This window comes from Giraffa tippelskirchi, chromosome 2 (genome assembly GCF_054371585.1).
Source record: "Giraffa tippelskirchi isolate mGirTip1 chromosome 2, T2T-mGirTip1v1.2.pri, whole genome shotgun sequence".
Lineage (NCBI taxonomy): Eukaryota > Metazoa > Chordata > Mammalia > Artiodactyla > Giraffidae > Giraffa > Giraffa tippelskirchi.
Genome location: NC_137276.1, coordinates 190,348,724 through 190,420,812, shown reverse-complemented (window position 1 = coordinate 190,420,812; position 72,089 = coordinate 190,348,724). Strand labels below are relative to the sequence as shown.

The window sequence follows — 72,089 nt, the reverse complement described above, 5'->3', positions numbered from 1 at the left end:
TTTCTTCGGAAAGTGTGACTCGTTTTCTCAGTAGCATAAAATCAATTCAATCTATATTACCAGCTATTCAGCAGGAAACAGCCTAGAGCGGAGGAATGAGGCACAATTCTAGGAAGTAGTTACTCTCACATACCAAAGCAAGACCATGCCCTAAGTATGATTCCTGGAAGACTGAGGCAGCCTGAGAATGCCAGGCTGCACAGGAAGAGTCACAGATGGATGTGGTGGGGAGCAGGGCCCTGAAAGCAGTTATCTTAGTTCTGTGCTCGCTGAACACAGAATGTGACTACCCAAACAGTGCATCACCTGAGCAAGCTCTTAAGAATCTCACGATGTCACAAGAAAAAACATAAGGCTGAAATTTATCACGACAAGAAGTCTTGCAGGGCCAAGTTATGAGCACCAAAGAGATGATGTTTTTTGCTTAATTTCCTCCGCAACCTGAGGACTGTTACACTCCCCACTGTCTCCTCTTCATCCCTTCCCGTAAAGTGTGTCATCTCTCTTCCTGTCATCATCAGGAAGGCATGTACTGAGTTTAACCTTCTCTTAGTGTGGGAAATTATATAGAGTGACACACAGTGAAAAGAAATACACAGGCACAATCTCTGCTCCTCACAAATTTATCTAATGAAGGGCATTAAAATGGAGAAGGAAATGGCAACTCACTCCAGTATTCTTGCCTGGAGAACCCCATGGACAGAGGAGCCTGGTGGGCTACAGACCTTGGGGTCGCAAGAGTCGGACACGACTTAGCAACTAAGCCAGCCAGGACATTAAAAAAGGAAAGAAAATGGTATAGGTTATTTACAGTATATAAATTGAATAATATTAAATAAAATTAATGTGCATGAGTGCTGTGCTAAGTTGTTTCAGTCGTGTCCGACTCTGTGCAACCCCATGGATTGTAGCCTGCCAGGCTTCTCTATTCATGGGATTCTCCAGACAAGAATACTGGAGTGTGTTGCCATGCCCTGCTCCAGGGGAATCTTCCCAACCCAGGCATTGAACCCCATGTCTGTTACGTCTCCTGCACTGACAGGCGGGGTATTTACCACTAGTGCCACCTGGGAAGCCCATAATTAACTCATATTAATTGGCTAATATAATTGACTAATATTAAACTAAATAGTTTAATAATAGACTTTCTAAATAGACTTTCCTGGTGGCTCAGATGGTAAAGCGTCTGCCTACAATGTGTGAGACCCAGGTTCGATCCCTGGGTTAGGAAGATCCTCTGGAGAAGGAAATGGCGACCCACTCCAGTACTCCTGCCTGGAAAATCCCATGGATGGAGGAGCCCATTAGGCTACAGTCCATGGGGTTGCAAAGAGTCAGACACAACTGAGCGACTTCACTTCAAACTAAAGAGGACTTCATTCTTCATAATACTTTTCCCTCTGAATTTTTTTCTTCTATTTAACTAAACGTATTTAAATATGTAGCTCCTACTTAGAGGGAACTAATTTTTGAAATAGATTTAGTACTCTCTTCCTGAGGAAATATACACTAAGAAAATAAGTCTTATTTGAGGACTGATGGGAGGAAATGAATCTCAAAATTTAATAATTATGTGTCCATCTATGTACTCACATCTGAAAAAATGAGTATTGTGGTTAACCAGACTTACCAGGTTAGTTCATATATTTCAAGAAAGATAAGACATTTATTTATTGATTCATGCATCATTCAATAAATATTTGTTAAGCATTTTATTATATACCAGACACTGTGCCAAGCACTGTGTACTATGAGTTAAGTCAACAAGACTTCTGCTCTCTTAGGTTTTAAGTAATCCAAGGAAGGAAGATGTTAAAAAAAATTATTACTATTTAATAATGCTTAACAGGATTTAAATGTATTCTATTACTTCAGTCTCGTTTTATCAGAAGCTCCACGTTCCATATTGAGATGTTAGACCCCTGAGCAGGATCTGCAGGGGGTAGTCTAAAAACAGATCTTGTAGCATTTAGTTCATCAGTCCCCTTAAAGATCTATAAGTGCCTTGGGGAGTCATCAGAGTTTGGAGAAATAGGAAACAGACATCTCTGGGGAGCTAAGCTAAAGGTTCTGGGCTTTCCCCCGTCCCACCCATGGTGGGACGTGGTGAGGAGGGGCTTGCCTCCCCCTCACTCTGCTTAGTCGCTTGAGAAGGGACACATGCCCACTGGAGCTTGAGGAACCTATGGGAGAATATCTGATTCACCCTTAAAAAGTTAAAAGCTGTAAGGGCTTGGCTAGATGAGGCTGAGGCAGCAAATCAGTGAGAAGTCAGGTTGAGTTGGGAGAGACCTACATTTCCACTGTCCAGGTATCCATTAGCCATTCCTGTTACCTGAGGACTGAATGTCTTCCCCACAGAAGGAGCTGACCTGGGGTCCCAATAAAAGAGAACTCCTAAACAACCTGAGAGCACCAGGACCCCAACAGAGAGGAACCAGCCTGCCAGAAAGCCAGGCACTGAAGGGAAAGCGGTGAGTAGACAGCTGAAGGAGAGACACTGACTTCTCACGCTAAAGGAACTGCACTAGAAAAGTCTGTGGAGGGCGGGTGTCTGAGAAACTCCCCGCAGTGGCCCTTAAAAGAGAAAGAGCAGCAATGTGTGTGGGCCTCCATAGCCCCAAGGTCAGAGGACAACTGAGGCAGCCACACAAAACTGGACTTGTTCCTAGTCTACTCTTCCCATGGTTTGACCACAGAGGAGTGACTGTCTGAGGAGGGAAAGTGACTGAGGGCAGAGAGGAGGCTGGTCAAGTCTCCTCCCAGCCAGAGGCAAGACTAAACCAGGAGAACATGGAGTTTCAACTTGGAACGGTGTTTTAGTTTTAATATTTCACTGACTGGACGGGAATGTGATTATCAGACTGGACTGAACTTTTTTGGGTTGCTGTCAAAAAGAACTCCTTCATTAATTATTTCTATGTGCTCAGGTGCTTAGTCATGTCCAACTCTTTGTGGCCCACGGACTGCAGCACACCAGGCTCCTCTGTCCATTGGATTCTCCAGGCAAGAATACTGGAGTGGGTTGCCATTTCCTACTCCAAAGGATCTTCCTGACCCAGGGATCGAACCCATGTCTCTTGCGTCTCCCACATTGGCAGGTGGATTCTTTACCACTAGTGTTATCTAGTAACCCAAAAATCTTCCCTAGACTTTATTGACATGTGGGAAGAATGGATCAGTGGAGCTTAAACAGAGAGATGATAAATAGAGTCACTCTCAAACTTGGACTTTACTGCCTCCCACATTGAAGAAATTCAGAGCTCTGTGAAACATAAGAGGGAGGATTAGCCCATGATAGATGGTCAGGAAAAACTTCACTGAAGAAATAAATATTAAGTAAATTTTGATTAGAAAAACAAACAGGAGTTCTTTTAATCAAGGCAACAAAAATTTTTAAACATTTTCTAGTACAGCACTTTCCATGAAATGTGCAAAAATCACAAAAGACTAAGTGATTAAGTTGACAAAAAACTGCAGCCTCTTTCTCTGTTAGCTCAGGGGGGTAAATCTCAAAGTTATCTTGAAGGATTCTTTGCAGAGCTTTCTCTCCAAAGTATTGAACTTGAGCTCTTGTCTATCAGTTCAATTTCTTGCATAGATAATCTAATTTCATGTATACACTGTAAAGTAGGGCTTTCTAATAATTTCAAGGGTTATCCAATCAAAACCTTCCCTCTTGCTTTCTGAGGGACTGCTCTTTGTAAGGCTATGTGGGAGATGTTGGGAGATCCAAAGATTAAGTAGGCAATAAGATCAGGAGGGAAGATACTATGTATAGTAATCAATGTTAAACAAGGTAGAAAGTGACAGAAGCCACAGAAGGGGGCTACTCAGAGTGATATAAATGTTCAAAAGAATAATACATTTGGGGTGAACTTTATTCTATTCGGCATTCTAAATAAATCGTTATGATTTTTGAAATGACACAACATCAGCAAGATTTGAATATGTGGAGAATATTATTCCAGAAACACAACATAACAAGAAGCACGGACCTAAGAAAGTGCAAACTGGGTACAGTTAACAGTGAGTCTGATTAAAGTAAATGAATGGATCAGAAAATGTTTCAGAGATGGAACTAGCTAATGCTAGAGAGTTTGGAGGTGAGACTAAAACTAGACAATACCAGATTGCTCCTAGAATCATCACTTCATAAGCAATGAGAAGTCACTTAATGTTTTTAGTAAAATGTTGATGTGATCAAGTCTATGCTTTTGCAAATCAGACTAGCAGAACGTGTAAAATGGATTACAGGAGAGAGAGCTGGCAGAAAGTCTACTGTCACCATCCAGCAGTCTGAACCAGGGGAGGCCAGCAGGCTTCCAGTGAGACAGACGTTATGTAGAATCAGAAAGCTTTGGTTAAAGAAAGGGAACAGGAAGAATGAAAGATGATGTCACCACCGAAAGTCCAGCAGATGGGGAAAACATAAAGAAAATGGGAACTGGAGAAATGATGAGAAGAAAGATGAGTTCCAATTTGGATATACTAAGTTTTAGATAACATGAAAGTATTCAAATGGAGCTATTTTGAAGATAGTTAGAAATTTAGACCTAAGGCACAGGACAGAAGGCAAGACTGAGAATCTGAAATCATCTGCTGGTTAATTATGTTGTTGTTCACTTGCTCAGTTGTGTCCAACTCTGTGAGCCCATGGACTGCAGCACACCAGGCTTCCTTGTCCTTCACTATCTCCTGGAGTTTACTCAAACTGATGTCCATCAAGTCAATGATGCCATCCAACCATCTCACCCTCTGTCATACCCTTCTCCTCTTGCCTTGAATCTTTCCCAGCATCAGGGTTTTTCCAATGAATCAGCTCTTCACATCAGGTGGCCAAAGTATTAGAGCTTCTGTTTCAACATCAGTCCTTCCAGTGAATATTCAGAACTGATTTCCTTTAGGATTGACTGGTTTGATCTCTTTGCAGGCCAAGGGATTCTCAAGAGTCTTCTCCAACACCGTAGTTCAAAAGCATCAATTCTTTGGTGCTCAACCTTCTTTATGGTCCAACTCTCACATCCATACATGACTACCGGAAAATCCATAGCTCTGAGTATACAGACCTTTGTTGATGAAGTGTTGTCTCTGGTTTTGTCTAGGTTTGTCATAGCTTTTCTTCCAAGGAGCAAGCGTCTTTTGGTTTCATGGTTGCAGTCACCATCCATAGTTAATAATGGATACCATTTACTGAAAGTTTCAGATGTGCTAAACACCATGCTAAGTGCTTTACATGTGTTATCTTACTTAAGACTCACAACAAACATGAAAAGTGGACCCACTGAGACCTAAGAAGTGCTATAACTTTCCCAAAATTTCTCAAGCAGTAAAAAGAAGAAATGGGGTTATGAGCAAATGTCTAAATCCAAAGTACGTGATTTAGATGCAAAGGTTATGAGTTAACTCGAGAGTAGCTCTGCTAGGGGCTTCCCTGGTGGCTCAGAAGTAAAGAATCTGCCTGCAATGCAGGAGACTTGGGTTTCATCCCTGGGTCTGGAAGATCTCCTGGAAAAGGAAATGGCATCCCATTCCAGTATTCTTGCCTGGGAAATCCCAAGGACAGAGGAGCCCGGTGGGCTACAGTACATGGGGTCGCAAAAGAGTCTGACACAACTTAGCAACTAAACAACAACAAGCTCTGCTTGTTTATCTAGAAGGCTGTCTAGTACTTGGGGTGGGGAATTCCTACCCACCTTCTGTGGTGGAAGGAGAGAGAGACCACAGCACCTTCTACTCAAAGACTCAAGGCCTTTCCCTCCCCTCCCTGCTTCCAGTCATCTTCTTACTGCAGATGGGAAGGGAGGTGGACTCCTGCCGTGGAGGTTTGTTTATAGTTACGATAATAAAATTGGATTCTGCTGCCCCTAAACTGGTCCTGGAAGAAGTATTAATCTCAAGTGTTTGAACTCTTTCTAGTTATTTTTTAGATAATTTCCTATCGTTCATATCTTTGAATGCACCTTTAAGTCTTGAGCAAGAAAAATGCCACTCTGCAACTTATTGTAAGTGTTCATGAATAACACCCACGACTGGCCCTATGGTGTGTGTCCCTGAAATCCACTGCCATCCTCAGTACTTAAAATGCACCGTCCAAACCAAACTGTACTGCATGTGGCAGCAGTTCATTTCAGGGGCCCGAGGAGAAGCCACAGGAACCCAAGTTCCTCCTGTTCTCTCAAGGGACCTGGATCCACTTTAAACGAGACAAAGTCAGATTTTTTTGAGGCAGCTAATCTTAAACCACCAACTGATGTTTAGCAAAATCATTGAAAGATAAAAAAAAAAACCCCTCAGTGGTGCAGACTTATTTGGGAAAAAGCATAAAAACACAACTTTTTAGAAATTCTTCCATTTTGAGATGGAAGAATGGTTAAAGAGCCTGTCTATAATGAAGTGCTATGTTTTGAAATGAACCTTAACTGGAAACCAGACTTGCCCTGATAATGTAGCCCCGGCCCTCATCCCTGCTGGCGTGCAGCCACAGGACAAGCCATGACAGCTCCAGCTCCTGCCCAGACTGGAGCCTGACCCCACAGGCTGAGCAGAGGCTGCCTCCTCCCCGTGGGCTGCCTTGTTTCCAAACAAAACCTCATAGTTTCTGAGCTCTTATGCTTTGGGAACTATGTACCTACTTATTAATATTTAACCTGCACAACAGTCTATTCTCATCTTTCATCCTCAAGCATTTCTGCCTTGTGTAAAGGTTAATGTCAGTCACTCGTACCTCTGTACTTTCTGGTTCTAATCAAAAGAGAAGGAATGCAGTGAACTGATTAGCAGACAAAGGTCAAAGTATTCACTTTCTCTATGGAGGCCTAAACACCCTATGGGCTTCCCAGGTAGCTCAGCTGGTAAAGAACCAGCCTGCAATGCAGGAGACACCGGTTTGATTCTTGGGTCCAGAAGATCCCCTGGAGAAGGGATAGGCTACCCACTCCAATATTCATGGGCTTCCCTGATGGCTCAGACGATAAGGAATCCACCTGCAATGCGGGAGACCTTGGTTCAATCCCTGGGGTGGAAGATCCCCTGGAAGAGGACATGGCAACCCACTCCAGTATTCTTGCCTGGAGCATCCCCATGGACAAGAGGAGCCTGGTGGGCTATAGTCCATGGGATCGCAAAGTGTTGGACATGACTGAGCAACTTAGCAGAGGGCAGCACAATCACCCTACATTACTACTACTGTGGGTGGGAGTGGGGTGTGGGGGTAGGGTGGAGGGTTGGAGGTGGGGGTGGTGAAAGTACTGAATTAAAGAAACTAATTTAGAATTGAAGCCAAAAGGAATGAGCCTACCTGTTACCTCCAGCCAAATATGAACCTTAGGACCTGGACTGGAGGTCCTGGAGGTCTGAACTGGAGTGTCTTGGGCCAGCAGGCAAACCCTTCGTACATCCTTAGGCAGCAGTGGTATGATGGATTGGGGCACATCTCAAAGAGCCTGGTTATCAGCAGGAGAGTGCCTGAAAGCACAGGAAAGAAATAGCTTCTAGAAGGCAGGCACCATGCCAGGTCTGTTTACGCTACAGAGCCCACTGTCTACTTTAACAATCTGCCGAGAAGAGAATCTTATATCTTGCTTTTAAACATGGCTTTCAAACACAGTTTTCAAACATAGCTCTTCACTGGAATCACTTGGTAAGGTTTAAAAAAAATCAGTGACCTGGCCACATCCCAGATGAACTGAATTAGAATCTCTAGAGAACAAATCTTTATTTTCTAAAGTTCTCCAGGCAATTCCAATATGCAGCCTAAGCTGAGAACCACTCCCTGGGGTAGCCAGGTCATTATTGGCAAAGCCATCCACTCAATGCAGCCAGTCATAAGCATTTTTGAGTGACTTATTTATGCTGAGAAATTTACATAACCCTCATTACAACTCTAGGAGGTAAGTATGATAATCATAGCATTTCACAGATGGGACAAGTGGGACAAGTGGGACTTGGAAAGGCTAAGTGACAGACCTGGGATGACAAATTTAGGACATTGAATCCTGAGCTGGATAGGATTCCCTGACAGCTCAGCGGTAAAGAATTCACCTGCAAGGCAGGAGATCCAGGTTCGATCCCTGGGTGGGGAAGATCCCTGGGAGAAAGAAATTCAACCCACTCTAGTCTTCTTGCCTGAGGAATCCCAGGGACAGAGGAGCCTGGAGGGCTACAGCCCACAGGGTCACAACAGTCAGACTTAGTGCCTAAACCACCAGCACTCCTAAGCTGGATATTTAAACACCATATACTTTGTTGCTATTTGTGGATGCCATGCTTCCAGCAATCACTCCAATCAGAGAATACATTTTTTTGTTTGTTTTTCTTTTGTAGAGAGAAGTATGCAAGTGTTGGAGAAATCAAAGGGTTCGTTTCAATACGCTCTCCTTAAAGAGAACAAAGTTGAAGAGGAAGAGTACAGGTTTCCAAAAACCAACATTTGTAGAGATTTGAAAAACATGTTATGGGGCAATAAATAAACAGCCAGCAACAAAGGTCAAATGGCAATTTATTTAAACAGAATCAGCTTAATAGTTTTGAGCAGCCCTCCTTGGTATCTTGAGACTAAGAGAACTGGATGGCATAGTTCTGCTGTGGAGATAAGAGAAAGAACTATGAAGGTGCCATGGGAGATTATGCAAACAGGAGACTCAAAGCTGCTTGTGTACATCCCAATGACAATACAAGCTGAGCAGAGATAAACAAGAACAGAGGCATGAAGACTGGGAGAGGCTGAAACACTGTAGAAGTGAGATAAAGTTCACATTTGAGAAACTGAGTCTGAGGATGGAAGGTGATACATCACCCCATAACTCAAATATTTTAAAAGGTGAAGACAAAAAAGAATTCTTAGTTCATATTTTTAAAATGCTGCAAAGATAGAAAATAATATAAATTGGATCTTACAAGTTTGCTGAAAGTGCACAAACATTAATATGTCAATTTTTTAATTTTGCTAACAGAAATTTTAACACTGAAGAGGATTTGAATAACTCTTATTGAAGACAGCAAATAATTATTCTAATTCTTTATGCAATTTGGAATTTTCACATAATTTGAACCAAGAGAAAAATAAATCTCATTACAATAGTGTGTTGGAACACCTGATGAGCAAAAAAAAAAAGAATTCCTATACATAAATATGTTTTCTTGTTTTATTTCTCTTTTGAAAATATGAATCATCACTCCTTCATGAGAGGAGGGCTGAAAGGACAAGAGACTTCACCTACGTGTGCCAGAACAAAGGTGCGCAGAGTTTGTGACATATTTTCATCTTCAAAACTGTACCCATTACCTACTCCTTTAGCTGTTGGGAAACTTTTCAAAGTGTTGCAGCTGGCAAAATCAGCTTAAGACAACAGGTTGCTTTCATTTCTGGTGAAAGCTTGTTGTTCTGTCACTCAGTTGTCTGACTCTTCGTGACCCCATGGACTGTAGCCTTCCAGGCTCCTCTGTTCAAGGAATTTTCCAGGCAAGAATACTGCAGTGAGTTGCCATTTCCTTCTCCAGGGGATCTTCCTGACCCAGGGACTGAACTACGTCTGTTACACTGACAGGCAGATTCTTTACCACTGAGCCACGAGGGAAGCCCCTTCATGAGGGTTAAATTTTAAAATGCCCTCACATTATTTTACAGTAATTGAAAATGACTGGATCTATATTATATATGTTTTAGCAGTGCTAGTCTGCAATTTAGCGCTATCTCTGGGATAAAGAAAAACAAACTCTGTATTTATTTGTTGTATGGTCATCTCCTTCTCACTGGGGTCACCAATCAGTTCACCTGTGATTTAACTCCATCTCCTCCCTGTGCAACCCCTAGTCCCCCCCCCCACACACACACACACTTAGGTATGGTAAAACTTGAACACATTACAGTTAAATTCTCAAGACCTTAATGTATCATGACCTAGAGAGTAGGCACACAATGTTAATTGAACAAATAACTTCTGCCCTTTTTACTGCATCAACTTTTACTGTGTTTACGTCTATCCTTAAGAAATTTTCTAAAATGAGTTTCAGCTGAAAAGGATATAGAAGACATTTATTCATATCATGAAATGAGGTTAGAAACCATAAAATTAAGATCTTAAAACATGTTTCTTAATTCTTAAGTTGCCATAAAACTCACATTCTGAAAAATCTGAAAATTATTTTACTTAAGGGTTGCTTTCAAAGATTAGGTGAAAAGCGATTATTAGCACATTCTTTGCCACTGATTTTGTGTATTAGTTTTATCAAAAATAGTTAAATATCAGTAATTTCATATGGTTCCCCCTGATTAGAATCATTAGATAGCTGCCGCTGCTGCTGTTGTTAAATCGCTTCAGTCGTGTCCGACCCTGTGCAACCCCATAGACGGCAGCCCACCGGGCTCCTCTGTCCCTGGGATTCTCCAGGCAAGAATATTGGAGTGGGTTACCATTTCCTTCTCCAATGTATGCATGCATGCTAAGTTGCTTCAGTCGTGTCTGACTCTGTGCGACCTATGGACAGCAGCCCGCCAGGCTCCTCTGTCCACAGGATTCTCCAGGCAAGAACACTGGAGCGGGTTGCCATTTTCCTTCTCATTAGATAGCTGAAAACCTGTAATATTTATACATCAAGTGAAACAATGCAAGCCTTTGTATTCCAAAGAAAAAAGCCTTCGAAGGAGAGAATGACCTTAGCTACTCTGAAATACACTGAAACTACAACACATATTCAGCACCAGGGTTTATTAAGGAAGGAATCTACTGGTGAGGCTCAGGAGTTGGGTCTGACTGAGCTTCCTCAGTGCACGTGAAAGATGGGTGTTAGAGTAGCAGTTAGATAACTCTGGGGTAACAAGAAGCAAAGACATGGTTTAAAATAAATAACTTCCAAATCCAAAAATGTCATGTTGGTCATTAACTTAAAAATCCCATTCCCCAAAGAGTGTTGTGCTTGTTCACCTAGCTTTTGTACCTTCCACAAAAGGTGTTGAAAGGCAGTGAAACTTCAAGAGTTAGGAAGAGGCAGAAAACTGAGTAACTAGCCACTTCACAGGCAATAATCGGCTGAAGAGTAATACTGGCTTTAAGTCAGAAGCTGACTTCGTTATTTAATATAGAACATAAACATCCACAGCCATTAGAAGACTTTATGAAAACTAGCCATGTTGGGACTTCCCTGGTGTGCAGTGGTAAGACTTCGAGCTGCCAATCTACAGGGGAGGGGTTCGATCCCTAAGCAGGGGAACTAAGATCCCACGTGCCGTGTGGCACTGACAAAAGATAAAAAACAGGAACAAAAAACTAGCCACATTAGCAATGGTACATAATACTATCATAATACACGATATGTATCATAATACATGATACTTTGAAAACACGTCTTAAAACTGAAACATAAAAAAGAGTCTCTTATTTTCTAGTGGAAGCATCCTACATTTTCTGGAAGATAAAAAAAGAGACCAAAACAGTAGACATAAAGACAGGCCTTCAGAGCAACAATGCACTTCCCTCAGAAAATCACAGTAATCCTCATTCAGAATTCTGTAGTGCTTTTTATCCTAAGGTACTGAAATTCAATCAACTCAGACACTATACACAACTGAGTCTCTTCTCATTTTTTATTTTTTAAAAAAGACAGATTTAGGATTTTGTAAGAAATTACTGTTACATTTTTTTTTAATCTGTCAAGTACTACAGTAATGGAATAAATAAATAAGATTTTTTTTTAAGTTCAATGTTTATAGACATATTTATAAAAAAATGATTGAATTAGAAGACATTAAATAATGCTGACACACACCAGGAGGGGATTAGGCAAGGAAAGGCACATCATTCCACCACAAGAGATGAAAACCATGGTCAGAAGTTAACGACCAGCCAGAGCTTTAGGTCTTGTGGTAGTTTTCCTAGCTCTGGAGGGTCATTACGGTGGAACCTTCTTTATGGTACTTAGCTGAAATAAACAGCAGTTGGAAAATTTTACTCGGTGACTTCAATGTATTATTTAAAAGAAAGCACTCTTGTAATAAGTCTGGTGTGTGAGGAGGGAAGGAACAAAAATCCAAAAAGGTTTGCTGATACTGGAAATCCTATTGACATATTAAAGATTTTTTTTTTTTTAAAAAAAAAGGTAAAATAAGGTTAATCGTCTTGACTGGCTGAATTGGAATTTTTGTAGTTAACAAAGTTAAAATTCCACGTAAACACTCCCTTTCTTGTAAACAGACAGTGTACAGATAAAAAACTGCAGTATTTCACTTCAGATGAAACTATATGCCAATATTTAGGGAAAAGGATCTTAGATGATTTCCTTATTTTAGATAGCCTAAGTCCTTGAAGACAGTAGTAATATCTCTGGCTGACTGGCTATCTATGATAAGAGGTTTCCCAAAGAAACTATAAGTTCCAGTTAAACAGATACAGTTACACTACTGAAAAGTCAGCAGAACTTGAACTTGCTATGGGTCAACCTCCTACTACCAATTTTCCTCACAAATTTGTGCCAAGACTCTACCCATTTTTTTCTGTCTGGCCTCTGAACCTAGATTAGTTTGACTAAAAGATGGAATCACCCAGGTTCCATTTAAATTTTAGTTGTGTTGAGAAACAACTGTCTGCATGAATAAATAAAATGGGTTTTTAGGATAAAATAGTATATCCACAAAAAAAAGTTAAATTAAAAACAATTCAGGGGGAGATAAGGGACAATATTAATATTAAAAAAAAATCATAAAAATGGCAACTGTAAAGCAGGCAGCTTCCCACTCATGCCACACGATATGCCTTCATTAAGGTGTACTCTTTCCGGTTGGTATGAGCAGCCCAGATGAAGAGAGCAGAAGCCATGAACTGTAAGGGAGCTGACACGCAAGCCAGGCAGAAGGACCATCCGAATTCACCAGACACATTCTCTGGCAGCTCCAGTTTCTGGTGGAGTAGTTCAATTCCAGCAACGTAACAACTCACTGAGCCCAGCGTACACAGACCTGGGAGGAAAATTTAGGGGGAAAAAAAACAACATAGCTAGATAAGAGTATGGTAAGAGCTTTCCAGGCAACATAACAAGGCAGCAACATGTGATCCCTAAGGTGACAAGGAGGTGAAACTAATTTTGAAGAAGAGACCCACCTGCAAGGAGATGGAGAATGCCTGTGGCGATGGTGGGATACAAGCTTCGGCAGATACAAGCACAAAGTCCAATCAAAGCCCCAAAGCACATCAGACCTAGACTAACAAAAGGTAAAAGGAACTGGCAACGCCAAAGATCTGATTTCAAAAGAGAGAGAGAGAGAAATGAAATGTTACCATGATTTCGGTTTTTTCTCACAATGGCAATTTCTTTCATATTCTATTAGAACTTTTCTCAAAAAGTGAGAATGGGGTACTTTAATATTGAGGCTTTTTTCCTAAAGCACATTGTTCAAAACAGTGCTAACTTTCTTCTGACAAACGCAAAAAGACACTAATAGTTAACTGTTACTGAGGGCTTCCTATGTATCAGGCACTGTTCTATACATGCTTTGTGTATTAAACCTCCCAAAATCCCTATGAAGAAGGTACTATTACCTCCATTTTATAAATGAGGAAACTGAAAGAAGATAACTTGTACAAGGTAACACAGTAAGCAGAAGAACCAGACTGGAAGCAAAACCTTCTGGTTCTACATACATATTTAAGTCCTTATAGGATCTCAAGGCAGGAATAACAAGTAAATGAATAGTGATTATAAAACACCTGTTAGAAGAATATACACAAAGCACAAAGTAGAGGATCTGGTATATACCAGGCACTCAATAATTTTATTGAGTTTTAATTATCATAAAGTCCCTCAACAACATGGGAAAAAAGCTGGTGACGTTACAAAGCACCCCATTACCTTTTCAAACTATTTTAATTATCATCAATGTAGGAACATCAACTCTGAACCAAATTTTACCTTTTAGGGCTAGTTTTACTTTCTGCAACTACATCGACCTCTTTTTTCTAACTTCCCTTCAAACTCTGTTAGTAATAAACTTCCTATGCATTGACAATGCAAAATTGAATACTTGCCATTTATTCAACATCCCCTCTCATGAAACAGTCATTCTTCCAAGCAGGTTCCAATAACTCTAATAGCCTAGAGACTAGGTCCAAATCTGAAGATAGTATTTCCCAGGCAGCCTGACCATCAAGGAACAGAATGCTCTTAATAAGCACTTTCGTTTTTTGACACCTACACTTTTGTTACCACCGCCTAAGACTAGATCAATACTTTTGGGAGGCCTGACACTTAAGTTGACTCATGTAAAGCTTGCAGTCAACTTTTTTCATATATCCCTATCCGGACACAGAAAAATGAAGTGTTTAACTTAAATATAGAAATTTATTATTTATTCCTATTAAATTTCCTCTTTAAATAGGCCTATTAATAACATCTTTTAATGAGTATAGATTCTGTCATCCAATGTATTAGCTGCTCAACTTCATATGTGCAATTTGATAAGTATGTACCTAACTGCTAAAATATATTATCAACGGGATGGAGTTTGTTGGGATAACATTAAAGATCTTATCTCAAGTTGACACAAGGTACAATGTCATCTTGTTTCAAAAACAGAGTTCAACAAAAGACATATAAAGTTATTTTCCTTTTTTCCCAACAAAGTACTCACAGGTCCGAAGCAGATCAATCCCACTATTGTGGTTTCCAGGCTCAACAAATTTCTCCATGAACTGCTCATTTAGTGTGAAACTCATGCATTTTGTGACCATATCAAATGACTCTGGAACAAGAAAAACGATTGTTTGTTTTTTTGCTTGTTTTAATTTTAAACATTTAACAAAAATCTCTTTCAGTAATTATTCCCTGAAATAAAAGATGATGTGGAAAAATGTTCTCAGGAGAGCAGCCGCTTTGGCCCTGAGTGACACACAGAATGGACCAATGTCCAAGAGACCAATGGTTCTCCGCAGCAGGCGTATGACATGGGTATAGGAAGGCAAAAAAAAAAAAAAAAAGGAGCAGTAAAATGAGTGAGAATAGACAGTAAGAAGACTACAAAGGAGGAGGGGACAAAGACTACAATAAATAGAAACTTTGGTCTTCTCCCCCACACCTACTCCATCAGTCTTGATCCCCATCTCAGGTAAACGACAATTCCATCCTTCTCATTCCTCAGACCAGAAACTTTACAGTCATTCTTGCCCATAAGCATTTCATCAGGAAATCCTACAGGCTCTACCTACAACATACATCTAGGATCAGGCACTGCTCAGTACTACCACCCTGATCTGAGGCGTAACCATATTTCACCTGAACTGGTTCAACAGCCTCCTAAGTCTCCTGGCTACAGTCTTGCCCAGCCACCCATCTGTGTTCAACACTTCTGCCTAGGTGACCAGATTATCTTTCCTCTGCACAAAGCCCCACAATGGCTCCATCACACTGAGAGTAAAATCCAAGTCCTCATCACACCTAGAGAATCCTGCATGATTTGCCCTACTCCCACTCCCAAAATACATCTCTGACAGCCTACCCAACTCTCCCCTAGCTCCCTCCCTTCCAGCGTAGGGAATTCCTTGCCGGTTCTTTATTTCAGGCATGCTCCCACCACAGGGCCCTTAGAGTCGTTCCATCCATCCTAAATGAGTCTGTTTCCACAATTACCCACAGGGTCAACTCCTTCACCTTTATCAAGTCTTTACTCAAATAGTGTTTTCCTGCTGTAGCCTATCCTGCCTTTACTATTGAAGAGCATAACTTATGCCCACCAACACCCCCTTCCCTGTGTACTTTCAAATCCCCTTTACTTTGCCCTATTTTTCATAGCACATCACCTTCTACGATATAATTATTTATTCTGTTTATACTGTTACACGTATTTATTGTTTATTGCCAGTCAGCCCTTGTTAGAATGTTAGCTCCCCAGGACTAGGGATTTTTGTTTTTTTCCCTAACGTACTCCTAGCTCCTAGGCCCTGAACATGAAAGTGTGCAATAAATATTTGTTGACTGAATAATAAATGATTGCTAAGATTCAAGTATCAAATGCTCCTATGCTCTCATAAATAGAACTGAACATTTTAAATAAAATTCAACCAACTTTCACCTCTTTTCGATCACTTTCTTTTTTGTATAAAATCAACTCTATCATCCTTCTGATGTACCTATTTTAAGCCTATTGTGCTGTGATTTGAATACAGTGCTCTCCACCAAGAGGCCAACAAAACTAGTCATAAATAGAAACAAATGTATAAAGCTGTTCCCTGCAAAGAACACTAAAGCTTCCATCTTAACAACTGGAAATTAAAAATTTTCAATGTTAAGAATGCTTACAAAATAAACCTGAGAGGTAGTTTCTTAATTTTTTTTATCCTCATAATGCATATTTTTAACCTAAAAACTCCATCAAGATGATTGTAAAACGGTCTTAAACAAGCAGATTTAAACATCGAGTTGGCCAAATTATATCCTCAAGATTTAGAGGGCAAATGATAATATCTAGTAAAACACAACTACATATAAGTGACTGTTAATTCATATGTGTTGACTTGATGTTGGATACTAGTACTTTTAACAATTACCAAGTATTTAAAATCTTTCAAAGTATTTTTCTCATGACACATGTGAGATTAATACAACTATTTTATGTGTGGCTAAATAAGTACAAAGATTTAAAATGGTTTTCTCCAAGATAAGGACAGTTACTCATCCAACCAATATTAATGAGTACAATGGTAATTAATGGAAACTGAGGAGAGAAGGCGATAGGGAAAAAGAAATCATAAGATTTAGTTCTTCGGGAAGAGAAAGAACTCACAAACCTTCTTGTACATAACTGGCCATCATCGTATCACTTTCTCTATTACTGAGTGGCCATTGCAGAAGACACAAGAGATATGAGCTCAATTCCTGGGTGGAGAAGATGCCCTAGAGTAGGAAATAGGAACCCACTCCAGTATTCTTGCCCAGAAAATACTCTGGAGAGAGGAGAGCGGCGGGCTACAGTCCACGGGGTCACAAAGAGTCGCCCACAATGGAGTGTGCGTGCACGAGCACACACACGCAAACACACACACAAAGGAGACAAAAGTTAAAATCAGAGAAATACCTGTCCTTTCTGGTGGGCTATACCAGTACGTGTTTTGGGGTACAGTGATACACCGTCTCCACAATCCCACTGTGCCATTATATCGGAAAAGTGCATCACTGTAAGTCTTTTCATCTGCCTCATCACTAGCAAAGTCATTCCAGATGCTTTTGTTCAAATCGCTGGAATTTTCTTGAACTGGACTTCGATACTCATACCAGAAGTCTGTGCCAATTGAGGCTGCCATGTAGATGGTAGAAATGAGGCTAAGTACACAAGCAATTACAAACGCTGTAGCAAAACGGTTATCCATTCTGGCATTCAGACTGCTCTGTTTAGAAGTTGAAAAAGAAGAAAAGTTAGACTTCAAGGACAAGTACAGATTTTGAAAGGAATCATGTCAAAGTCACCCTTTACCCTATTCCCCATCCCATGGCTCTTTAAAGTAATGTATAATCATTAATGAATTTTTTTAAAAAAGAAGCAAGCATGTTTTTAATTAAGTTCAAAACAAAACTCATTATCATGAAAGTACTTATTGAATGCTCACATACCCAGGATGCTACGGAGACAGAAGTCTTGTTCTCTAGTCTATCACCTGCACACTAAAACAGACAACACTGAAATGGACATACACATTACAGATACAAACAGTAGACATGCCCAGAGTCAGCAATGTACCTTGCATACATTTTTAATGACAGGCTGCAGAGCATTAAGTGTTCTGGGTCTGAGTGTGAAAAACGCATAGGAAAAGGAAGGAGAGGAAATCGGCTCCTCCCAGTTTCCTCTGAACAGGGAAACCTTTTAAAACAAGGTAAAGAAAGAGTAAGGAGCTATTTAGAAGACAGCTGAAACTGTTTGTTAGCCCAGAGAGAAAGGTTGGTCCAGGCGCACGGAGGAGCAAAGAGAATAATAACATGCAGTAATGCTAGATACCAATCTGCCCCTAATCCATTAAAGCTAAGCCAAGCTCCCTTCCGCTGTCAAAGTCTTCACTCCTTCCTACCTACTCGCCCCGTTCCTCATACTTTTGAACCTCCTCATCTGCAAACTAAGATTCCCTCCTCAGCCGGAAGGAAAACTCTGAAATAGGCAAATATTAACACTCCAAAGGCGTGGACTGGGCTGAATGGCAATAGTAAATGGCCGCAGTACAATGACTCAAGGCGGATCAAGCTGAGTCAAATACTGCAAACATATACCATGAACCGCGCCAAACACCTTAAAAAGGAGCTCGAAAACAAGCTCGCAAACTGGGGTTGCTGAGTTTGGAAAATGGTAAGTGACTCAGGAGAGATCAGAGCAATCACAATCGTTAACGACGATAACTCCAGAAGTTGGGTTTGAATTTTTATTCTTAATTCTTTTTCATCCTGATGCTCTCAAATGACCTTAAAAGGTCCCGAGCACCGGGAGCGGCGGTTCGTCCAGGCCGGACGCCTGGAGCTGTCACCTCGCGGGGCGCACCCTGGGGCTGGGGGTGGTCGAGACGAGCGGGCTCTGGGACGGGGCAGCCCTGAGCGGTCCCCGGCCAGGGGCCCCAAATACCCTAGAAGGCCCCTCCCCGGAACAGTCAGCCAAGGGAAAAGCCCGGCGATAACCCCCGCTCAGGACCCACACGGTCCGGGCCGCGCCCAGGGAGGGGGCCCCGTCTTCAAACTGCTGGAAACCTCGAACGGCTACGCGACCCCCGCCCAGCGACGTCGGCCCGGCTCACTCACCGCCCATCCTCCTGCTCCGCCAGCTTCGCCCTCAAGCTCAAACCACAGCACCCTACTCTCCCCGCGCCTCCTCTGACGCACTTCCCTGCAGAGCCCGCCCCCTCCATAACTCCCGCGCCTCCGCCTCCGCCTCCACCCCGGGCCGGGCCTGGCCCCGGAGCCGAGGGTACTTGTGGGAGTTGTAGGAGGGACAGAGGAAAAGCTGCGGGGGGCGGCAAACGGCATTCCCGGCGCCTGGCGCGGCGCATTGTGGGAGATGTAGTTCAGCTTCCGAGGTACGCAGAAGGGCGGGCTGAGCTGATTGTTTCTTGTATTTTACTACGAAAGTCCACCGAGTAAGGCGAGGTGTTTCGGGTCACTACGAGTTATTAATTGTGACTAATGTGACACAGATTTTTCCAGTTGTGCTTTCCCTACCACCACCCTACTTGTGAAACAACAATGCGATTATCCTTTTAAAATATTAACCCAATAATTTTAAAACTCTCCTACAGCCTCACTCCCATTGCAGCAGGTAGTCTTTCTGGTTTTATGGTTTAAGTTTAGACTAAGAAGGATGTAACCTGACAGTCCCTTGGACTGCAAGGAGATCCAGCCAGTCCGTCCTAAAGGAAATCAATCCTGAATATTCATTGGAGGGACTGATGCTGAGCTGAATCTCCAATACTTTAGCCACCTAATGTGAAGAACTGACTCATTTGCAAAGACCCTGATGCTGGGAAAGATTGAAGGCGGGAGGAGAAGGGGAAGACAGAGGATGAGACGGTTGGATGGCATCACTGATTCAATGGACATGAGTTGGAGTAAACTCTGGGAGTTGGTGATGGACAGGGAGGCCTGGCATGCTGCAGTCCATGCGGTTGCAAAGAGTCGGACATGACTGAGCGACTGAACTGAACTGAACCTGACAGAAGGCATCCAAATAGAATGTAATGACATTCTTCAGGTTTCTTATAATTTTTGGCTGCTTTCTCTTAAAGGCAAATGATATTTTCTCTTTATTGTAGTAAAGCTTCCTTTTTAAATAAATTGGTTAAAATATTAATACTAAGCATCTCAGATATGTCGAAAAAGTGAATACTTTTTTAATGTAGTATGAAAAAGACTGAATTTTGGAGAACATTGCATTAAGCAGATAAGGTCTCAGAGATTGTAGTTGACTGTACAGCAAGGGATGGCAGAGGATGAGATGGTTTGATGGCATCATCTGCTCAATGGACATGAATTTGAGCAAACTGGGGGAGATAGTGAGAAACAGGGAAGCCTGGTGCTGAAGTCCATTGGGTCACAAAGAGTTGGACATGACTTAAGCGACTGAACAACAAGAAGTAGGGCCCAGAGGCAACGAAAGGATTCTAAGTCTTCAAGTACTGTGTAGAAATCCACAAACAAGAAACAGCGATGTCTCTTTAGTGACCCATGTGGACCCAAGAATGTGCTCTGAGAACAGCAAATGTCGGATTTCTCAACAGATACCTACAGAGTCTGGGCTTGCCAGGTGGCTCAATGGTAAAGAATCTGCATGCAATGCAGAAAATGTAGGTTTAATCTCTGGATTGGGAACATCCCCTAGAGAAGGAAATGGCAACCCACTCCAGTATTCATACCTGGGAAACCCCATGGACAAAGGAGCCTGGCAAGCTACAGCCCATGGTGTCTCAAAAGAGTCAGATTCAAGCTATCAACTAAACAACAACAACCTACAGAGACAGCCAACTCAAGGACCAGTGGGACTCACAAACACTTCCTCATCCCCCAAATCCCTTTGAATTTGGCCACAGCACAGGAAAAAGGTGGGAGCCCCAAGCTGATACTAAACTTCTACCACTCTGATAGACTGTATCATTTGTTTTTCTATTTTTAGCCATATTTCTTTTGCCAGAATTGGTGAACTGGTATTTACATCCAGTAAATAATTAAAATAAGGTAATAGCCAAATATAATATTCAAAATTACTGGATTTTCATGTAGGATATCTGATCAAAGGAGAAGTTTGTTAGAGGCACCAACTAGAGAAAATGGTGGAGGTGCCCAGGAAAATTGTTAATGCATAATAAAACTCCTCAATGCATTTGTTCACCAGGAAATGTTTTCATCCATTGGCTTCATTAGAAGTTCCCTACCTTCTCTCTCCAGTGAACTGGAACTATCTCTCTAGAGAAGTTACATGGTAAATAAAACCAGGTCAAAGAGAAGTTTGAAAAAGAAAGAGGAAGACACCGCCTCAGTTCACAAACAAGGAAACTGAGCCCAGGGAATAACTGACTTCAAGCTTGAATACTGGGGTGAGCTGACTAACTTAGTGACATTAGAGAATTTACTTAACCTCTCTAAGTCTCAGTTTATTTTTATCTAAATTATGATGTTGACAATAGCACCTATTCCATGTGGTCATTGTGAGAATTAAATGAGAAAATACATATAAAACACCCAGTCTAGAGCCTGGGGCATACTAGACAATTGCTAAACTATTAGTATTCGCAAATATTTGTTCAACACCTATAATCTCTGAATAGGGGCAATATAAACACCTCTTTAAAGCTCTCAATTCCCCTGGAGGCTGGAAGTAAGGTGTTAATGTTGGTCCCTGCTCACTTCAGGAGGTTTAGGAACCTCGGTTGTTGTTGTTTGTTGTTTAGTTGCTCAGTCATGTCTGACTCTTTGCGACCCCCTGGACTGTAGCCCACCAGCTCCTTTGTCCATGGGATTTCCGAGGCAAGAATACTGGAGTGAGTTGCCATTTCCAACCTCTGGACCAACTGCCAAATGGCTTGGGAGGACTTGCCAGGACCAGATTTTAGGCATCCACGCTCAGTCACTCAGGAGATTCCCAGGCTGGGCTCATGGCATATGAAAGTCCTCATGATTCAGGAGATGGATGTATCTGGAGAAACCTTCAAAGGAGGATGACGCTTTCAGCTATCAAATCTGCAGAATGCCTAGAAAACAGGACACATTTCAGTCAGCAGTTTAGCATGGACCTGGGAGTGTCTGCACACTTGAGGTTGTGACCTTCCTGCCCACTCAGCCCAGAGGACTTGAACCACTCCATCACACCCAGTACCACCAAGCACACAACCATGTTTCTGGTCTATCTTTACATCTTGGGGTTTCTGTCTTCTACCTGTGCTGTGGCTCGTGGATAAGCAAAATAAATACTTAATAAATTCACACAGTTAAATTTGTTTTCATTTCATACTGCACTGTTTGGGAAACAGTAGCTTGCCTGATGTATTTTCACATAAAGATGATTTAGTGCAACCACGTACAGATTATGAAATTTAGATTTAAAAGCAAAGTTGAGCTAGTCCTCTGGCTTCATTTGTTAAGGATGGTTCTAGTTTCAGCAAGAAGGTGTTGTAATTACTCTCTACTTCAAATAAACCAAAAATCTAGTTATGCAGATATTATAACTTGTTTTAATTATGTGCTTACAAAAACAACTCTTTATGAGAGAATTCCCTTCAATATAAAACTCCTTAATACACTTAAATATTACTTTTAATTGTACTTTTTTAAGGAATTAAAAACTATATTAAGCAAAATATATATTCCTTATATTTTTCTCATATAGTTTTGTCCTGATTGTTTTCATTATGAACTTTGGAGTGCAGAAAGAAGGAAAATAGAAAAATATCAAGTTCTGGATTCTAATAAATAATGATCCTCAAAAAGATATATCAGTCTTTGAATTTCTTTATACCAATTCACTATAGAACATTGCAAAGTTAATCAAAGACAAAGCAAATAAAAAGTGTGTCCAAAATAGCTCTTTCCTTTTAGTAATTCCTGTCAGATGTTACACAGAGGAACAAAACAAACTATAGCTGTTCAGATGTACATGTTTCTGAAGGACAGAGAATGGACCATGTGTAAACGGGAAGTTTAATTTGTCCTTTATTTTAAAATCATCAGTGTGAATCTTTGGTAGATAACCTCTTTCTGGGCCCCAGTATCCTCATTAGTTAAATGGTTGTACTAGATGATCACTAATATCACTTAAAGCTATACAATTTTGTGAGTCCTAATTCTGCTAGAAGAATAATGTAGCTCTGAAGTACGATTGCTATAGGTCCACAGCATTGCAGTTTCATTGGGAAATGCATGTATCCTATACCTCCAGCTGAAGTAAAATATAAGAAGACAGAGAGAGTGGGAAATGTAGATGGACAAAGAAAAAGGATGAAAGCTGCATGCATGCTGATTAGAAAAGGGACAGCAGTTCAGACCTTTGCTATTTCAACAAAATCAGTAATCATGGAAAATGGAAGCTCTTGGAGAAGTTTGTGAAAAGTACTTATTCATCACAGATGATTCAAAACTCAAGCTAATTCAGTCCAGTTCTACAAACATTTATTGACCACCAATTGTGTGCCAGACAATATGCTAGGTACCAGAGACACTAGTGTAAATAAATACAATTTTTGCTGTACACAACCTAAACCCAGATTAAATCAACAATTATGAAGAAGCCTGAAGTGTAGGTGCCTAGAATACTAAGGTCACTGCTGTTTAGGTAAATATGAGATACCAAGAGAGAAAAAAATCCAACAAATGAAGTTGGGGATAATAGCAAATAGGTGCCACTTAATTTGGCATGATATAGTACATTATATCGCACTAAACTCTCCTGTCAGGATAAAAAAAAAAAAAGTAACTCAGTATAAACAGAGCTCTTAAATTGGACTATTTAAATAGTTACACATGTTATGATACTCAAATAAGAAATGGACAAGCAAGTGTTTCTAACAAATGAATATACAATCACTCTATCTGATAAGATTTATGAAAAACAGTTTGCTTCATGATCTTTGCCATTTACCCTGGGACAAATCAGTACAGCATATATGAAGAGATTTCTTTCTGCTGGGTCATCTGCTACGTAATCTAATGAATCCTAACTAATATGGGGGTCAGAATGGTTGATAGAGAAGAAACAGAAGTAATATATCACAGTGCCAGTTGGGGTGGCTGTATTCACACAAAACCTCCAATCCACCCGTGAGGCAGAGGCTGTAAGTCACAGATATGGCTGAATGATGATAGTAGATCCACTCAGGCAGATGCCTCAGTGGACAAAAGCTTACTCTCTCCCCATTTTTAACATTCAAGTCAATTCTGAACATATATCAGGAATTAGGACACAGAGTAAGGGAGGGTTTAGAAGTCTAAATTAATTCCTAAAAATTTCTGAGATCCAGGCCAGAAGACTTCTAATAAGTTCAAACTTAGAGATGATTTTTAAACTTTTTAAAAAATTAGCCAAAATAATAACAAACATAATGTGTAAAATGGTTAAGATGTGTGAATTACAACAGTGGCCCTAAACTTTAGTGTGTTTAAGAATCACTGAGTGCTTATTAAAGCCCTAGACTCCACTCCTAATGACTGATTCAATAGCTCTGGGACCAGGTTCAGAAAGCTACAGTTTAGTAGGTATCCCGGGGGACTCTGACGTGGGTAATGTGGTCTAGCATCCACAAATTCAGAACAATGACTTTAAGGGGCAGAAAAAAAAAGACTACAGTCGGGTGACTACTATAAGCTTGAGGCCAGTCGAAAGATATCAGATGGTCTCTGCCTTTAAGTTGCTCATGATCAGCTCAGGAGGTCAGACACCAAAACAACTTACCATATGAAATGAGGTAATAAGTACTTTACAAGTAGCGTTGTGAAAGGTCTTAGAACATACGAATGTGTAGGCAGTAATCTCTGTTATCAGAAAGGATGAGGGAGGGAATATTTCTTTTCTGGAAAAACAATTCTTATGAGGTGACATGTGTGCTGTAATTCAGCTACTGATATTTATAGCTTACTCTTTTTTGTTTTGTTTTCTTGTTTGTTTGTTTTTTTCTAGTCGTCACCTGTTCATACTGCCTTTTCATATGCTTACGGTGTCCAGTGTTGTTTTTGAGTTTTGATCTATTTGGTTTCTTCATGTTTATTTCAAAGGGCATTCAAGGTTAAAAATGATCATCATTCAGAACTTATTTAGAACTATGACCTCCCCTACTCTATCTAGTCAGCTTTTATCATGGGTTCTGTCTTATAACAGCTTTATACTCTTTGAGTTATTAAAAGACCAGTACTGTGCTGTTCGGGCTTCCCTGGTGGCTCTGCAGTGAAGAATTTGCCTGTACTGCCAGAGCTGCAGGAGACTCGTTTAGATCTCTCTGGGTCTGCAAGATCCCCTGGATGAGGGCATGGCAACTCAGTGCAGTATTTTTGTCTGGAGAATCCCTTGGACAGAGGAACCTGACAGAGGAGTCCTTAGGGTCACAGTTGGACATGACTGAAGCAACTTAGCATGCATGCTCACAGTATGCAATTTGTTCCCTTTTTTGGCTCAAAACAATTTTCTAACTTAGGTTCCAAGATATTGTTGATCTGTGATGGGTATTCTCATACTGCAGCATTCTACCACTTATTACCATGATCCAAAGTGACTATATGATAAAGCAAATCATTTTGCCTACAGCTGCTTCAAAGTTTACTGAGGAAGTCAGATTTATTTGAAATAATTGACATCAGCAGGCCAACAACTTTGGAATGCTGAAAGAAAATTAAAGGCCTGAAGAATAAATGTACAGCCAGATGTGATCCTCTGGAGTATGAGCCTAAACTCTTTTCCATTGTTATAATAATTGTATGTGGAATTCCTGAGATATATCTAAAATTTTTTTATTATTTTAGGCCTACAATCAACATTATCTCTTTAACTACCAGAACTTCTGGCTGAAGAATGTGAAATTCTAATAGTACAATTAAAGTACATTTACAAGTAAACTTTAAAATATATATATATATAATTGCTTCTTTAATGCAAACACACACACACATAGTGTTTAAATACTTAAATATTTTACATTTACCTCATCAATCCTTTTCAAGTAAACATTGTCCTACTTCAAACTGACAGACTGAGTTATTCTATTAAATATTTAAGGCTTGCCCAGTGGGAAAGATTTCTATCCCAGAAATGTCAAAAAGTTAATTAGTATATCTCCTCTGCAGCCTATACTTAGGGAAGGATATGGTCTCCCACACTCCCTCAGGGACAACACAGAGCAGCCTAGGACACAAAAGAAGACAGACTTAAATCAACTCCCTAGTGACTTTCTGGAGCTGCCCCAGATCAGGGGAGCCCTCCCCCTTCCCTGACCCAGACTACAGGCCTGAGGCTGAATAGAACATGGCAGGAGGGAACCCAGCAGGCAGGATCGTTCTTTTCAATATGTTAATTAACTATGGAAGAAACAAAAATTCAGTGGAAAGGACTTCGAATGTTTAGCAATTATATTTTCTTCTATGCAATAGTAATATCAACCCAAAACTGTAATTTTGAGGGTAACATGAGATGGAGGGAGGTGAGAAGGACACTTCTCAGAGTCTGAAGGAGCCTTGAGCTAATTCTGCCAGTAAGGAATTGAAATAGGAGTCAGCTTCAGAATTTGTCGTGTTTTACTATGGTCTTCCTAAATAAAAGGGAACGGGTGAGAGAAAAATATGATCGAATCCTTTTGCTACTAGGCTGTCTCTCAAGTGTTTTGAATGAACCTCAAATCTTCCTTTTGCAGTGCTTTTCTTTTATACTGGCCACTCCATTGTAGTGTCAACTAATATGTGGTTGTCTGTTGCCAAGTCAGTCATTCCAAAAGGGAAGTTCACTGATGTGTGGAGGCACTTATTGAAAAGTCAGAGTTCAGAAGCTAAAAAATCAGTCCTATCAAAGTGAAGTGTAAAAAAAGAGTAGATCAGAGGGAATCTAGAGACTGATGAAGGATAGTTATTTGAGGGTTCGTAAGGAGAATTCATTCAAGGATATTATTCAAGGATATTAATGCTAACAAAAGGAAACTGCATTGGTTGAATTACAGTAACAGAAAACAATGGAAAAATAGCAGTTTGTGACTGTTAAACCTGTGTTTGTAAGCTGCATAAATAACAATAGTGCCTGCAATTAAACCCCAATGAATTCATCCTTGCTAAATTTTACTGAATCAAAGTAACATTTCCAAAACACCTACTAGGTGCAAGGTATTATGCTAATTGCATAATGAAGAACTTTTTAAATAATAATAAAAGCACAAGACATGGTCCCAGCATTTTGGGTATTTTTAAAAACTTACCAAACAAGACAGGATCTATTATGCATGAACTGAAAGAGCCAAATAAATGAGAAGAAACTAATTGGAATCATAATGTTTGCCATAGACGCAAACTGGTATGATTTGGGAAAATTTCAGTTTACTTTCCATGCAATGGAAGACTATTGAAAAGTCTTCATATTCCACTAATGATATAATTGAAAAGAGCACCTTCAGCATCACCACCTTAAAATTCTAAAAGTAAAACAGGATCTCGTATGTGAAACAGGAGGCTAGATGGAAAGGATTCTCAATGTTAGAAAAGCAAAGATGTCTTTAAATTTAAGTAGGTAGGAGAAAAAAAGTTAATTCATCTCCTAACTTCTGGATTTAAAGAAATAAATTGAATACCTTGAAGAAAAAAGCCAAAGAGCACCTCAGTTTTCTGTGTGTGTGTGTGTGTGTGTGTGTTAGTTGCTCAGTCGTGCCTGATTTTGTCGACCCCATGGGCTGTAGCCCACCAGGCTCCTCTGCCCATGGAATTCTCCAGGCAAGAGAATTCCTGGAGTGATTGCCACACCCTCCTCCAGGAGATCTTCCTAATCCAGGTATTGAACCTAGGGTCTCCTGCAATGCAGGCAGATTCTTCACCATCTGAGCCACCTCCTGGGCAAATGCAAATAAAGAAAACCATAACCACAACCACCCAGCACCTATCAGGGTGGTGTTCCTTGTGGGCCCTTTCTGAGGATTGGTAGAAACTGTGTTTTTTAATCTCTGTTTTTATGCTTGTCCCAAGATCTTTTAAGGAAGGGGGTGGGGCAGGGGGAAGAGGCAGACACTGTATAAAAGAAGCTGCCTTGAGAATTTTCTAAAATATATACAAAAACTTCCTAGGTTAGGAAACTTACCAGATTTGGCAGCTGATGGACCCAGTGATGGACCCAGAAGCAACCCCGGTTTATTTGGAATATTTTTTTGTTACAAGTCACAATCCTGATATTGAAGAGACCCACTCCCATGTTCCTTATACATCCGTCTTCCTTCCCGTCTTCTACACAGTTGTGTTCCTGATTGGCGTGTCCGGGAACCTCATTCTCATGAGTGCACTGCATTTCAAACGGGGCAGCCGAAGACTGATCGACATCTTTATCATCAACCTGGCTGCCTCCGACTTCATCTTCGTCATCACTTTGCCTCTCTGGGTGGATAAAGAAGCATCTGTGGGACTGTGGAGGACAGGCTCTTTCCTATGCAAAGGAAGCTCCTACGTGATCTCAGTCAACATGCACTGCAATGTCTTCTTGCTCACCTGCATGAGTGTGGACCGCTACCTGGCCATCGTGTGTCCAGCCATATCCAGGAAAGTCAGGAGGAGAGACTGTGCCTATGCAGTCTGTGCCAGTGTCTGGGTTATCTCCTGCCTCCTGGGGCTGCCTACCCTTCTGTCCAGGGAGCTTACCCTGATTGATGGTAAACCATACTGTGCAGAGGAGAGGGCCACTCCCTTCAAACTGACTTGGGCCCTGGTGGCCTTAATTTTTACATTTTTTGCCCCTTTGGTGAGCATTGTGACCTGCTACTGTTGCATCACAAGGAAGCTGTGTGTCCATTATCAACAGTCGGGAAAGCATAACAAAAAGCTGAGGAAATCCATAAAGATCATCTTTATAGTTGTGGCAGCCTTTGTCCTCTCCTGGCTGCCCTTCAATACTTTCAAGCTCCTGGCTATTGTCTCTGGGTTGAAGCAAGAACTCTACCTGTCCTCAGCTTTTCTCCAGCAGGGGATGGAGGTGAGCGGGCCCCTGGCATTTGCCAACAGCTGTGTCAACCCCTTCATTTACTATATCTTTGATGGCTACATCCGCCGGGCCATCGTGCGCTGCTTGTGCCCTTGCCTGAAGAACTATGACTTTGGGAGCAGCACCGAGACATCAGACCTCACGAAGGCTCTCTCCAACTTTATTCACGCAGAGGATTTTGCCAGAAAGAGGAAGAGGTCTGTATCACTCTGAAAAGGACAGTGACATTCCAAGCTCTGTTGATGGGGTAGAAGGGCTCATTTGTGACCACGACAAAGAAGAAAAGTATTGCTAATAGTATTCATATTGCTTATGAATACAAGGAAGTGTTAATTGTTAAAAAGACATCTAGAAAGTCTTGGTGTTCATGGATATAATTAGGTCATATGCTGTTTTTTGTTTGTTTGAGCTGAATGGCCTTATTTGACCCTTGCCAGTCAAGTTCACCGGGCAACATACAACTCTTATACGTCTTGAACTCTGAGATAAGCATCCTGCTCGGACCAGTTTCTTTCTTCATGGGTGTGAATGCACATTCCAGCCTTTTCCTCTCTCAGGAAACTTGATCCACACCACCCTTCATACTGGGCTCCAGAGTGGACTGCATGTCAAGGATTCCGCCCAGTTGTAACTGGTGAGAAATATGGTGACAATGCAGATAGTAAAAACTGTAATATACCTGTGCTCAGTAATCACTTGTTCCTGAGTAATGAAGTCAGGTTCTGGCCTTAATCTTTGACACTTAATTTGATGATTCCATACCACCTTCCAACATTGTCTTTCACCTTATATCATTCACAGTGACTTTGGGCTGGTGAAACCTCTTGGGAAAAAAATCATTTTGTATTGTGTTTATGATTTAGGACTTACTTTACCACTTGGTTTTCAAGAATATTTTGGCATAGAATAAGCTTTGACTTTTATTTTCCTTATAAGATATATTGGTTAAAATGTATCTCATTATAATAGTGTAATAACTACTTTTCAATGAGTTTTTACTGTGCTCTTGTTTTCCTTTTAGCCTTTATAAATTAGGATATGACTTTGTTTTAATTAATGTTTTTAATTACCTAGTTATCTAGTTATCAAATAAAAATGTTACTACTACTATAACTGGAGGTCATCTAATGCTTAGCTACACCCTCATGCAGATTATCATTGTGTATTTTAATTAAAATGTTAATGCTGCACATTCCCTAGAGCATCATTTGCTTGGTGTATGTAATTTCACAATTTGATCCAATAATATAGGAAGACAGTATGCTCAGTATTCAGGTGAAGGGGAAAATCTGTAACAAAAATGTTACTGATATTTTACATGTAGTTTTTTGAAATTCAGAGACCTTCCATAACTCCTTCAACTGATAAATATTTACTGAGCCAATTCATACCTATATTCCTTTTAAAAATTTGAAGTGAAAATGTAATTAGCAGCAACCACAAAAGACTTTGCAGCAGCAAGCCTACTAATACCTTTTGATTCAAGATAAAGTAGGTTTTTTACCTCCACTATTGACACAAATGAATTACTGTTTTACTTTTAAATGTTAGGTTTAAAAATCAGAGAAAGCTTCAAATCTTTTCAGAGACTAGGTAATTCAGGGTCATCCTACGTACCTTAATATTAAGAGAAATCTCAAATATTGGGCATCTTCTTATAGTCTGTTTAGAAGTTTTGGGTTTTATAAATTGGTTAATTTATTAATTTCTCTTAAACTTCTATAAAATAAAAATATAATTTCATTATAAAAGCGTTCTTCTATGTTGTATTAGTTGCTATTAACATATCAATTAACACTGATACCCTAACAGTGTTTTAACAAATTATCATAGATATAGAAATAAAAAGACTGTAAATCATAAGAAATAGATTTTCTTGGAAAACTTCAAAAGTGAATTCAACATAATTAAATAGATTGCCAAGAGTTAAGTAAAAACAAAATACAAGATATTTACTTTTCAAAAACAAATCAACAAAAGCACTGTAACTAATCAATGCCTTTGAGAAATGCTACCTTTAGAAAACAGCCCAGTCAATCAGCTGCAGTATTTGTTAGGAAATGAGAAAACCTAGGTTATTTGGTTTAACTTCACCTTTAATGTTGGGACATTGAACAAGTCATTTTAATCTTTCATATCTAAATGTCATTGGTAATATCTATGTCCATAGCATCCTTAAGTTTATTTTAAGACTAATAAATACAAGTAAAAAGTTTCCTTAAATATAAAAAAGTTATGTAAAATGATTGTTTCCATCATTAATTATTGAATGTTACATAAAAATTTCCAAACTAGATTATCAAATGACTCTTAATCATTCTGATTTAACAAATATTAGAGTCTATCTTACTTCTGTATAATCCCTTTTGTTTTTCCATTTTAACACTGAAGAAAATATACTGTTGTGCTTTTAACTTTAAGTAGATATGCTAACTGTGTGCCTTATAAAAATCTTAGCATATTTTATATTGATAAGGTACCAGTGATGGAAGGAACATCGGCATAATTTTACAGATAGCATAACTCTGATAGAAAAAATTATAAATGTAATTAGTTGGTATGTCACTATGAAAACTTACCACAGAAAAGCTCTCCATTAAAGCCTGGATAAGAAGTTGTCTGATAACTTATAATTAATTTAAAAATTAAGGCACACACAGTCACAAACACACATTTAGTCCATTTGGGCCATATAGAAAGATGAAAACTAACCTGACATTCCTGGGAGTCCCACAGTTCGTCCTCTCTAACAAGTCAAAATTACCTCTGAGTGAGAACAACACTAAGTAAGAACAGTCTTAAAGGAAGCTATGTGCGTGACTGAAAGGAGACATAAGTTACTAGGGGTCACAAGTTAATTTTTAAATAGACGCAGAAATACACAGTATGATGGGAAGCTGAGTAAAAGAAATCTTCCTCTGATTCATCTTGACTCCTTAAATCATTCTCTATTCCCCCAAGAGATTTCAGAAGTGAGAAATGACTTATCGAATGTGCATGCCACAGAGAAAAGTAAGCCTCAGTTTTCCTGCACAGCTCATTCACAAAAGTCAAGCAATAGTAAAAGAATTACAAATTTATTTCTCAAAGAGCCCCTGATGGAGCCTGCTATCCAGATGATGCCTCCACCGTGAGAGAGAGCAGTGCCATCCAGAGGAAAAGCAGAAGGATAATTCTAACTACTGGAACATTTGTAAATGGTACTGGATTCAGTTGCTTTCCACAGAGCTTGTAGGTTGGATTATCCCTTGCAAATACCTGTTCTTATTTTCTGTTCTTTTCTTTGAGTCAACATTCTTTGCTTTTATCAATTCTGTGAGTAAGCAGTTACGACTAGACTTTACATGTCAGTAGACAGAGAAAAACTACTCCAGCTTTGACTTTTAATTGCAGATGAGTGCCTCTTGCCTCTTACCTTTGTCAGTTTCTTAACAGAGCTAGTTCTTACAAGTTGAAACACCATAGTGCATAAACTCACTTGAAATGTTCATTTATTAATCTAAAAGTGGAAGGAGATATTCTGTTACTTGACAAGCATTATTAACCTAAAAATTTCTTGGTTTATGTATATGGGTACCAAATTCCTAAGATCCAATGGCACTTTAAAATTACAGTGGAAACTTTTCTGAGTTGGACACATGTAATTAAGTTGAATTGTCGTTGTTTTAGGCAAGTGGCCCATTTGAAGGATTTATATGATACAATGTTCATATTATTTTTGTAATGCCCTGCAGACTGAGTAAGATATCATTGCAGTCGGATTCTTTACCAGCTGAGCCACAAGAGAAGCCCAAGAATACTGGAGTGGGTAGCCTATCCCTTCTCCAGTGGATCTTCCCAACCCAGGAATCGAACTAGGATCTCCTTCAATGCAGGAGGATTCTTTACCAACTGAGCTATCAGCAAAGCACTAAGATATCATCAATCTGACATTATTCAGTGATTTTTTTTCTAATTAACAGGATTTAATAATTAGCTAGTTTACTATCACTCCCATATTAACAAGAATTAGGCTTCCTCTATGAGTACTTCATGTTTGTCAGTATTGATGGGAAATTTAGCATTTTTATCTGCTATCCTCTATCAACAGAGTCGGACATGACTGAGCGACTTAGCATGCATGCATGCATTGGAGAAGGAAATGGCAACCCACTCCAATATTCTTGCCTGGAGAATCCGAGGAACAGGGGAGCCTGGTGGGCTGCTGTCTATTGGGTCGCACAGTCGGACACGACTGAGGCGACTTAGCAGCAGCAGCAGCAGCTGCTATCAATTATGATTAGAAAGATTTTATTTCCTTATTACTATTAGTTTAAATAAAATATAAAAGGTACATCTTGCTAGAATACTTTATAATCTATATTTGCAGAAGCTATAGATATTCTTGTGATGTTATTAGAGCAAATAAAATTTTTTCATCAATACTTGTGTGAGTAAAGACTATTTTTAATTTTTTTAAAAAAGTTTCTGTGGCCGAATCTTCAGCAGACAACTCTGCTTTTTTTCTGTATAGATAGTGTGTAAGAACTGTCTGTTGTAAAATGTTCACAAATTCTTAAATCTGAAAATTCCAGTATAGCATATAAAATACTCCATACAAATTTTGTAAAGTTTAACCTCTTCAGAGATACTGTATGATGTGTAGAAAATAAAGCAAAATTGAGATCTCAATTCTAAGTGTTTAGCCTGACTTAGGAGAAGGCAATGGCACCCCACTCCAGTACTCTTGCCTAGAAAATTCCAGGAACGGAGGAACCTGGTAGGCTACAGTCCATGGGGTCTCGAAGAGTCGGACACGACTGAAGTGACTTAGCAGCAGCAGCAGCAGCTAAATAAGTCATTAGTCATCCCGTCATAGGTCAGTGGTTTAATTTTATACTTTTATGCCTAGACCAGTGGAGTTTCTTGGAAAATAGTCAGTGTCTCAAACATCAAACTGTGAGTGCAAAGTATCTACTGTACACAATGCATTATGACAGCCAGAAATTTGTTATTCTAACTGATGGGTTCCTTATTAAAACTGATTCTGAAGCAGGCATACTGCAGTCATCCACTCACAAAACCTCTCTCTCCCTCTCCCCTCCCCTCAACCACACATCTCCATCTCTCTCTCTCTCTTTCTCTGTCACACACACACACGCAAACACACAAACGCATGATGTACAAATACAGCTGATAAATACCCACTGACTTTTGTTGCTAATATTCAATCTAAAGTACTTGATAGAATGCAAGAAAGGGGAAAATAAGGCAAAGGAAAAATATAGTAAATATAAAATACAGAAGAAAATGTCATATATAAAAATAAACATATCAACTAATACAAAACAATAACAATATTATATTGTAATAACATAATTTGTATTGTAATAATACAATAAAAACATAAATGGATTAAAATTTCCTATTAAAATTGAACCAGTAGCTCATTCTCACAGTCATCTAATATACATATGGCACTACTAGACTCTATAGAATGTAAAGAGATAGAGGTAAAATCTATTTCCTCATGGAGTTTACAAGCTTCTAGCTATTTTTTAAATCAAACAATGGAGTATTGCCACCCAACAAGAACTTGATATATGCAGAGAAAATGACAAGTCAAATCACTTTCTTTAATCTTTTCCAATGCTTAGGGAAAAACCCGTATTTGTCCATACATAAGTTTCTTCATGTAACTGCCATTTTAATATGGTTATTTCCTAAATATCATCCATATTTCCTTAAAGAAATGTGCATCCCCATCACTGGCATCCCCCAATGAAGATACTTTTATTGATCTTAAAGATTTTTAGGTGTAAAAGATTATTTTAAACATAAGAACACCTCTGAACAGTATTCTGGTTTAAATTTATTTTCAAACACATTTAAAAAGATATGTAAAGTAGATAAATCTACTTTAACCTTGCCCAAAGACCGTGATTTAATAAGATGCCCTCTCTCTTACCCTCTGTTTAGATCAAAAACAAAACTGACAGCTCAGGTGGAGAAGTGGTAACTGAGAAACGAAACTTCCCCCGTGGTTTCATGTTTAAAGCAAAAAAAACAGATTCAGAGGAGCTGAAGGTACATGGAAATGGCAACTCTATTTCTAGTAAAAGAGATGTTCATGCAATGCAGGCCTGACTTGTGTGCGTTAATAAAAAATAGTTTAAAATTAGTAAAGAATTGAAAAATGAAGCCAATGTAGAACTGCATAACTTACACAGACTTTAGGATTTTAAATTACAGTAGTTTCACTTATATAATTCAAAATTCTGCCAGTAAACTTATGAAAATATTTAGCATGATAATCAAAGATGACCAAATTAAAATTAAAAAATACAATTTTACTTATTAAGTTAGCAAATATTTAAACATTAAATACTGAGACTTATCAGAATTAGAGGTGTGGAGTGTGGGCAAGACTTCTTGGGCTATTGATTGAGTATAACTTGATTAAGCTCTCTACAGGACATGTAGAAAATCTATGAAAAGAAATTTCACTTCTAGGATTTTACCATGCAATGTAATTAAGGCAACATGCAAAGATACACATTCATGCATTTTTATTGCAGCACTGTTTGCAAAAGAGACCGGTACATATTAAGAGCTTGATAAATAATAATTGAGAAATAACTCCATCTTAGATTACAGGTGAAGAAAACAGAATTCAAAGAAATCAAGTTTCACATAATTCTTAATGAACTGAATAAAAAATGAAACCTGATTTCAGTCAAACTGAAGCCTATGCAATTCCAAAGCTCATGCTTTTTCCACGATGCCATATTTTTTTCCTCTGATTCCCTTACTCTTTAATCGACTCTGTTAACAACCTTCACTTGTTTATTATTTTTTCCAATGCAAATCTCTCAAATCACCAAACCCTTTGCCTGTTCTTGATTAACATTGCCTGAGGGAGAAGGAAGTCCATTTTACTGAAAGTATTTTTTTTTTTTCAAAAGAAAAACATTTCATGTTTCCCATGATCTCTTAATTATGACCTTTCAGAAACAGCATCTTCCATCCAACAGTCACTAAAAATTCTTATCTAGAAAAACAGATACATGCTGCATGTAAGAAATGGACAATTCTCTATTTTACTCCCCCTCCCACCCAACCCCACACTAAAGGATAGTAGCATTATGACAGAGGCTTTCAAAGGAAAACACTTTTTTAAGAGTGAATGCGTACTAAGTAAGAATCATAGTCTTATTTTCTTTATCCCTCAAATGTTTCTAGTCCCAGATTTCTGAGAATATACCCATAGCAAGAAGTAAATCTAATGCCAAAGCTCACACTATAGACAGTGTGGGCAATGCAGCCTAAACTGGCCTGGAAATTGAAGTTTCACCATCTTTCTTGTTAAGTGCTATTCATTATGCCAAGAAGCTGCCCTGATCTGTGTGCAGAAGACATTCAGTAGCCAGTGCTCCTGTCTTTCAGGAACTTTGTTTACACTTTTCAGAAGGCACATTTGTATAAATGGCTTCCTGATTCCAGTAGGTACTCCCCAGTGTAGTTTTGAGAAACATGGAGGTTTCTCAGATCAGGAACATTATTGTTGTTGTTCAGTCACTAAGTCATGTCTGACCAATTGCAACCCCACGAACTGTAGCATGCCAGTCTTCTTGGTCCTTCACTAGCTCTCAGAGTTTGTTCAAATTCATGTCCATTGAGTAGGTGATGCCATCCAACCATCTCATCTTCTGTCACCCCCTTCTCCTCCTGCCCTCAATCTTTCCCAGCATCAGGGTCTTTTCCAACGAGTCAGCTCTTCACATCAGGAGGCCAAAGTATTAGAGCTTTAGCTTTAGCATCAGTCCTTTCAATGAATATTCAGGGCTGGTTTCCTTTAGGACTGACTGGTTTGATCTCCCTGCTGTCCAAGGGACTCAAGAGTTTTCTCCAGCACCACAATTCAAAAGTATCAATTCTTCAGCGCTCAGCCTTCTTATAAACATTGTAAACTTATAAACATTATAAACTACCCCAAATAAGGTAAAAACTTGATTTAACTTTACATTAAATAAGAAATAATATTTACCATGCAGCATTGTTAGGAAGGGGAATTAAGAATGTTACAAAGTAAAATGATAATAAGGTTAATAATTACTGGCCCACAATTAAGGAAAAAGAAAATATAATTTTTAAGCATAAGAGAGCATGGTACTCAAGTATTAAATCTGCTATTTATTTTTAACAGCAAAGAATAATTACTTCAGCTTTCTTTATTTAGGGAATATATTAAAATGTTAATACTGATTTTTTATATAGTAGAACCAAGGACAGATTCACTTTTCATTTTAATTTATTTTTCTTTACATTTTATGAATATTCTACATTTCCTATAATGAATATGTATTTTCTTTTTTAAACTTTAATATAAAAGATGCTGGAATAAAATGTCACATGTGGCATAAAATACACATTAATATTTCAGTACAACTTTGCATCTTCCTCTAAAGTCAAAAATAGGGATTTTTTAAATGTCATGTTTAATTTTAAGTTTCATATTCATAACTTTGGGATGATTTAACTTTGGACAAAGTCTTACCAAATTAAAGCTCAGCCAAGTTGTATTTGTTCCCATATCAAGTGCAGCAAGTAATTATTAGGGTCGAAGATTCCAATTTCCTTTTCTAAATTGACTTGCCCATTAAATTAAATGTCGGCCTAGTTTGAGTACATAGGCAATTTTTACATTATTTTTTAAGTATTTTAACTTTTTGATTAAGTGTAAATTAAAACTGTTTCAACAGAATGATAGTTGACTATAGGTCCTACCAATTAATTTCAAATGCTCTCTTTCAAAACATTTGCAAATAATATGATATTTCTGGAAAAAGTGCAAATATTTCCAAGAGAAAACTTTCCGAAATACAAGTAGTGAACTTTTTATTTGAACAGTCATACAAGAATGAATGTTGACTTTTAGCATTTTTCTACTTCACTTAGATTTACCTACAAAGTATTGTAGCATAGTTGATGTCTGAATATTGTTTACTAAGCTCTCAAGGAAGGAGAAGCTAACATCAATCTTCCATTGCAACAGTACAGCTCTGTTACCAAGAAAAATGCACAAGGAAGATGACTTGTAATACATATCTACAATTCTCATTTGGTACCAACGATCTATAAAGTGCTTCACATGTATTAACACACTTAATTTAATCCAGTCCACCTTCCTCCCTTCCCCTCTTTTCTCATAGCAGTCAGACCCTCCCTCTCAGTCCAAACATCTCTCCCTACCTTCTCCAGCTCCATCTCCAATAAATCTCCTCCCTGCTCTTGTCTTGAGGTCTGCTTCTCTGCAAACTAGAGCTAGCATAGGAAGAAAACTTTTTTTTTCTGAGAGAATAAAATTTTCTGAAGGTTCAAGAATTCTTTGGGGAAGAGCTTTCCTTTCTGACATGTCAAAATAGAGCATTTTACACAATGGAATAACAAGCATTTTATGCATTTTCATACTTCATATATAAAGCAGAGAACTATAAAAGTGTGCCTCTGAGACGTATCTTGATTATCTGGCTTAAGGAAAGTCCTCAATGACACCTTAAGTAATGGTAATAATTCTTAGTGCTATAATGATACGTAATATTGTAGCTATTATTGGAGTTTTCTTGCACCTTTCTCCCACTTCCCTGGAATTCACATGAAGAATGTCCTAAAATAATGGCATAACTACAAAAGTGTAGTGTAATACAGTTGGAAACATAAGAGCTTTAAAATCAGAAAATTTGAGTTAGAAACCATAACCTCAGACCACTAGTAACATCAGTATGAACTTGGACAAGCTATTGACATTCTCTGCCTAAAGTTTTTACCTGTTAAATGAGGATAATGCTGTTTTCCATGGAGTTGTTGAGATAGGTCACACAAATATTGTCTATTTCGTTTTTATATTATTTATTGATCTTATATGCAGGAACAGAAAAATACATATTTTAACAAATTTTAATTTTTAGTAATTTAATTGTGAGGACTTAAACTGTTTCAAGTTGTTGAAGTGTATATAAACTTCATGTAACATTGTATATTAGTCATAATATATACATACCTAAACAGGCAGACCCAAAAAACCAGCGTCCTCATTCACAGCTAATAAATTTATTTTAGCTCTTGGGCAGCAAATTTTATCAACTATGTTTGAGAACTATTTTTATTCAAAGCATTATAATACATTTATTATTTAGTTCTTGCTAGTGCTATAACAGAAAATATCTTTAAAGTGAGAAGACGATCAGACATAGGTGTCTTTCCTTAGAAGTCTCTGTAAGTATGGTTTTTCAGCTGGGTTAATTAACACAGTTGTGCACGTATATCTATAACTCTATCAGAAATTATACATAAAGAGGGAAGGAACTTAAGGATTTATGAAGCCACAGTTTTGCTCCGAAGACAGAAGAAAGTGCTAGCTACAGGCAAGAAGTTCTCTCTTTGAAAGTCAAAGCCTTTCTTGGCTTTGACATTTTTGATGAGTTAAAGTGCAGAAAAACCTACAAATATAGATCTGCAAATGTTTAAAATGCTTCATCAGACAAAGATCAAAATATCACAAACATTTTATTTATGTCTCTATGTAAAGAAAATAAGAAATATAGTATTCTTCCCACTTGCTGTAACTGCGGTGCTTACAACATTGCCCTCTGGGAAAAACAACTCTGTTTTGGGGCAGCGGGTGTGGTTGGCAGAGGGACAAGTAAGGGAGTGGGAGATAGGAGACAGCATCATCATTGGTGCTGATTTTCCATTTATTTTAGGAAAAAGTTCCTCCTCTGTGGTTTTTTATATCTCAGATGACTAGCCAGCTGAGAACACAAGATGTTGGGAAGGCTTCTCAGGGAGAGGAGTTAGAAGAGACAGGTGAAGCCTAGGAGAAAAATTCACCTTCTCCAACTGCACTTCAGCTCCACCCTGTAAGGACACTGACCCAGTGGGAGAGGGGGATGACCTCACAGCCACTACCCGCTCCCTATCCTCCACCATTGGATAAGCCAGTCATGATTGGCTTAATTCAGCCACTGAACCATCTTCACATGAATGCATAACTTCCATCTTCAATTTTTCTTTAACCATTTCTGGTTTTGTGCCTCTCCACTTTCCATTAAAGTAAAAACAGCACTAATTTTTTAACTGAATCAAAGATGCTTTAAATTCTATGATGGCTTTACAATTTGCAAAAGTTTCACACACATGATTTCATATAATCCCATAATAACTTTTTGCTTTTCTCCTACCCTATGTTTCCACTCCCCTTTCCCTCTCCTCACTGGTAACCACTAGTTTGTTCTTTCTATGGGTGAGTCTGCTTCTTTTGTTTTAGTCACTAGTTTGTTATATTTTTTAGATCCACATATGTGATATACTGTATTTTTCTTTGTCTGACATATTTCACTTAGTGTAACGCCCTCCACATCCATCCACGTTGCTGCAAATGGCAAAATTTCATTCTTTTCTATGGCTGAATAGTATTCTATCATGTGTATGTGTGTATTCAATTGTATGTGTGTGTATATATACATACAATTGAATCTTCTTTAATCTATTCATCTTTTGCTGGACATTTAGGTTGCTTCCATACCTTGGCAATTGTTAACAATCCTGTTAAGAACATTGGATTGCATAATCTTTTCGAATTAGTGTTTCTGTGTTTTTCAGATATGTACCCAGGAGTGGAATTGCAGGGTCATATGATAGTTCTATTTTTAGTATTTTGAGAAACCTCCGTTATGGTTTCCATAGTGGCTACACCAATTTACATTCCCCCCAACGGTGTACAAGTGTTTCCTTTTCTTCACATCCTTGACAACGTTTGTCATTTGTCTTCTTTTTGTTAATAGCCAGTCTGACAGATGTGCAGTGACAGCTCACTGTGATTTTGATTTGCACTTCCCAATGATTAGCAATCTTTTCAAGTGCTTGTTGGCCATCTGCATTTCCTCTTTGGAAAAATATACATCCACTTCTTCTGTCCATTTTTTTTCCTTCAGGGGAAATCGTGAATGCAGTCCCCCTCTACCACAAGTTATGCAGCGAGTTTCCCATGTTTGGAGAAATCAGAGGGGTCAGCACATCCAGAGTGCAATGGATAAGTCTCACCTGGTGCAAACCACCTTCATGATCATGGTATCTCCCCTGCCAGGTAGGTATCCCATTTTTCAATTTTTTTTTTAATTTCATTTTGTATAAGCTATTTATATGCATTTAATATTAACCCCTTATTGGTCATATCATTTGCAAAAATTTTCTCCCATATCCCCTCCTATTAAGTAGATTGTCTTTCTGTTTTGTTAATGGTCTCCTTTGCTGTGCAAAAACTTTGAATTTTAATTAGGTCCTATTTGTTTATTTTTGCTTTTATTTCCTTTGTTTTAGGAGAAGGATCCAGAAAACATATTGCTGTGACTTATGTCGAAGAGTGCTCTGCCTATGTTTTCCTCAAGGAGTCTTAACATGTTAAAAAAATGAATTTTTAATATGATAAATGATTGTTTTTCCCCCTTGCTTTACTATAAAACACAGAGTGAGACACAATGAGAAAATCCTCATGGCCTTTAGAAATAATGTATTTAAAATTTTCAATGTAAAAATCTAGTTAAATTCATATCCAAATTCAGTTAGATTTATTTTGCCAAATTTCAAATGGAAATGTGGTTCTCTGCATTTTAAAATGTATAACAACTGTTTATAATATTCTGTTTAATACAGACATATCACTATGTGCATGACAGAGTTAAGGGCTTATTTATGCAATTTTTATAGAATACAACACAAACATTTCTGTCAAAGGACTTGTAAAATCATCTACCTCAACCCACTCATTTTTCAAATGAAGAAACTAAGTGTAGAGTCTTATTCAGAAGCAAAAGTCCTTTGTGTTTTTTTTTTTAAAAAATCATTAAGCTGATACACATGGGTACTATTATAAACGTTGTTAAGATAGTGATACATTTCTGTTGCTGGTGGTAAGTAGCCACCCCTGAGTACTCTAAGTGCTCACCTCTCATGGCCTTCTGTCATCTTTCCTAGGAGCTCCTAGGCCCTTCAACATCAACCAACTAAAAGGTTAACCCTTTGTAAGCAGGAGGCCCTTGGGAGACAGGTTCCTCCTGAAGTGGTGCCCAGGAAGATGCAGGCTGTTAAACAATTGTGAGCATCACCACTGCCTGCAGTCAATGGCAGAAACTTAAAATTCCCAGCTGCATCGGACACCTGTCAATTGAGCCAGCATCCATTCAGATGCTTTACCCCCACCCTCAGGCAGTCATCTGCTCCTTCCCACCCAGCTCATGTGTTTTGGTAAAAGCTGAACCCACTCTCGCCCCATAGAAAAGCCTTAACAGACTTCAGCTCTTCGGTTCCTTCCACGCCTCGGCCACAGCCACCACAGGGTGAGCATGCGACAGTCAACGAGGCTATTCAGAGTGCCGGGTCAGCATTGCTCTCTCCCCAGCTGGGCTGTATGGAAACTTGCAACCACCTTACTAACAGCAAGGGGGCCAGTAAGAATAAAATTAACGTGGTTAACAGTTAAGAGAGAAGACAGAAAAACAAAGCAACACAAAACAAAATTTTAAAACTGAGTTTTTACTGGCATGGCTGAGCTGCTAGATCAATGAACCTTAAGTCCTCCCTACATCTGGGCTTTTCAGTCACCTGAACCTCAACCCGTTTGTTGTTTTCTCTTGTTGTTTAAGCCCGTTTGAGTTGAGTTTTATTTCAAACCTCAAAAGACCTCAAGGGTCCTTCAGCGGTTTTGCGAGAATTCTTCAGTATAGCACTTTAGTTAAATATATCACAAAGTTATAAAACAAAACAGAATTTCCCAAAATATGTTCCAAAGAGCATGAACTATAAAAGAAGTTAATAGTTATTATGGTCCTGGAGAGGAACAGCTCAATAAAGTTAAGTAAAATAGACCTCGATCATCTCACAAAGAAGATTTCTAGTGTACTCAAAATATAACTTTTATCTTTTATTCTTATCTAATCTTTTTCAAATGTATTCATTACAGTAATTGCTCCTTGCCTGAAGATGGTTTATTGACTTTTCTACTTATTTTTGGGGGAAGACTTTTAAATCTCAAATCACAACATTAATTCAGAAAACAAAATAACTTGGTTCTTTTCTTCTCACCATTCACCTAATAACCAGCTCTTTGGGGAAAGTTGGGGTGGGATAAGTTGCCAGATTTAATAGATAAAAATATGAGATGCCTAGTAATATTTGAAATTCAGACGAATGGCATATATTTTTTTAATATAAACATGTCCCAAGTATTGCATGGGATATACTTGTATTTATAATAAAAAGTGTTCATTGTATACCTGAAATTCAAATTTAACTGAAGATCTTGATTTTTTTTCTAGGAATGGTAAGTAAAAGCAAGGAGAAATGGTAAGGGGAGTTATAGTTCTTACTTTGCTGAATGACTTTATGTTCTTTGGGCATGGGGAATGGTGAACGTGACTCATGTGGGCCAACATTTGGGTTCTTTAAATGCTTCTTCATAGGGGAACCTCTCCAGCATCAATACTCAAGACTTGAGTGATACTCCTCATTCCCTCAGGATGTCTATGTCCCCTAGTCCATCAGCTGGGAGACTCCACACAAGATATAGATTTGTCCCCATACATCTTTGGCCCTACACAGATTGGCCTCCAAAGTGGCAAAGCACTTGGAACAGTGCCTGACACAGAATATGTGCTCAATAAACATCAGCTGTTATTAATAGTAGTAGTATCAGCATTAGTAGCAGTATAAGCAGTGGTACTGTGGTTGCCTAGGTGATAATTAAAAAAATGACAAACTGAGTTTTAATTACATTGAGATGTGTCATTTTGCAAATTCATGTGTTCCTGATTTTACTGGTCTAAAAAAGCAAACGTTTCCATACATTTGAATATGGCTAAGTGAATCAAGCCTGTAGAGTCCTTAAATAATACTAAAATTTTCGTATCCTCTTGTATTGAGTTGACCAAAAAGTTCATCTTGGTCTTTCCATAACATCTTACAAAAAACTGAAAGCAAACTTTTTGGCCAACTCAATATTTTAGCCATGTAAAAACCTTTTTTTGAAATGTAGACATTTTCACATAGTTAGAAGATATATAATCAGGAATTATTTTGTATCTTTCATTTTTAAGAAAGTGAGGTAAAGTGTTAGTCGCTCAGTCATGTCCAACTCTTTGTGACTCCATGGACTGTACCCCACCAGGATCTTCTGACCATGGGTTTCTCCAGGCAAGAATACTGGAGTGGGTAACCATTCCCTTCTCCAGGGGAATCTTCTCTACCCAGGGATCAAATCCAGGTCTCCCACATCGCAGGCAGATACTTTACCATCTGAGTCACCAGGAAAGCCTCATTCTCCTTTAATGAAAGGAGGGTGCTTAATCCAAAAGAAACAAATATTATTAGCAACTTTGGATAAGAATATAATAATTACAAGACACATTGCCTATCTTCTAACCAAATTTCCAAAAAGGTGCATTTTTGTTTTGTGATTTTTCAACTTTTGCAGCTCTGCCTGAAGCCACAATCTTATGACTTGGAGTACAGGACAAGCATCCCGCTGTCATTAATTTTTAAGCAATGTCTTGCTTGCACATGCAACTCATAAAGGGCAGAAAGAAAAACAGCAAGTCCCACCAGCATGTGCCTCAAGATCACTAATTTTATTTTATTTTATTTTTTATTTTTTTTTTAGATCACTAATTTTAAACACACAGTTGTATCCTAACTTGCTGTAAGCAGAACACCAAGGAAAGATGGGCTCTAGATGAGCTGGTGAAAAGTCCCCATCAGAACGTTTGGGTCTGAGTAGTTCAGCAATCTTGAGAAGCAATTCCATTCAATTCAACAGACTATATTGTCATGGTATGAGTTATGTCCCCCTCAAAAAAGGTGTCTTGAAGTCTTAACCCCCAGTACCTTAGAATGCGAACTTATTGGACAACAAGGTCTTTAAAATCAAATTAAAATAGGGTAACTAGGGTGGGCTTTATTCCAGTATGACTGATGTCGGTGTAAAAGGGGGACATTTGAACACAGAACCAGAGGGCTTCCCCAGTGGCACAGCAGGAAAGAACCCGCCTGCAATGCAGAAGATGCAGGAGATGCAGGTTTGAGCCCTGGTTCAGGAAGACCCCCTGGAAGAGGGCATGGCAACCCACTCCGGTATTCTTGCCTAAAGAATCCCAAGGACAGAGGAACCTGGCGGGCTACAGTCCATGAGGTCACAAAGAGCCGGACACAACTGAAGTGACTGAGCATGCAGATGGAATATGATGTGAAGTGACACAGGGAGAAAATGGTCATCTACAAGCCAAGGAATGCCAGAAGCTAGGAGAGAAACCCTCAAACAGACACTTTCCCAGACCCTTCGGAAGGGCCATGGCCCTGCTGACACCTTGCTTCCAAACTTCAGATCTCCAGATCTATGAGACCATAAATTTCTGTTTCTCTAAGCCACCCAGTTTGCACTACTTTGTCATGCTAGCCCTAGGAAACCAATACAGTGTATGAAAGTATGTCCTTCCAAACACCCAAATGACTAAAAGTAGCTATTCTGTACTTTTTTCTGCCAACTTTTGATAGCTTGTCAAATCTCAGGTTCTGCCCTTTGAAGTTAGTAGAAATTTATACACAAAAGAACCCCACAAAATGATGATACAATGGAGATAAAATGACAAGAATGCCATTTCAGTATTTCCAATTTTTATTTCAAATGGTTAAGAAAGCATCTCTTTTACTGAAGGGGGTCACAAGCATATTCTGCCTCTAAGATTGCTAGATTAAAAAAAAAAAAACAACCTCTTCACTCTTTATTTATTTGTGGGCATGTAGGGTATTACTTTCCCAACCACGGATCGAACCTTTGCTCCATGTAGTGGAAGCATAGAGTCGTAACCACTGGACCACCAGGGAAGTCTCCAGACTGCCACTTTTAAAAGTAAAATATTAGTGTTAGAGACCAGGTATATTACATTAAGAATAAAATTTAATTATAATGAATAACCCTGGGATCCAAGGATTGATTGCATTTCTTAAACATTCATTGGGTCCACTCAGAGGATTATTTCCAGTAAGTAATAGGTCAGAACTTAAGTCCAGCTCAGCCTTGCACACACAGCCTCTGAGTTCCCCTGGAGCCCTCATTTACTGGGTGTGACTAAAGCAAAGCAGGGGAGGAAGTGAACAGCTTTCTCAAGCTCCCTGCCTCATGCATAACCCTGACTATTTGCTGAAAACATCCACACTATTGGAAAAAATGGCAAGAAGTCTTATTGGCTGGATTGTGGTAGGATTCCTGGAAAAGCACAGTCCTCAAAGCGTACCTCAGAAAATTCTCACAGGAGTTAAAAACGGTTTCCTTGTTTTGTATTTTTCTCTTCTCCCTATTTGTTCTGCAAAACTCCCCACGGAGGCCTTTGTCCCTCAGACCTCTAATCTGAATAGCATCACCTGTTAAGCCCAAAGTCTCTGGAGAGAGAAATTAGACTAGGGAAAACAGGGCTTCAGGTTTCTAAGACTGGGATAACCACAAGCTGTGGTGGGGCTTTGCACGAGCCCCTTCCGCATTGGCTACAGAAACCTCAGATTCTTATGTGTGAAATGAGGAAGTTGTACTACATGGCTTCAAACAACTCTTACAACTTGAAAACCCTTTGACTTTGATTCTTTTGTTTTGTTTGTTTGTTTTAATCTTTATAGACATGTAGTTGATTTGGCTTCCCTGATGGCTCAGACTGTAGAGTCAGTCTGCAATGCAGGAGACCTGAGTTCGATCTTTGGGTTGGGAAGATCTTCTGGAGAAAGGAATGGCTACCCAGTCCAGGATTTTTCCTGGAGAATCCCATGGACAGAGGAGCCTGGCGGGCTATAGTCCATGAGGTTGCAAAGAGTCGGACACGACAGAGCAACTAACCACACACACACACATAGTTGACTTACAATGTTGTGTTAGTTTCTGCTGTACAGCTAAGTGAATCAGTTATACATATACACATATGAATCTTTTTAAGATTCTTTTCCTATATAGGTCATTACAGAGTACTGAGTGCAGTTCCCTGTGCTATACAACAGATAACATATGATATCACTTAAATGGATATCTAAAAGTGGAATCTAAAAAAATGATACGAATGAACTTATTTACAAAATAGAAATAGAGTCATGGATGTAAAAGACAAACTTACGGTTACCAGAGGGCAAAAGGGGGAAGGAATAGGGAAATTGGGATAGACATATACACACTACTATATATAAAATAGATAACTAGTAAGGTCAGACAAATATCCTATGACTTTGATTCTAAACTCACAAGGGAGCAGGGTGTGGGTGCTACAATGATGCAATGACCTCATACCTTAGACTAATTTTAAGAAGAAAAAGAACCCTGACCGAAAAGATGGTGATGTTACCAAAGGAAGGTTAGAGGGGTTTGCGGTAGATTCCCAAGGAAATGCTACAGTATTAAATGATCCTACCTGGAAATAGAGAAGTAAGACTTCCAGCTGCAGCAGACCAAGCCATTCCCAGGGAGTGGGTCCCACTGGGCCAGCAGGGATCATCACACGTTGGGTGATCCACTGATGAACTCTGTCTCTCTCTGTCTCTCCCTGTCTTTCCCAGATTGCTCTTACTTACAAAAATCTCACCTCACACTGAGAATGACTCATACTCTTTCATGATCTTAGGTAATATAACAGGATTCCAGGAGGAAAAAGATGGTAACCTCAAATTAAGATAATTTAAGAGGGGCTTAATACAGAAAGATCACAGGGTGTAGGGCAGTAGCCTGGGATTGGTAACAACAGAGCTTATCAATTCAGTTCAGTTCAATCGCTCAGTCATGTCCGACTCTTTGCGATCCCATGGACTACAGTATACCAGGCTTCCCTGTTCATTACCAACTCGTGGAACGTGGTCAAATTCATGTCCATCGAGTCAGTGATGCCATCCAACCATCTCATCCTTATCATGTCCAAAAAGAAAGGGAGGGGGAGATTGCCAGCACCTGAAAGAGGGGAGTTGCACAGCCCTCTCTAAGCATCTCTAGAGAGAGCTGCCAGGTTGAAGCAACCCCACAGGGAGGGAGCCAGGGGAATAAATACTCTTGAATCATTTTGAAAACATATCGGTCCTTGCTAGTTGAAGTACTTCCTGAAGTAATTCTCTTACTATCTCAAATTTGCTGAAGGTGTATCCCTGCTGAGCAGAAACAGAGGTAGAAATTTTTTTTTTTTTTTAACCAGTGTACTCTCTAAGCAGTGCAAATTTTTTGGTGTGGAATAGGTATAAGTATATGAATCTAACATGATTCCTTAACCCCAGAAATTGTTCCTCCCCCAGAGATGGAAGAGTCGGTAAAAAATAAAAATAAAAAGTTCTAAAAGTTTGCTACTTGTTATTCTTTGTAATTAAATACATGAAAGACTGGTTTTTCTTTGGATACACTCTGTGATTATATTAATACTTAACCCATGACCAAATGTCTAGACTTAAAACTGGCGGGGAGGACTTCCCTGGTCGTCTGGTGGTTAAGAATTCGCCTGCCAACGCAGGGGAAAGAGGTTCAATCCCTGCTCTGGGAAGATCCCACAATCCACAGGGCAACTAAGCCCATAGGACACAACTACTGAGCCCATGCACCCTAGAGGCCATGCTCTGCAACAAGTGAAGCCACCGCAATGAGAAGTCCACGCTCTGCCACTACAGAGAAGCCCCTGCTCACTGCAACTAGAGAAAGCCCGTGTGCAGCGGTGAAGACCCAGTGCAGCCAAAAATTTAAAAAAACAAAAGCAAAAAACTGGGGGAGTTCACTCTAGAGCTCTCTCACAAGTGCCCAGCATTGCTTCAGGAGGCCACGAGGCCTCTTTCAAACTTCTACAGTCTTACCACAGGGCTACTTTAATCTGAGAATCTTTCACTGTGTCCTGCTTTATCTGGTATGTTTATTTTAAAACCGCAGTTGGATCAATTCTCTTAGTTGTATTTCTACCCAAAAGAATAGGAAAATTATTCAATATCTAACCTGGGGTAGCAAAGTGCTTCCACTCTTCACTCCCATATACACTCAACAGATGTGACTAATTGACCATTTCTCATTCCTGGAAACTGTAAAATATGATACTGAGTGTCTCTGTCCACAAATTCTGCTTCTGTTCACTCCCTTAGGAAACAGAATTTTCAAAGTGATATGAATATGTACTATAAAAGCTGTGTTAGGGTCTATTGCAATAAACCATTACCATATAATAATAGCTCATTCCCTGTAATTACCCTTCTGCCAGCTTACTTATATGTCATGCTTCTCTTTCTCATCTGCTTCTCTTAATCTTGTAACATCCCTGGTGTTAAGGACTAGTCACAACTAATTAACATTTATCCTTCAGGTAGAGCATGCTGTAAACACTGTGGTCATCAGTGTGTTTTCTTACGGGAACGTTGTTTATAAACAAAGGCAGAATTCTTCCACTTCTAACTGAAATAGGCCAATTGAGGCAGGGAGAACATCGATGAAGGGGATATAGCACTCCTCTGTGTCTTACACTTTGTTGTTGCTCAGTCCTACTCTTTGCAACCCCATGGACTGCAGCATGCCAGGCTCCTCTGTTCAAGACCAATCAAATCAAATCCTGGAATACCAAAGCTGGGGGTGGGAGTGGGGGTGGGTCAGCCGAGAACCTTTCTTGATGTTTAAAAGAGGTAATTTTTAAGATAATAGGAGACAATTAAAACAAAGAACTTGTCATGTACAATTGGTAACATAAACTAAGATTAGCTCCAAAGGAACATAGATAACTACGTGCTGGTTGACTTCATGGCTCACTCATTTGTTCAGCAAAGTAATCCCAAGTACTTGGGATGTCCAATTCTAACTGTTGCTTCCTGACCTGCATATAGGTTTCTCAAGAGACAGATCAGATGGTCTGGTATTCCCATCTCTTTCAGAATTTTCCACAGTTTATTGTGATCCACACAGTCAAAGGCTTTGGCATGGTCAATAAAGCAGAAATAGATGTTTTTCTGGAACTCTCTTGCTTTTTCGATGATCCAGCGGATGTTGGCAATTTGATCTCTGGTTTTTCTGCCTTTTCTAAAACCAGCTTGAACATCTGGAAGTTCATGGTTCACGTATTGCTGAAGCCTGGCTTGGAGAATTTTGAGCATTACTTTACTAGCATGTGAGACGAGTGCAATTATGTGGTAGTTTGAGCATTCTTTGGCTTTGCCTTTCTTTGGGATTGGAACGAAAACTGCCCTTTTCCAGCCCTGTGGCCACTGCTGAGTTTTCCAAATTTGCTGGCATATCGAGTGCAGCACTCTCATAGCATCATCTTTGAGGATTTGAAATAGCTCACCTGGAATTCCATCACCTCCACTAGCTTTGTTCGTAGTGATGCTTTCTAAGGCCCACTTGACTTCACATTCCAGGATGTCTGGCTGTAGGTGAGTGATCACACCATCGTGATTATCTGGGTCATGAAGATCTTTTTTGTACAGTTCTTCTGTGTATTCTTGCCACCTCTTCTTAATATCTTCTGCTTCTGTTAGGTCCATACCATTACCTGACTAAAATTCCTTTTTTTTTAAAGACAAATGCTTTGGAAAAATATCTAGTTGTCTTTTTCTATGCTCTGTGCTGGGTTAAAGCAGTTTCTCTAATATCAAAGCTTCCTTTTCCACCAACTTTATCTACTGTCCTGTTGCCCAAAGTTCCTGTCCCCACAACTTCACTTTACCCAGTCTGATGACAAGACACTGAACTCCTGCAAACAAGAAGAAATGCTTATGGGATACTATGATAAGCGACTAAATAATTTCCAAATGCTATTGGTTTGTTTTCTTTCTAGAGTATACATAAACAGTAATGAAATTTCAAAGGAACTAAAATCCTTCTCCCTTTCACCACATAAATTAACACCTCCTTTTCATACAAGTGATCATGTACAAAGCTGTTCAAAAAGTAGTTTAGATATGAGTTTCATTTAGAATTTCTCAGGGGCATATGTTGTCTTTCACCTAATATTTGACAATTATTTTAATGTACACACCATTCCTAGTACTTAAAACAAAAAATTATGATTTTTTTAAAAAACATAGTTAGAAAAACAACAGAGGAGAAAACATGACACAGGTGAAGAAAAAGTTATTGAAACAAATGTTATCTCAAGAAGAAAAGGAAACCAACAATGCAGCATAAGCAAAAAGATCTTTCTAGAATTACACTTGTTGATGAGGAAATGGCTGAAAATCAGGAGAATAAACATGTCTGCCCTCTTCTACTATTCCAAGTACCTTCTCTTTACACATAATTATGCAGAATCTTACCTTAAAGAGGACGAGCACGGGCTACTATATCACTGCTTTTTTATTCAAACTGAAAATCACATCTTTGTGTTTTTTTTTTTAAGTGAAATCCAGAAAGACAGATACAAGGCAAAGAGAGAGAGCAAGGAAGCTAGATGCCTGCCTATATGTCTGAAAGAAAGGTTTCTGAAAGGTTTTATTTTATTTTATTTTTTTGAAACCTTTTCAGCTCTAGCTAAAGCTGAAGCTAGCCTGAGCATCGCGTGCCATTCTTCAGGGGTCCTTGGGGCTGACTCATTTGCTTTATCATTTCTTGAGAAAACGAGAGGTGGCAACTATCACTGGAGAGCAAAGGGTGACTTGGTGACTGATCTCTTTACCAAACTGAGGGAAGCAATCACACGCGAGGTTCAGAAGCTCCCCACTCCCTGAGAAACCCAGCAGCTTGGTAGAAAGGGAGTAAATTCTATACAAACAGACAGGTGGTAACTGAGAATGCAAACATGAAGAAAAGAAGAATAAATATCTTTTTCAGAAATATATACAGCAGTAACAATCAGAATTATTCTACTTCTCATTTATACCCGATGCTGTTAACTGTAAATAGTGCAATTCAAAATAGAATTGATCGTTGCTCTGTGTTTTAAAAATTCTCTCCCTTTCTAAATGCATCACTTCACTTTTAACTGTCCAAAGAACCCTTCATAGTTTACTTCCTCTAAAATAGGTGCACTTTTAATAGAACAGTGGGGGCAAAAGCCACAAACCCACCCATAGGACCGAGGAGTGAGCAATGGGAACAATGAGCAGGGGAAGATAAAAAGTAGTATATGCCCTAAAAGAAGTCGTGGGAAAATCAGGGATGCTTCTTTCCAGAGTCAATGGGGCTTGACTTCTGATTGAGCTGAACTTCAGAAATAGACAGTAATGTCTTCTCTCATGGATTTGGGAAGGAAATTCTTGCTGTTGTTTAGATGCTAAGTCATGTCTGACTCTTTTCGACCCTATGGACTGACGTCTACCAAGCTCCTCTTTTCATGGGATTTCCCAGGCAAGAATGCTGGAGGGAGTTGCCATTTCCTTCTCCAGGCAATCTTCCTGACCCAGGGATTGAACCCACATCTCCTGCATTGGCAGGTGGGTTCTTTACCACTGAGCCACCAGGGAAGGGGAAGCCCTGGAAAAGAAATAGAAATGACCAAAACATTTGTGGAGTACTTAGTGGGATAGGAGTGGGGACAGACAGACACTTTACAGACATATATTTTTAATCTTCAAAACATCCTGGGAAAGTAAATATTATCTCAATGTTACAAATGATAAAGTTCAGATGCATAGTTAATGGAAAAGGAGAGAAAAACAGGCAGACTGACTCCCATTGTCAATCTGGAGACTAAATGTTTCAAAAGCACATCTGCCTTCTTTGTGACTAATAACCAACATATTTTTAATAATTCAATTACTGAAGCATGTCTTGCTATAGTAACTGAATTCATCTTCATTAAAGCACCCATAAGATGTTCTTATTATTAGGCTTGTTACTCAGGTGAGAAAAACGAGTCTCAGGGTTTTCTCAAGATCACTCATCCTGGAAATTATAGAGCCAAGATCAGAGCATAAATCCTGTGCCCTCAGTTCTTCTGCTTTTTTCAATCTTACCCTTTGCCTTTCATCTCTGCTCCCCTCCTCTCCTTATGATTCATGAGAGGGCTGTGATGTTCTTAAACTCTCACATCTACTTGCAGCCAGAACTGAAGCTTCAGCCCATCAACTTGACAGCTTGTTTCCCTGTTGAAAAACAAAGGTCCTTATGAGAGACAGCACTTTAATCTTTCATCCATCATTTGCACTTTAGTATGACAAAGGGACTGAGACCAGTTTGTCTTTAATAGACTTATTTCTTAGGGTATTTTCAGGTTCACAGCAAAGTTGAACGGAAGGTCCAGAGATTCCCCATGTACCCCTCACCCTACCCATGTACAGCCTTCCCCGGTCCCCCGCCCATGTTATGTTTTCAACATCCCCTACCAGAGTGGAACGTTCGTTACAATTGGTGAACGTACATTAACACATGGTTATCACCCCAAACCACAGTTTACATTAGAGTTCACTCTTGGTGTTATATATTTTGTAGGTCTGGACAAGTGTATAATGACATATACCCACCATTATAGTATCATCCAGTGTAGTTTCACTGCCCTAAAAATCCTCTGTTCTCTGCCTATTCCCCTCCCTTCACCCTAGCCTTTGGCAACCACTGATCTTTATACTATGAAATTAGTATTTGATGGGAGGGGGGAATGAAAATGAAAACAAATGAACAATCAACCACAGAAGACAAGAGCCTTTAGACTCAAGGTACATGGGTTGATGTGAGTGGGGAAACTGAAGACCTAGAGAGAAACTCAAGCAACTTTATAAGTAAGTTAGACACACCTTTCTCTGCCCCACCCATCCTCACATCTTGCTGAAGACTCAGCTCAGTGGATCTGAAACATTTTTAACAGTGAAAACCTATGTTGAAATAAAAGCGTATATTTTTATACATAATATAATAAGAATGTAATTGATATAAATATATGTTAGCATGAATGTTCAGCTATTTTAATGAAAGTTATAGTCTTATGTGCACCCCAGCATCAACCTCAGATGACAGCATCCAGTCCATTTTTAAAATTTTGATTTAGTTTGATGGTATTGAGTTAAAATACAATTCATAGTAACAAATATTTGCAAATGGTTCTTTAAAGGAATGCACACTGCAGTCTAGGACTACTTCCATTAAACTGAATCAGAAGTTCGGAACGGTGCTAACAACTTGTTTGCATTCTTTAATATAAACGTAAAAGTCTAAGACACACCTAAAAATGTAGTCAGTATTAACAGCATCTATGTCAAAATATTATCAAAATATGACCAAGTTATGTGTTCTATTGCTTTTATCCAATTGTATTGTATTGTACTAGTCCTCAAGGAAAGAATTCACCAAAAAGCATTCCTGAGTTTTGCCAGGAACATGATCACATAAGTATTATTATGGTGTAGTCTTAGTTGTGCATAGTCATAGGCTTAAATTTTTAAATGACTAGTACAAAGCCATAAACCTTTCTAAGCCAAGGGTACATCTGTAAGAGCTATATATGAACAGAGCCAGGGAAAACTGTGGGAAAGAAGACTATTTAAAAGAGCTAGCCTTGCCAAGTATTAAAAAATATTATAAACTTCTAGTAATTAAACTGTGTGGTAGAACAGATAATCAATGAAAGAGGCCCCAGGGTATAGAAATAGACCCCAATACATATAGAAGACATGAATATGATCAAATTGAACCCTTCGGTATAGAAAAAAATGAATTTGACACATGGGGGAAAGTTGCATGGGAGCAGGGTGGAAAGCTGGATTTCCCTCATTCCTTATGTCAAAATTCATTTCTGGTTCAGGGATGCACTGGAACTGGCATACACCCAGCAGACAAGAGGCAACTGTGCACATCTTTTTCTAACTCTGTGTTAAGTAAAGTTACATAGATAGCTTGTAATTGATCATGGTGGGGGTGTTTACCCTTCAGAAACTGGCAAATATTACAAATCAGGGCTTTTCTTTTTGTTTCTTGAGATTCAATTTTCCAGTCATCAGTTCTGGGAGGTTAAAAAAAAAGTAAGATATGAACCAGGAGATAATGTGAGTATTTTTCTCTTAATAATTTTAGAAATGGTAGAGAAAATGTTTTACAAAAATCCAAAATACAGTTTACTACAAAAAGTAAAAACCTTCTACTCTGAAAAGCTTCTGTAAGTAATGTCAAAGTTAAAATGCCAAAATGGGTGAAATACGTACACAGATAAAACAGGGCTAATTTTCTTAATATACAAAGAGTGCTAACAAATTAATAGAGAAAAGATGAGTAATTCAATGTAAAGATGAGTGAAAGACATCAATTGACAGTTAACAGAAATATAAAACTGTCCAATAAATACATGAAAAAACTGCTCAACCTCATGCCTAACTAAAAAATCCAAATTGAAAAAAAAATTTAAACCTATACAATGGCCAAAATTTAGTGTGGATTGTGATGAGGAGGGTAGATATGGGGAAGCTTATTCATTCACTGTGAGACATGGTTAAATTAAATTTGATATTATTAAGTGAAATTTAAAATTCACATTTGTTTTAATTGGTGACTTCCCTGGTGGCTCAGATGATAAAGCATCTGCCTACAATATGGGAGATCTGGATTCGATCCCTGGGTTAGGAAGATCCTCTGGAGAAGGAAATGGCAACCCACTCCAGTACTCTTGCCTGGAAAATCCCATGGACAGAGGAGCCTGGTAGGCTACAGTCCATGGGGTCACAAAGAGTCGGACACGACTGAGCGACTTCACTTTCTTTCTTTCTTCCTTTCTTTGTTTTAATTTAGTAATTCTACTTCTAGGAATTGGTTTTAAAGACTTTCATAGAATCACAAAAGTAAGACAGGTATGATTGTTATGACTGTTTGGATGAAAGTTATGTATCACAGCCGAAGAAATTACCCCCAAACTTAAAAGCTTTACATCATACCAAACATTATTGTTTCACGCAGTGTCTGTGTGTCAGGAGCTGGAGAGCAGCTTAGCTGCGTGGGTATCTCACGAGGTTGTAGTCATGGTGTGGGTGGAGACTGCAGATCTGGAAGATCCAGTTCCAATGTGACTCACGCTCATGGTTGACAAGTTGTAAGAGACTTCATTCTCTCACCCCAAAGACCTCTCAGTAGGACTGTTGCGGTGTCCCCAGCACAGGACAGCTGGCTTCCATCAGAGTGAGCAATCTGGGAAAGGGGGCAAGCAGAAGCTGCAGTGCTTCATAGGATCTGGTCCTGGAAGTCATACCTGACCACTTCCACAATATCCTTGTTAGACAGGTCAACCCAATTCAGTTAGGGAACTGTATACAAAAGGGCACAAAGACCAGGAAGTAAGGCTCATCGGAGGCCATCTTGTGAGGCTAGTTAACACCATTTGGACTAACAAGAGGAAAAAAAAAAGAAGACTCTCAATATTCATTAATAAAATACTGGTTAAACTGGAGAAGGAAATGGCAACCCACTCCAGTATTCTTGCCTGGAGAATCCTAGGGACGGTGGAGTCTGGTGGACTGCCGTCTATAGGGTCGCACAGAGTCGGACACGACTGAAGCGACTTAGCAGCAGCAGCAGCAAAGCTCTGCCACAAGTAAAGAATTCATTACCAACAGACATATGGAAGAAAAAAAACTAATAAAATGAGTTTTTGGTGGAGTATATGTATGTGCGTGCGTTTGTATGGAGTGAGAAAAGATAAATAAGGCAAATTCATTAAACTGTTAACATTTGGAAAATCTGGGCATGCAGCAATTCCCGTTATTAAATTAATTAATTTATTTTAATTGGAGGATAATTTCTTTGCAATATTGTGGTGGTTTTTGCCATACATCGATGTGAATCATCCACCGGTGCATATGTGAATAAAAAAGAAGAAGAGAAAAAAAAAAAATAATAAATAAAAAAAAAAAAATAAAATACTGGTTAAGATTTTTTAACTTAATAAAATGTTATAGAACCATTGAAAAGAAGGAAACTCCCTATCTCTGCTGTGATGGAAAAATGCCCAAAATATAAAGTATGTAAAGCACATATCTATACTTTTATAATAAGATTCCCTTGATATTCTTATAAAAATAGGCATATATGTACAATTACATGCATAGGAGCATGAAATATCTGCAACAGTTTACAAGGAGAGCTATCAGTGGGCAGTGGAATTGGAGGTGATAGTGATTAGGCATATATAGCTTTTTATTGTATGCTCTGAACTTATAATAGAAATGTTTGAAAAATGTTACTGTGCACATATATCATATTTATAATTTTTAAAACTAGTTAACAATATGCTCCACAGATATTACAGGACAGATAGCCAAAGGGGGACATTATTTTACCCAAGTTTAGGCAGACTTCCTCCAGATTCTAGCTCCTGCTTGGAAGAGCTGAGTAGATAAGCAGGGAAAACGTAAGATGGTTTACTGAGCTAAAGACAGTACTGCCAGTCTTCCTAGTCTTCCAGTCTCCAGCCTCTGTAAAGCTCGATTAACACGAGACACTAATTTTCCCCAAAGTAGAAACGTGTTCTGTGGTGGATGGCTTCCTATCCGAGGCAACAGGGGCCTTTGGAGCGTCTGGCAGCTGAAATGTGCAGGAATTTTAGGGTTTGCAGTAGTTAGCAGTGACACAGAATGCCTCTTAACACCTTGATGTTAGCAAACCTTGGCTCCAATGGATTTCCAAAGTATCTGCTACCCGCTGGGGCATGTGAACACCTGTCCTAGAAGATCTTCAGCTGTTGGAAGTTGAGTGATCACTCCTGCTGGATTATCTTGAGTGGGTTGAAGCCCAGGAAAGCCCATGCTCAGTTTATTATAAGGCCAAGTTTGGGGTTTGAAGCCTGGAAGATGTCTTCCACTGGGTTGAGAAAAAAAGATAGCTGAGAATTGTCTACAGCAACATGAGAAAAATGGAGTCACAGTTTTAAGGGAGCCTCCTAAAAGCTTATATCAAATGCCAATAATACAATGATAATAATTATTAAAGGTGCATCTGACATTTGTGTGTGTGGTGGTGGGGTGTTAGTCACTCAGTCATGTCCGACTCTTTGCAACCCCATGGATGGTAGCCTGCCAGTCCCCTCTGTCCATGAAATTCTCCAGATAAGAATACTGGCATGGGTTGCTATTCCCTTCTCCAGATCAGGCATTTATTAAGTGCTTATTGTTCACTTAATAGTTATATCCATTTTCCAAGTTAAAAAGCTGAGAACTGGAGAGGCTAAGCAAACCTCCCAAAGATATTATGCACCCGTTTTTTTGAATTTTGGTTTGACAAATAAGGTGTATAACATACTTGGGAAAGTTGGTTAGCCTCTCCAGTTCTCAACTTTTTAACTTGGAAAATGGATATGATTCAGCTCAGTTCAATCGCTCAGTCATGTCCGACTCTTTGCAACCCCATGAATCGCAGCACGCCAGGCCTCCCTATCCATCACAAACTCCCAGAGTCTACCCAAACCCATGTCCATCGAGTTGGTGATGGCATCCAACCATCTCATCCTCTGTCGTCCCCTTCTCCTCCTGCCCCCAATCCTTCCCAGCATCAGAGTCTTTTCCAATGAGCCAACTCTAAGCATGAGGTGGCCAAAGTATTGGAGTTTCAGCTTCAACATCAGCCCTTCCAATGAACACTTAGGACTGATCTCCTTTAGGTTGGACTGGTTGGATCTTCTTGCAGTCCAAGGCACTCTCAAGAGTCTTCTCCAACACTGCAGTGCAAAACCATCAATTCTTCAGCGCTCAGCTTTCTTTATAGTCCAACTCTCACATCCATACATGACTACTGGAGAAACCATAGCCTTGACTAGACAAACCTTTGTTGGCAAAGTAATGTCTCTGCTTTTAAATATGCTATCTAGGTTGGTCATAACTTTCCTTCCAAGGAGTAAGCATCTTTTAATTTCATGGCTGCAATCACCATCTGCAGTGATTTTGGAGCCCCCCAAAATAAAGTCTGACACTGTTTCCATTGTTTCCCCATATATTTCCCATGAAGTGATGGGACCGGATGCCATGATCTTAGTTTTCTGAACGTTGAGCTTTAAGCCAACTTTTTCCCTCTCCTCTTTCACTTTCATCAAGAGGCTCTTTAGTTCTTCTTCACTTTCTGCCATAAGGGTGGTGTCATCTGCATATCTGAGGTTATTGATATTTCTCCTGGCAATCTTGATTCCAGTTTGTGTTTCTTCCAGCCCAGCGTTTCTCATGATGTACTCTGCATATAAGTTAAATAAGCAGGATGACAATATACAGCTTTGACGTACTCCTTTTCCTATTTGGAACCAGACTGTTGTTCCATGTCCAGTTCTAACTGTTGCTTCCTGACCTGCATACAGGTTTCTCAAGAGACAGGTCAGATGGTCTGGTATTCCCATCTCTTTCAGAATTTTCCACAGTTTGTTGTGATCCACACAGTCAAAGGTTTTGGCATAGTCAATAAAGCAGAAATAAATGCTTTTCTGGAACTCTCTTGCTTTTTCGATGATCCAAGTGAATAATGCTGATTAGTAAGTCAGCGAACAGCTGACTCATTGGAAAAGTCCCTGATGCTGGGAAAGATTGAGGGCAGAAGGAGAAGAGGGCATCAGAGGATGAGATGACTCGATGGCATCACTGATGCAATGGACATGAACTTGGGAAAACTTTGGGAGATGGTGAGGGACAGGGAGGCCTGACATGCTGCAGTCCATGGGATCGCAAAGAGTTGGACACAACTGGGTGGCTAAACAACAACAACAAAGCAAACTTCCCAAGGATATTATGCACCTTTTTTTTTTTAATTTTGGTTTGGCAAATAATTCAAAAATGTACTTTAAAAGAAAAATATGGAATCAAACATTTTAAGAATTCATGAAGCACTTCTGCCCAAGGAAATAGAAGAATGCTGCTTAGTTAACCCATGACTGGAAACCATCAGTGGAATTCACAGAAGGGGAGATTTCTGTTTGGTGTAAAGCATAAGCTTATTCGGAATTAACCTATTCAATCATGGAGTATATTTTCCTGAGAGGTAGTAAGCTCTCCATCACTGGGAATGTTTAAGCAGAACTACAGTTACTACCTGTTAGGTATAATACAGAGAAATGTGAGCAGCATACCGTTGGGTTCTATTTCAAATCTAAGTTCCAATGTTTCTATGAGAATAAAGGCTTCACTTTGTTATGCTTTGGGTTGAATTGAATTGAAGCTTCTAATTGCACAAGGCTGGATAGAGTATATTTCTTGAGCTTGTGGGGTTTTAAAAATGATAGCAAACACTGAAGTACTTATTATATGCGTGGCACTGTTTAAAGTGCTTCACATAGATTAACACAGGTAATCCTTCATACCACCCTAGTGAGGTACATATTATGTACACAAGATTTACCTAAAGATTCTAACCTCAAATTCTGGGTACCAAGTCCATGCTCTTCAGCACCTGCAATGCTTATGCTCCGCATAGTGAGATAGTTGCAATTACAAGACCTTTCAGGTAGAGAAGGTTTAGCTAAGGCACTGCAGATAAACGAATAAACAGACACAGGAAGTGGTTTGTTGCATAACAGGGAGTTTCTATCCATGTTTCTATAGTTACACCACCAAACCACAGACTGATACCAAGAAAAAAAATCAGTGCGAGAAAACCCTCGATATCATTAACATTCCTTAATTCGGAACTCAGTACAAATCAGCTTAATCTAAAATTTTTAGTTTCATATGGGAAAAGGAAGATAAGGAGAAAACAATGAAAAAAGCATTAGTAGAACATAAGTTTCCCACCTTTAGTTTCTTTATTTTTTCCATAACAATAGGATTTCTTTTCATAGAGCAACAGCCATAAGACATTTACTGTCCCTTATTGAATGCAAATCACGGTGAGGTGCTGGTGGCACCGCAATGAGAGGCAAGGTCTTGACTGACATCTCTGAGCTTCCAATAACTCAATAGTTCAGTTCAGCCTCAAAACCAGACCTCTGGAGGCCGAACACTTGGCTCTGGGGTGTTGAGCAAATACTTCATTCACCCTTCAGTTTTTCTCACATATGCAATAGAAATAATATTACCTCTCTCAGAGGATCCTTTCAAATATTGAATAAGTTAACTTGTGTAATTTTAGAACTCTGCCTGGCACATAGGCACATAGAAAATCCTCAATTAGCGTTAGCTATTAATATTAGCTGGTGTGAGGGAAAATGGAACATTTAAGTGTAAATCTAAATTTGCAAAGAGATGTTATGTTACTGAGTGGCATGTGAGAACCAGATGAGAGTTATAGATACTAAATAGACCTGAGTTCAAAGTGGGGTGAGATGGTTACCGGTGGGAGTGGTAGGGGCCACTGGGGCAGAGTCTCAAGGCGAGGAGAGGAGAGCCAAGAAACGGATTCTTTTGCCCATCTTTGATGTGGCATACTTTCAAATTCTGTCACGAGTAAAATTTTCTCAGCTAATCTAAGGGGGTCTATGATATAACACTTGACCACAAAGAAAAAAAAAATAGAAGAGAATCAAAAAGTTAAACAATAGGTGGGAAACAATGATACATAAAAGAATTAAAATGCACTAAGAAATAACATGTTATTTCCTTCCCAAATAAAACATATGTACATATAAAAATATGTGCTTAATATTGATATTTTGATATATATGGTAATAAATACCTATCACTGAATAGTTTTTCACTCTTCCAGCTAAATTCCTCCATCAGATTACCCAAATTTCTTAGCTTTAAAAATAATTATTATTTTTGATGTTGACCTGACAAAGTGAAAAGCAATTGACTGAGGCATCTGTCTGTATAATCTAAACACACGCACATCTATATTTTTTACTGGGAAGGGAGCAAGGGTAACCTGCAAATGACTAAACTCTTCTTCCTGACTCCTCTCATCTACTCTTCTTGACTTTTACAATGATAACTAATCATTCACTTTGTTTTCTTTTTATGAAATATCTGACTTGTTTTAATGTCTTCAGTACGCCTTAACAGATTTACTAAATACGTACTGTCTGGACGCACTTGACAGTTTACAGAACCCTTTCCCATGTACTATATCAGTTATCTCTCACAGTAATTTTGAGAGGAACACATTACTCATTCTGTTTTACAGATGTGGTATCAAGAGTAGAATCTATGTGACTTTCCCTGGATCCCACAGCTTTGACTGATCTGAGATCTGGGCTCAGGTGGTATGGGAATATTAGCAAAAGTTTCAGAAATGATTGTTATGCCTTGAAGAGTCCTCGTCGGTTGACTGGTTAAAAAAAGAAAGTGGGGAACAGTGCAGACTTATATTTGAGTCGCTGGCTATAAATTTTTTGTGTTGTTATTTGTTTGTTTTACTTTATTTCTTTTTTTTTTTTTTTTTTTTGCTTTCCCTATTGAAAGTTACTTTTCCTCACAAGCTTCTGAAGCCTGCCAGAATTAGCAACTAATTCCCATAACTCCTGACTATGGTCTGGTCTCTGTTCTTCAGGTGAGTAAGAAGGGGAATCAAGCAGAGACACACTGGACTGCTGGGCCATTGGAAATCTTCCCAGGAATTGTCCTATTGTTTATCCTCATATCCTTTATAGCTTCCCTTGTGGCTCAGCTGGTAAAGAATCTGCCTGCAATGTGGGAGACCTTGGTTCGATCCCTGGGTTAGGAAGATACCCTGGAGAAGGGAAAGGCTACCCACTCCAGTATTCTGGCCTGGAGAATTCCATGAACTGTATAGTCCATGGGATCACAAAGAGTCGGACACGACTGAGCGACTTTCATTTCACTTTTTATCCTCATTAGGGATGAAAGTAAATTGTTAAAGCTGCAGGCCTGTGTATGGGCATCATTGGCCCCAGAAAATGTGGCCAAGGCTGGCAAAGCTACTTCCTACTGTAAAACTCTTTAGCGTTAAGTGGTGGCTCATGACAATAGACTTGCAACAATGTAAGGAGTTTTTACAAAGGGCTGGGCACCAGGGTTGTTGGAGGAGAGATTAGCAGGAAGCCCAAGATAACTTAGGAGCCTATTCATAAGCAGTTGTTGGCCACCAGAAAGAATGTTCACCCAATCCTGGAAATAGAAGCTCATGGCCTGATGAACTACGGAATTCTGAGTCTCATGAGTGGAAGGAGTAAGAAAAGCGGATGGAGAGAAACTTCATGGTTTAGGGGAAAATGGGAAGGGAAAAGTAATCCCTTAAAAAGGCAAGTGGATGGTAAAGGCAAGGAAGGAGAAGATTTCAGTAGTGTGATAGTTAATTTTATGTATCAACTTGGCAGGGCCATGGTGCCCAGTCATATAGTCAAATATTATTCTAGATGTTTCCATGAGTGTGTTTTTCAAATGAGACTAACATTTAAATGAGTGGAGCTTGAGTAAAGCAGATTGCTCTCCATAATGTTGGTGGGCCACTTCCAATCAGCTGAAAGCCTATACAGAACAAAAGCTTGACCTTCCTGAGCAAGAGGAAATTCTGCCAGCTGATGGCCTTCATTGTTTTTTATTTTATTTATTTAGTTGTACCAGGTCTTAGTTAAGGCATGTGGGATCTAGTTCCCTGACCAGGGATGGAACCTGGGCCTCCTGCACTGGGAGAATGGAGTCTTAGCCACAGGACCACCTGGGAAGTCTTGGCTTTCATTTGACTTGAACTACAGCACTGGCTCTTCCCTGGGTCTGCAGGCTGACGGCATTAAAACTTAAACTGCTTAGAGTTGTCAGCCTCCATAATGGTATTATGGAGCCAATTCATTAAGTCTCTTGAGTTAAGAGAGAGAGAAATATATATCTCCTATAGGTTCAGTTTCTCTGGAGAGCCTTCATACAGGTGGATTATAGTCCTCAGCCTACAAGGAGGGGATTTAAAGCTGGTGAACAAAAATCAGGGATTGTGCATCAAGCCAGGTGTGACTCTAACTGGCAAGTATTTGTATACTGATCTCACCTTTGGCTTCTTAATTTTCCAACATTAGTTTTTCCTTGCCAACTTTTTTTACTTTTAATTGAATACATCTTATTATACTTTATGTGTTATTATAAATCACCTTAATTCCTTTTTAGGATGTTAGAAGTATAAATAAGTAAATAGATCCTTGTCATTTGAAGCCATGATTTAAGGCTACATTTAAATTGCTACATATAAGGAAGAAAGGAGTACGTCAAGACTGTATATTGTCACCCTGCTTATTTAAATTATACGCAGAGTACATCATGAGAAATGGTGGGCTGGAAGAAGCACAAGCTGGAATCAAGATTGCCAGGAGAAATATCAATAACCTCAGATATGCAGATGACTCTACCCTTATGGCAGAAAGTGAAGAAGAACTAAAGAGCCTCTTGATGAAAGTGAAAGAGGAGAGTGAAAAAGTTGGCTTAAAGCTCAACATTCAGAAAACTAAGATCATGGCATCCGGTCCCATCACTTCATGGGAAATAGATGGGGAAACAGTGGAAACAGTGACAGATTTTATTTTGGGGGGCTCCAAAATCATTGCAGATGGTGACTGCAGCCATGAAATTAAAAGATACTTACTGCTTGGAAGGAGTGTTATGAGCAACCTAGATAGCATATTAAAAAGCAGAGACATTACTTTGTCAACAAAGGTCCATCTAGTCAAGGCTATGGTTTTTCCAGTAGTCATGTATGGATGTAAGAGTTGGACTATAAAGAAAGCTGAGCACTGAAGAATGATGCTCTTGAACTGCAGTGTTGGAGAAGACTCTTGAGAGTCCGTTGGATAGCAAGGAGATCCAACCGGTCCATCCTAAAGGAAATCAGTCCTGAATATTCATTGGAAGGACTGATATTGAAGCTGAAGCTCCAATACTTTGGCCACCTGATGCGAAGAGCTGACTCATTTCAAAAGATCCTGATGCTGCAAAAGATTGATGGTGGGAGGAGAAGGGGACGACAGAGGATGAGATGGTTGGATGGCATCACCGACTCAATGGACATAAGTTTGAGTAAACTCCGGGAATTGGTAATAGACAGGGAGGCCTGACATGCTGCAGGCCTGGGGTCGCAAAGAGTCACACACGATTGAGAGACTGAACTGAACTGAACTAACTGAAGAAGAAAATGATGAAGAGATATGGAAATCCAAGTGCATGTACAAAGGAAAGTATTTTGGTAAAAGACCAGAAAGAACTGAAATTAAGAGGATAAACGTCAAACCACAGATATGTAAGCAAGAAACAAAAACTCTATATTAAAAAAAAAAAAGATGAGTAACAAAAGGGGAATGAGTTGTTAGTACGCCTACCTAAATTTTTATAAAAATTATATAATTAAAAATATTTTCTGGTGTGAGAAAATTAAAGCGTTCAAGGATACGGCACAAGTAATGAAAACATTGCTATGTTGTCTTTATACATATGCTTTTCAAAATGTGTATGCTTCTTATTCTAAAATATTTTTCTAAATTAAAAAAATGCAGATACAATTTCATGTTATGTCAATAAGAGGACTTCAGGGTTTTTCTGACTATCTATGATTACAGAAAGACACTAAAAATCATGAGGAATAAACAACAGTGAACTGAGAATGTAATACCACAAAAGAAGAGTAATCCAACCATGAATTAACAACACTATAGCGGCAGCACATAGATTGTTTGATCGGCAGTCCAGGGAGGAGGCCAGATTACTTGTTGCAAGTCCCAGGCTGGCTCATTACTTCCACTGAATTTCCTCTAATCTGGAGGGGATCAAGGAGGAGCAGTCAGGAGTCATGAGCTTTTCATTAGTTAACTTTCCTTTCATTTCCATTTCATATTCTACTGATTGCCAACGAAACCATGTTGAGGTTTTCAGCCACTGATAGCAAGTCCTTCAAGTTTTCACTAAAACATAATTTGAAGGAAACAAAGTAGATCTATAAAAAAGGAAATGTTTATTTTTTTTAAGGTTTCTTTCTTTAAAAATACAACTCTGCTCAAGTTCCTCTATAACTCATTAGATGCTTCTGTGGTTAAGCCAGAGGGCTGCTATGTTTAAAAAATACAACTCCAGAAACAGTGATCAAGTTGTTAGATGGCCACTGATTTCAATATAACTTCTAATCTCCCAATCAGAAACTTTAAAGAGGTCACACCTCTGGGACATTGTCTAGCACCCACTCTTTGAAATGCTTCCCTATATACATTGATATGTATGAAATCTGTGATAGTTTATTTTATGACAAATAGTTTTACTTATTAGCATAGATAGAAGAGACACTTTAGTACCACACTGAAAGTTCTATGGATCTTGAGTATTAGAATCTGTTAAATAATTCTTTCCTAGCACATCTGATCTCTTAAACTAGTTAGAAGATTCTGTGCATTTAATGAATCTTAACATGAAGTTAAAAACAGGAAGAGGTCTTTAAAACACTGATAAGGTAATGGCAACTCATGATAAAAAAAAAAGAAATCAACACCGAGGAAACCAGAATTGAAAGAGACACGTGTACCCTAATGTTCATCGCAGCACTGTTTACAATAGCCAGGACATGGAAGCAACCTAGATGTCCGTCCATCTGCAGACGAATGGATAAGAAAGCTGTGGTACATATACACAATGGAATATTACTCAGCTATTAAAAAGAATGCGTTTGAATCAGTTCTAATGAGGTGGATGAAACTGGAGCCTATTATACAGAGTGAAGTAAGCCAGAAAGAAAAACACCAATACAGTATATTAACGCATATATATGGAATTTAGAAAGATGGTAATGATGAACCTATATGTGAGACAGCAAAAGAGACACAGATGTAAAGAACAGACTTTTGGACCCTGTGGGAGAAGGCAAGGGTGGGATGATTTGAGAAAATAGCATTGAAACATGTATATTATTATATGTGAAATAGATTGCCAGTCCAGGTTCAACGCATGAGACAGGGTGCTCAGGGCTGGTGCACTGGGATGACTCTGAGGGATGGGATAGGGAGGGAGGTGGGAGGGGGGCTCAGGATGGGGAATACATGTACACCCATGGCTGATTCATGTGAATGTATGGCAAAAACCACCACAATAATGTAAAGTAATTAGCCTCCAATTAAAATAAATTATAAAAAAAGAAAAAAAATTGTAAATAAAATAAATCTTCTCAAACTTAAAAAAAAAAAAAAAGAAACTACCATATGATGGAAAAGTATACATAATGATAGTAGTGTTTTGAGATCTTAAATAAAACGTGAGCTCTTAGAAAAATTCATGGCCTTTACTTTTAAATTTTTTATTAATCTGATAAATGTTAGCAGTTAAAAAATCAAATAGGAGTAAAGGTTTATAATGAAATGTAGCAATTCTCTGTCCCCTGGGCATCTATCCCTAGTCCTGATCTACAAAAGGAACTTGTTTAAACCTTTTAGATCTATCTTCTGTTAACTTCTATATTATTAAATGATCAGCTTAATCTCTTTTCTAAGAATATTAATTAGATATCTGTCTGTTTTCTCTGCTTCTCTTTCTTATATTTGGAAGTTTTCCTCAAATATCTGATGATCTATGATCTTAAAAAGGCAACAAAAATTGGATTGAAAACTCTAGATGTCGGGGGTTATGAGAGTGCAGGATAAGAAAGAGTTGTGCATGGTGAAAATGCCAAAGATCCCTCCTAGGTGTAAAGCTTTTTTTCTTTTTGTCTAGAACTATTCTAGACAAAATTGTTTTGTCTAGAAACAAACAAAACTACAAAATTGTTTTCTAGAAAAGAGCCCTTGAATTTCCTGCCCAGCTGCAGGTGAAATTCCCTTGAGGGAAAAGTCCTCAGTCAGTTTTTTCAAGAAAACTCCTATTTCAGTGCCAGCCTGTCCTCTATTTTTGAAGATTTTAAATAACAAAGGGAAGTGTTTAAGATATAAAGTTAAGGGGGGAAATTAGTATACAAAATTGTATACACAGTATGACTTGACTAAATTCAAATTTACATGAGGCAGCTAGAAAGAACTTCACCAAAATATTGAGTGGTTATGGCTATAGTTATTTCTGAACAGTGGTACAAAATGTGATGATTATTTCCTTTTGATACAGCTGTTTTCCAAAATTTCCACAAAATAGAGACATTGATCTAAATATTAGGGAAAACTACTTGATTTTTAAAGAAACACATATCAGGATGCCAAAAGGAAAACTCACAGAAGTAGATACATGTTGGTATCAAAGTAAAAGAATCTTTCTGCCCTGGCTTAAAAGGTATAATTAAATATTTACTATTTTTTAATATTTAGAAAATAAAAGGATATTAAGGAAAATCCCCTTGGTATACTGAAACGGTTGCTTGCATACAGGAATCCAGCTAAGAAATAGAACACTGCTAACTTTGAAGCTCTTGGAAGCTTTGCCTCAGTCCTTTTCCCTAATCACCAGAACTGTATTTGTCCTTGGATTTTCATTAGTTTTATCACCTACATACAGTCTATGGCCTAGCTTTGCATCTTCTGAATTTTATACAAATGGAATCAAACTGTATGTTTTATTCTACAGGTTGCTTTTTTCACCTCATATTATGTTTGTGAGTTTTATGGATAATCCTAGTTTATATTTTTATTCCAATGAACACCTCTACTATTACCTCTTTATTTAACAATCTACGGTCTCCATTTCTTTTAGACAGTATCCATTAGTCCCTCTAAAACTGATGAGATGTTAGCATATTTTCATTTCCTCCCTGGTGACTCCAGCCGGGGGTAAGAAAAAAACTATTGTTATCTTTTTCTTCCTTTGATTTATCAAGATATTCTGCTTTCTGAACTCTCCAACTTCATTTTTAGTCCTTTAAAAGTACAACAATGTACACTATTTTTACCAGAAAGTTTTGAAATTTTTGATGTCACTAATTTTAATACTCCCCCAATATCTTTATTTGTGAATATATGCATTAATGTACTAATTTATTATGGACAAATAATTACATTACACATAAAAATAGAACTTTTGAAAAGAGAATGTTTTCTTATTTTTCCTCACAGAACTATCACAGGTCCACCCCTCACCCCCTCCCCCGAGCACAGACACCCTGTCCATTCAGATGAATGGTGCTCCATCTTTTCAGGATCATGTATCCTTTTGAGTCAAGTTAACATCACGAACTCAAAGAAAAAGGCATACATTTTCTCATGATTTCACGCAATCACAATTCAGGAATTCTGTAGGAACTCAAGATGAAGACCCTACCTTAGACATTCAAAATTATTGAGATTATAGACATTGCCAACTTCAGAATCTCTTTGTCCTTAAGACAGAAGTGAAACATGGTGGAGACATTTGATAAGAGAGAAACATCATAGTGGAATTAACTGTGCTTGATTAAATACGTGATAACTCCTTCAGATAGTCTCTCCGACTATACCATTAGTTCAGCGAAGGAGAGATCTACATTCTCTCTCACCTCCTCCCTTTTCCTGCCTCCCTCTCCTCTTTTGCTGTCCTGTTCTATGTCTCTCTCATCACCCTTCTCCCTTTCTCTTCAATTTCTCCTCAACCCCCACCAGCAAAACAAAAACAAAACTCAACACTCAGGGTTAGATTTTTCTTGAACAAATGGGCTCCACCTACTGGTTCCTTCAGGAATTTCCTGTGAGTGAAAGTCTCTCAGTCATGTCCGACTCTTTGTGACCCCTCAGACTATACAGTCCATGGAATTCTCCAGGCCAGAATACTAGAGTGGGAAGCCTTTTCCCTTCTCCAGGGGATCTTCCCAACGCAGGGATCGAGCCCAGGTCTCCCGCATTGCAGGCGGATTCTTTACCAACTGAGCTATCAGGGAAGCCCTAAGGAATTTCATATTTAAACACAAACAAGGAACTGGGCTTCCCTGGTGACTCAGATGGTAAAGAACCAACCCACCTGCAATGAAGGAGACCTGAGTTCGATCCCTGAGTCAGAAAGATCCCCTGGAGAAAGGAATGACTGCCCACTCCAGTACTCTTGCCTGGAGAATTCCATGGACAGAGGAGCCTGGTGGGCTACAGTCCATGAGGTCACAAAGAGTTGGACTTGACTGTGCAACTAACATACACTGAGAAACTAGAGACACTATCCAATATATGTCAATGAAAATAATTTTATTACCTAACGTATTTTAGTACCTGAGAAAACCTTGGTAATTTATAGACTAAGATCATTTCTAAAAATCTGAACTTAATTCCTAAGTTACCAAACATGTTTCTTGTAGCATGTATTATTTTAACATATTCTCTGCAGAAACATAGTAACATTTTAACGCTTATTTACAATCACACCTAACTTGTCCTTTTTGATTCCCTTCCTCCCTATTCCATTTGTTCAGGGAGCTACTCTCAGGACCCTTTCTTGACACCTTTCTCCCTGCTCATTTCCCTGCCCCCAGTTCAGTCTTTGACTCTTTCTTACTACACTACACTTGCTTCTCCAGATGGCAAACCAATTTTTTCCATTAAGACCTTCACACAAGCAATTGGTAAATATATATTTCTAGACTTAACTTCTCTCTCTTGAGCTTTAGACTCACATCTCCAAATGCAGGTGTAGGTGCCTTGCAGGCATTCCAAGCTCATCAAATTCACTCTTCTCATTTTTTTAAATGACATCCAACCTGTTCTCTGGAGAAGAATGACTACCCACTCCAGTATTCTTGCTCCATGGACAGAGGAGCCCGGTGGGCTACAGTTCATCAGGTTGCAAAGAATCGGACACAACTGAACGACTTAGCACACAACTTCTTCTAGTTATCCACTGTTGTTTAACAAGCCACCTCAAATGTAGTGACATAAAGCAGCAACCATGCTCTTCTGCTCACAAATTCTGAGAATCAGGAATTCTGTTCGAGGCAGCACAGAAAACACAGCTAGGTGGAGCTGAGCAGACCACCTTTTGCTATTACAAGAGAGATATCGTTATCTTCCTCACTTCATCAAATAAGAGGGAGACGAAGATGAAAAGGTGTGTGTTGTTTCCTTGAGATATATCCACATTATTTTAAAGCCATCCTCTTGTTTAATAGCATAAGATCAAGTACACATTAAAGAATGAAGTTACTCAGCATAAGTTAGTAAGTTAATTTGTATTCACACTATGGACAATGTAACCTACATTTCTGTGAACAAAGAATTGTTTTGGCCATAAAGCTATCAGCCCCTGCAGCCGCCCCCAACAGTGCACCCTGAAGGGAATTCAGGATGGAAAAAAACCAACTACTGGCCTTAGTTAAGATGTATGTCAAAGGAATAATTTCAGTGAGCCCAGATTCTTGCATCCCCTCATATTATAGAAAAACACTAAAATCACTACCTTAAGATATCTGGGATTTTTTGTGATTACAGTAATCTATGGATGTTTGACTACTCTTTTTTTTTTCCCCAGCAAAAAACTCCCCTATATCCTGGCTGCTCCCTTTCCTCTTTGGAACTATTTCTCAGAGCTATGTGAGAGGTTGCCATCCTGGGCTATAGCGTTCAGTAAGGTCACCAAATAAAACATGACTCTCAACTTTTAGCTGTGTACTTTTTTCAGTTGACAATATTATTTTAAACGTTGGGAATATCTACCAAATTATTTTTCATAGTTAAACTACAACTTGAACTACAAGAAATGGATAAATTGGGTTGAAATTTTGCACATTATACTCATGGTTAGAAAGATGTCAAGCAGCAGGCATGGAGTATTCTAAAAGCTTCAGGCTGCCTCATCGACTGACTGACTTCATTTTCACTTTTCACTTTCATGCACTGGAGAAGGAAATGGCAACCCACTCCAGTATTCTTGCCTGGAGAATCCCAGGGACAGCAGAGCCTGGTGGGCTGCCATCTATGGGGTCGCACAGAGTCGGACACGACTGAAGTGACTTAGCAGCAGCAGCAGCCTCATCAAATCAAAAAACAGAAGCACATTTTATCATACATAAGATAAGGGCTTCCCAGGTGGTGCTAGTGCTCAAGAACCCACCTGCCAATGCAGGAGACATAAGAGACATAGGTTCAATCCCTGGGTCAGGAAGATCTCCTAGAGGAGGGCATGGCAAACCACTCCAGTATTCTTGCTTGTGGACAGAGGAGCCTGGCAGGCTACAGTCCAGAAGGTTGAACAGAATCAGACATGACTTAAGTGACTTAGCATGCACACACACATGCAAGCATAAATAAACAACTATGAAGACTTTTACTTTAAAAATGCATTATTCACTGCTGTTAAATAACAAAGACCTGCAACGAGTACAACTTAATTGTGAACTTTATTTTGGAACCTCCCTAACCATCTCATAAGAAAATACATTCATGAGAGTCGATGCAGCAACTCTTAAATGACCACAAAGTCAACTTGCATTTCTAAGTGACTGAATTTGTGTCAACTGACTGAAACTATGGTGGATTAGAGTATGTCAAGTGTTACATTCAAACATGTTTTAAAATATGAACAGTAATTAGTAAGTGAAGGCTACTTTAAAATACTAATGAGTTTAACTTCTAGAATCAAAATCAAGTGCATTGATTGGAAGATGGGAACACAGTTTAATCACCTTGCTCTACCAGTGAATGCTGGGCTGTGTGTAGAGTAAAACCACCTACAGAAACAGTTCTGAGAGGTTTACATTGTG

At 39.0% G+C, this 72,089-nt stretch overlaps 2 protein-coding genes, 1 long non-coding RNA gene and 1 other non-coding gene across 6 annotated transcripts; 2 read left to right on the top strand and 2 right to left on the bottom strand.

Moving 5' to 3' along the window:
* Positions 1-11,566: 11,566 nt before the first annotated feature.
* On the bottom strand, positions 11,567-18,816 carry CLDND1 (claudin domain containing 1). Of its 3 annotated transcripts, none has more exons than XM_081572565.1 (6): positions 18,763-18,816; positions 17,593-17,658; positions 17,060-17,369; positions 14,621-14,731; positions 13,095-13,232; positions 11,567-12,952 (listed from the first exon to the last, which is right to left on the bottom strand). In XM_081572565.1, the coding sequence occupies exons 3-6, from the start codon at positions 17,349-17,351 to the stop codon at positions 12,732-12,734; spliced, it is 762 nt and encodes a 253-aa protein (XP_081428691.1). In that variant the 5' UTR covers positions 17,352-17,369; positions 17,593-17,658; positions 18,763-18,816; the 3' UTR covers positions 11,567-12,731. The 3 variants fall into 3 exon arrangements, with proteins under 3 accessions (XP_081428691.1, XP_081428689.1, XP_081428690.1); XM_081572563.1 differs by having other exon boundaries at positions 17,593-17,643; XM_081572564.1 differs by lacking the exon at positions 17,593-17,658.
* An 8,959-nt stretch (positions 18,817-27,775) lies between these two features.
* GPR15 (G protein-coupled receptor 15) lies at positions 27,776-29,759 on the top strand. Its single transcript, XM_081572562.1, has one exon. It carries the CDS (start codon positions 27,776-27,778, stop codon positions 28,862-28,864), a length of 1,089 nt encoding a protein of 362 aa, XP_081428688.1. The 3' UTR covers positions 28,865-29,759.
* Positions 28,724-42,977, top strand: LOC145539102 (uncharacterized). The gene is made up of 3 exons (XR_014077572.1): positions 28,724-29,285; positions 40,624-40,775; positions 41,009-42,977. It is a non-coding gene; the product is annotated as an uncharacterized LOC145539102 (long non-coding RNA).
* LOC145540080 (U1 spliceosomal RNA) lies at positions 40,621-40,783 on the bottom strand. The gene has a single exon (XR_014078208.1). It is a non-coding gene; the product is annotated as a U1 spliceosomal RNA (small nuclear RNA).
* Positions 42,978-72,089: the final 29,112 nt, after the last annotated feature.

What these genes read in the sequence shown, in the direction of transcription:
- CLDND1 (XM_081572565.1), bottom strand. Translation starts at nt 17,351, where the DNA reads ATGGATAACCGTTTTGCTACAGCGTTTGTAATTGCTTGTGTACTTAGC. An exon ending in TAGCCCACCAGAAAGGACAG is followed by an intron (nt 14,732 to 17,059) that starts GTATTTCTCTGA and finishes TTCTTGTTCCAG; the next exon opens with AGTCATTTGATATGGTCACA. An exon ending in CATTCTCCATCTCCTTGCAG is followed by an intron (nt 12,953 to 13,094) that starts GTGGGTCTCTTC and finishes TTTTCCTCCCAG; the next exon opens with GTCTGTGTACGCTGGGCTCA.
- GPR15 (XM_081572562.1), top strand. Translation starts at nt 27,776, where the DNA reads ATGGACCCAGTGATGGACCCAGAAGCAACCCCGGTTTATTTGGAATAT.